The sequence below is a fragment of the Protopterus annectens genome, chromosome 2.part0, assembly GCF_019279795.1.
Source record: "Protopterus annectens isolate FY-2018-M chromosome 2.part0, PAN1.0, whole genome shotgun sequence".
Classification (NCBI taxonomy): Eukaryota; Metazoa; Chordata; order Ceratodontiformes; family Protopteridae; genus Protopterus; species Protopterus annectens.
The window spans coordinates 528,465,713-528,537,801 of record NC_056728.1 but is presented as its reverse complement, the minus strand read 5'-3'; positions in this window follow the sequence as shown (position 1 = coordinate 528,537,801).

The window sequence follows — 72,089 nt, the reverse complement described above, 5'->3', positions numbered from 1 at the left end:
TGGAAGATTATACTATTATTATTATTATTATTATTATTATTATTATTATTATTATTATTATTATTATTACAGGGTGGCTATAGTTCAACTAATGTCCCTGCAGTTTTGGGAATGTCTTGATCTCATTAAGCATGCTAATATTACCGAATGGTTTTCCATGATCCATCATATCCCTAAAAAGCTTAAAGCACATAAGCAAAGCATTTAACGGCATATGACAACACGTGTGGATTCTAGGTATGGTTGCTTTTACCATAGGTGACTGTATCTGATAGATGTCAATTGAAATTTTTTTTTGCATTTCTTTTCTGCTAAACAAGTGAGCAGAGGAGAAGGACTAACTGATTAGCTTATCAATGGGCAACTATCTTTCCTAAGCTTCCATAATGCAATTGTTTGTGGTTGAATACAAATTCCCACTGCTAATTTTGTTTAGTTTCATTGTACCTTTTCAAAATATATAAATATAAAAATGGTACCAGCTTAAAAAGTTAAGCAATTGATTCTTTCTAAAAAAACACAAACTTCGATTATAATGTCTTTGAATTCTAGTGCAGAAAAATATTTATAAAGTACTGAAATAGCGGATGATTTTCCATTTCTACACAAAGCAGTTCAAAAACAGTGGGTGGCTTCCAATTAAGCACTGAAGTGACTGAAAAGTTCTGAAATGCCATATCTAATGGCTCTTCTGGTTGTTGTCTTCCTCATTCCTGCAATTTTGGAGAGGAGGTTAAATCTGAAAATTTTGTGACCTTGTGACCTCAACAATTTCAATCAATGCACACTTCAGTTATTGTGAACTTTGTCTAATTTCAGTCATTGTCCTCTCATTCGTATCATGCCCTACTACACTGGCTATTAAGCATTTTTAAGTTATTGTACTGCTGTTTTAGTCATTGTTTTAGAGTCATTCTAGTGTAGCAACATGCCATCCAGAATACATTAATCAACAACTACCTGACAAGTTTTCTGAACACTGTTACAAAAATGACATCTTAGACTGTCTTACAAGAAACCATACTTAATTTTATGAAGAGCACGTTCTGCCTGTAAGTACCATTAAAATATTTCTGACATTAGAGCTTAGCAGCCTGATATTTCACTGCAAACTATAACAGTTGTATTAAGTTCCATTGTTTAACATTTACAGACCAATGCACTGACACCATAATATATAAGGCAAGTAATATACTGAGAATATTAAGCTCTTGCTTTCCTTATCAGATATAGCCAATGTTCTCATACTGAAACCTGAAACTTCTTCATTTTGTATGCATGACGTGTTAATTAATAAGATTACTGGCAGTAGTTAATAGCTGGCTATACATCTGTGAACAAATGCACACTTGTAATATAGTGGCAGTGTGTGTGTGTGTGTGCCTATATATATATATATATATATATATATATATATATATATATATATATATATATGTATATATATATATATATATATATATATTATACATGAATTCCATAGCATGATTCAATTTTCCTGTAAGTTGACCTCTGTAATGTCAACACACTTTGGTCGACAACACAGATGGTCGACAGATGTGACAGTCCCCAGGGTAAGGGAATATGCCTTTTCCTCAGAGACTGTGCAATCTTGGCATTAGTATGAATGGTTATCAGGGGGCGTGATGGGGCATAGCCCCCAACATGATGGGTACAGGTGGGCTTGTCCTGCTGAAAAATAATTTTTTGAAAAATGCATGGTCCAAAGAGTATCTTCATAACATAATGTGAAGTGTGTCAAAATTTAGTGATTTAATGTTACTGTTTCATTGTTAACCACATCCAGGGCCAGCCTTAGGCACAGACAAACTAGGCAACCACGTAGGGTGCTATGCAATTTGCTTTAAATAGAGGAATATTTTTTATTTATTTTATGGGTCCCTATCAGAGGATTTAGTTTTCAGAAACTCAAAATTGATAGGGTCAAGACCATATGATCAATCTTCTGAAATTGAAAAAATGGATGACACCAGCCTTCACCTTGTTAAAATGTCTGACACCAGCCTTCACCTTGCTAAAAAGTGTGACACAGCCTTCACCTTGTTAAAATGTGTGGCATCAGCCTTCACCTTGTTAAAATGTGTGACACCAGCCTTCACCTTGTTAAAACATTTGACACCAGCCTTCATCTTGTTAAAATGTGTGACACCAGCCTTCACCTTGTTAAAATGTGTGACACAGCCATCACCTTGTTAAAACATGTGACACCAGCCTTCACCTTATTAAAATGTGTGACACCAGCCTTCACCTTGTTAAAATGTGTGACACCAGCTTTCACCTTGTTAAAATGTGTGGCATCAGCCTTCATTTTGTTAAAACATTTGACATCAGCCTTCACCTTGTTAAAATGTCTGACACCAGCCTTCACCTTGTTAAAATGTGTGACACCAGCCTTCACCTTGTTAAAATGTGTGACACAGTCTTCACCTTCCTAAAATGTGACACCAGCCTTCACCTTGTTAAAACATGTGACATCAGCCTTCACCTTGTTAAAATGCGTGACATCAGACTTCACCTTGTTAAAACATTTAACAACAGCCTTCACCTTGTTAAAATGTCTGACATCAGCCTTCACCTTGCTAAATGTGTGGCATCAGCCTTCACCTTGTTAAAATGTGTGACACCAGCCTTCACCTTGTTAAAATGGTGACACCAGCCTTCACCTTGTTAAAACATGTGACATCAGCCTCCACCTTGTTAACATGTGTAACACCAGGCTTTACCTTGTTAAAATGTCTGACACCAGCCTTTAACTTGTTAAAACATTTGACACAAGCCTTCACCTTGTTAAAATGTCTGACACCAGCCTTCACCTTGTTAAAATGTGTGATACAGCTTTCACCTTGTTAAAATGTATGACACCAGCCTTCACCTTGTTAAAATGTCTGACACCAGCCTTCACCTTGTTAAAATGTGTGACACAGCCTTCACCTTGTTAAAATGTGTGACACCAGCCTTCACCTTGTTAAAATGTGTGACACCAGCCTTCACCTTGTTAAAACATTTGACACCAGCCTTCACCTTGTTAAAATGTGTGACACAGCCTTCACCTTGTTAAAATGTGTGACACCAGCCTTCACCTTGTTAAAATGTGTGACACAGCCTTCACTTTGCTAAAATGTGACACCAGCCTTCACCTTGTTAAAACATGTGACATCAGCCTTCACCTTGTTAAAATGTGTGACAGCCTTCACCTTGTTAAAATGTGTGACACCAGCCTTCACCTTGTTAAAATGTGTGACATCAGCCTTCACCTTGTTAAAATGTCTGACACCAGACTTCACCTTGTTAAAATGTGTGACACCAGCCTTTACCTTGTTAAAATGTGTGTCATCAACCTTCACCTTGTTAAAATGTGTGACACCAGCCGTCACCTTGTTAAAATGTGTGACACCAGCATTCGCCTTGCTAAAATGTGTGACACAAGCTTTCACCTTCTTAAGAACTTCTAAAAGGAAGCTCAGAAAATAATTAAAACATGATTGTCTCTTCAGTATGGAATCTGGGAATAGCAAACTTTTTAAAATGAGGGACATTCCACATGCAGAGGTGTACTTCAGAGTTAAAGCTACTGCTATTACTATTTTTACTATACTAGCAGCAGGGTAATATATCATACTTTGTTGTTTATGTGGACACTTGAGATGGGAGCAATGGCATGGTGAGATGAGTGTTATCACAATTTTTACTATAATGCTGGCTGTGATCAACCAGTTATTCTTAGGGCAATATTTCTGGCTTTGTGACTTGTGTGGAGATTTGTGAGGAGTGGAGTAATGAGGTTAGTGCAATTACTGTTTTTACAATTATGCTGATAATGATCACCCACAAATTTTTGATAAGATTAATCTGGCTTTGTGTGAAGCAACTGGTATTGAAATACTTTTTTGTGCTACAACTTGTTTATGCAGACCGTGGAGGTTAAAATAATATTGCATAGCCATCGGACATTGCAGACATAACTGCTGGGTGGCAGATGGGGTTAGGAGAATGAAAGCACCTGCCCCTGTTGTCATTTGCTGAGTGTAAACAGTCATTTTGAGGTATAGCAGTACTAGTGTTTGTGAGAAGTAAGCTGAACTACTTCACAGGACACCTAATATGCACAGACACTGTGAGTATAATTGCCGTGTATGTCTTCTATGGAGGAAAATGACTAGATGCCTGCTGCTGTTTGCTTATTTTGGTTTTGTAGCCATAATTTAATTATTTGAAGCAACATGGCATACAATAATAAGTGGTATCTATTTGTTTGAAACAGAGGTAATGTGCATTACACAATCCTCCTCTTTCATCATGCTCAGATATCTGAATTGTACACTGAAGTGACTATACCTGCTTGGTGGGGGTTGATTTGCTGAAAGTTGACTGTCCCTGTTTGCACTTCCTCAGTTTAACAGTCATCTGTCAAAAATAAATAAATAAATACATAAAATAAAAGATAAATGTATTACAGAATAACAAGACATTCAGAACTTTTGGGGGTTGAGGACCCCCAAACACCAGGGCTGTATAAGTGGATTTTGACATAGGCTTAATAATTAACTCTTCTCTGAACCTGATCTTGTATAAAACTTGCACTGCTCATATGTATATGCAGAAGGTCTTTGTACCTGTGTGTGTGTGTGTGTGTGTGTGTGTGTGTGTGTGTGTGTGTGTGTGTGTGTGTGTGTGTGTGTGTGTGTGAGTGGGGCAATGTAATTATTTTGTTAATATTTATTCTAAACCTCAGATAGGTGCACAGAAGGTCCCTACAGCTTGTATAAGAGGATTATGCTGTCTCTATAAGTAACAAGTTGGAAATATTATTGTATTTTTTTTTAAATTTTCCTCACAATCAATCATCTGATACACATACAGCTGCCTTTGTTTTTTTTTTTTTTTTTTTTTTTTGTTATTTGTTTGTTTTTGTTTTTGTTTTCAGTTTTGTCCTAGTTTGACTTTAGAAAGGTACACAAAAGGTGGCTGTATTTTGGAGGCAGGAAATGCGGAGGCATGGTGTATATAAAAATGACAGCGACAACAGCTTCAGGTGTGACTGTAGACCTTTATGCCTTAATTGTAATCCCAATTTAACACCAGAGGGGGATACATACACAGAATGTGACTACCTATATTTAGATGGGGGTTAAGGGGGCAGGCATTACTCTCACTATCTGTCTTCTTAGTTTATTATGAACTGACACTTGGTCACCTTTGAGCATTAAAACTTGAATACAACTTATTACTTCCTTGAAATGAAAAAGTAGTATTGAGTTTCTTTTCTGTAGGCATGACTTTTGTTCAGACCATGGTTTGACTCATGCCCTCACTGGATGAAAATGTTGCTTAAAACAAGCTCTTATATGCAAGTCAGAGCATCTAGAAACCTCACGGCTTCTGGGGGTCTAGTGGCCCCAAGACGCTGGCTTAATGCAGTTTTTACGACTGCAGTTATTACAGTGTAGTCTTGGCTAGTTAGGATTTGCCAAAAGGATGTAGAAAAAAACAAAGTCAAAGAAAATGACAAAATGTCTTTCTTTGACATTCTTTTTGTTTAGCTAATAACAGGATGAAAAAAGTTGTTTAAAAATGTTAAATTTACCACAGAGCATTTACAACCCTCAAGATTTCTGGTGGTGGTGCCTTGCAGCCCCCAGACCCCTGGCTTAATATAGCGGTTTCCTTCACAGCTGTGAAAGTGCAGTCTTGCTTAGGTCAAGCATAATGAACAATTGAGTAAATAATTACTGGAAAAAATGAAGAGTGAGCCAAAGTGCAAGAAAAAAGGAAGGCAGTTAAGTAAACCAAATAGTGACAACAGGGCTCAGATGAGGTGGGTAGTGGAGATGGGAAGTGGCTCCATGGAGACTTTTCACCTAGGGTAACAGTTTACCTAAGGCCAGCTATGGTCACATTGATACATTGCTGAATCTACTAATGCCACTAATTTGAAATATCTACAAATCTCTGTCTCTCTCCCTCTCTGTATGTATATATACTGTATATATATATTTATATATATGGTGGTGCTGCAGTAGCGTTGTTGCCTCACAGTCAGACGCTGTCCGGTTCGATTTTCAGCTAGAGCGTCTTCTGCGTGGAGAAATGCGTGAATGGGCGTACCTTCGTTGAAGGTTGTGCATCAGGGCTGGTAACTCGGCATGTAAAAATCAACTACCAATCATTAGCAGACCGGAATTCTGCTGTGGCAACCCCTAACCGGGAAAAGCCGAAAGACACAACAAATATATATATACATATATATGTGTACACACACACACACACACACACACACACACACACACACACACACACACACAAATGTATAGAGAGAGAGATATAGAGATATATATTATATAAGAATAAAGAGAAAATTGAAAATTTAACATCAATAAGAAAAGGCAATGGCTACCTTGTGTACAGTTCTTCCTTTGTCTATTTATACATTTAATATTATGTTTAACAAGTTTGTTTTTTACTGAAATATGAACATCGTAGCCCAGTTCCCCTACAGTCAATTAGTCAATCAATCAAGCAATCAATAATATATGTCTGAAAGGTATCATGAATGCAAAAAAAAAGTACTTAATTAAAACAAAATTACAAACTTAACAGACTTACAGGACTGAAATGCTAAAGATATGGTAAACTGGATACATATATACTATGAGTTCCAGTTACATTTAATCCTCCTTCTGCAGTAACTGAAAATTTGAAAACACGCCACTTTCTGCAGTGGTGTGAAAGGCACAAAAGCAAATTTCATGATTCAAAAGACATAAAATGAGAAAGAAAGAAAGAAGTAGCATTAGCAGATATCTCCAAAAGCAGATCAATTAAGCCATATTAGTTACACCCAAGAGCATTCCGAAGAAAACATTGGGACTCGTAAAGAATAATTGATTATGGTAAAATCCTGATTCATAGCTCCTGAAAAAAAGACAAGGAAAACAAAAGTTTTCAACAGAAGGAGGAATCTACTGTAGCTGTGATCAAAACAGTGTATTGCTGCTAACACACATATCATGAGATCACAGAAAAAATTGTACATCTAATCTGACTGCCTATGGATGATGCTTGGACAAAATTTAAATATATTTCTTTATGTGAGATGTGATTTTAGACCCTGAGTTCTCTGACATGGATTTCTCTTTTATTTGCTCGTTTTATTATTATGTATTATCATTTTCAGTCCATTGTTACAGCTTGCTAAAGCTGACACATTCTGCCATAGTTTGGAACATTGAAATTTGTAACACTGCTACATCATGTGTGGTTTACAGTTTATGTTCTTGGGAGGCTGGACTATTCCGTCTTGTTGATTGATGTTTTCTGTTTACCACACACTACTACATTAAAATATTCAGTAGTTGTAATTTGCAAATGTAATGGATAGCAGTGTGGCTTGTGTCATGAGAATGCTGAACTATGGGGGGCGTGGCCAAGGATGAACACAGGATAGCAGCAGATTTCTTCAGCTCCACCAATTTCATTACATTGACAGGAAACTTAAAAAATTAATTCTTGAAGTAATTTTCTTTCTAAATATGTTTGTTTTATATAGTTCTTGAACTATATCTAAAAAAGAAAGGAAATCTTAATAATATTCCTGTCAGAAATTACTTTGGAAATTTTCCTGTCAGTTTATCAGTCTGAAATGAGTTCCAGTAAGACAAATTCTCAAGACTCCAGCATCAAGAAAAAACTTCAGTCTCTGATAATTATAGTCCAGCAACTTACTGCTAAGATGGATAAAATGGATACTAAAATAGACACTTTCATAGAAAAAACTACAAAACAAATAGACTTGTTACATATGGACCTGCAACAACAGAAGATCCAGATGACAGGCATAGAAGAAGCTGTGAATGACATGGAAAATAAAATACAAGAACAGGAAATCAACATTGAGTTTCTGCTGAAACAAAATACACATTTACAAACAAAGCTGGATGACCTGGAAAATAGATCTAGGCAATAACATTAGGATTTTTGGACTGCCAGAAAATATTGAAGGTAACAATATTACTTCTTTTTAACAACATGGCTCCCTAAAACTTTAGATTTACCAGAAGCATTCTCTTTTGGTATCGAAAGAGCACATAGATCTATAGCTAATACTAACTCTAACAAAAACTATCCTAGATCAGTTATAGTTAGATTTCTATCATCTTTTGATAAAGAGATGGTTCTTAAATCTGCTTGGGCTAAAGCTCCTGTTAAGTTTAATGAGACAACTGTGCATTTTGACAATGACTATTCTTCCATGGTAATTGCTAAAAGAAAAGTTTTTCTGCCACTAATAAGGGAGCTTAAAAGCACAGTTTAAAACATACCTTCTGTTTCCTGCCAAGCTTAAAATCTTCCTTCCTGATGGTCCTAAGGTCTTCGATGATTTAGACTCTGCTTTACTGTTTGTCAAAGAAAAAGGATTTTGGATAAAATAGAAGAAATGGAATGGGCTAGTTCTTCATTAAAGAGATTGGCAACTGAAGCTTCCTGGAAGACTTCAGAGAAGAAGAAGAGACTAAAAACAAATGATTTGTTATATGTTTTTTCTCTCTCATCATTTTAGTTCATTATTAATCTTTTTGAATATAGTTCCTGCATTTCCAGAAAGCCACAAATATTTTGGAAAAGATTTAATCAAAGTTATTCTCTATGTGCAAAGAAATGTTTTGTTTCATAACCAGTCAAAATGCCTGAGGATTTAATGGCAGGCTGTGACTCGATTTGTTTTCTTTCTGAAAAAAGTAAGGTTAGTAATTTGATACATTTTTTATCTTTACCTTTTTTTTCCTTCTTCTTTTATTATTTTCTTTGTTTAAACAATGACATTCTATTTAGATTATGTAGTGGGTAAAGGGTGGGGAGGGCAGGGAGAGAACAGTAATGAAAATATCATTAATAGAATAATAACATATTTATTTCTTGTAAAAGTTTATAAGTTCTTCAAATGCTATTTCTAATTATACTTTCTTGATTATACTGCTTATGCTTGTTTGTAAATAATCTGTCATGCTTTAACTAATAATAATCAGAACTAAATAAGAGTAAATAATATGTTTTATTTTTAACTCTATTAATATAAACAGTAAGTAACATTCCATTGTATATACTTCTTACAGCTTTCTCTTACATTTTTTATTTCTGCCTCACTCCCTTTTATTTTCTACTCTTTTTCTTTTCTTTATTAATATATAGAAATGCTTTAGACTGTGTGGGCACAGTGAATAATAGGATTTGTATGAAAATTGAGTTGGGAGAAGAATGCTGAGTTTTATTGCTTGTTGGTAATTTTGAGTTTAATTTCACTTGCATAGAGGCTGTGATGATCTGTGGAATACATTGTGGAGGTTCTGTCATGTTTAGATGCATTTACACTGCTAAATGAATGTCTGTCACTAGTTTTTAATAAGTTTCCCGCCAAAATGTTAAGAGAGACAATCTGGGATGTGGGCTGTCTTATGCACAATGTCCTTGAGTTACCTCAGAATCTTCAAATCACAGAATTCTCACAGAGAAACTGAAAGCAGTTAGTATAAACATTGACAAGGTTATCACACTGACACACCACAGATTCAGGAAAAATACTCTGTTCATAAAATATGTCAGTTATAATGAGTTTAAATGATGTAGTTTCTTGTAGTAAGTAAATGTCTTATTTTAGAAGGCATAAAAATGAAACATTTATTTAAATGTTTTTGAAAATCTACTTAACAGCAGCATAATAATCTGTGTTAAAATTTGTGTTCCAAACATATACTTTACTATAACTCATTTAATTCATCTGATTGACAAACATAAATAATCTTATAACTCTATTCTGGAAGAAATGTCATGTGATATATTTTAAAGCAGTAGGTTAGCATGATTGTAAAATCTGGTTACCAATATGTGTTTGCTGTGCATTATTTTGTATAAAGCAGACAGATTTATTCTAGGGACAGCAAGTAGGATAGTGCTCTACTAACACACAACTCAGTGAGATCAGATATATATATATATATATATATGTGTGTGTGTGTGTGTGTGTGTGTGTGTGTGTGTGTGTGTGTGTGTGTGTGTGCGTGTGTGTGTGTGTGTATGTATGTGTGTGTGTGTGTGAGTGTGTTGGCTTTTTTTTCTGAGAATCTGCATAACTATCCAATATGATTTATAATAATTTCTATGAATACAATATTTTACTCTATTGACAAAATGAATGTTTGCCACAAGTTTTAATAAGTTTCCCGCCAAAATGTTAAGGGAGACAATCTGGGATGTGGGCTGTCTCATGCATAGTGTCCATGAGTTTCCTCAGAAGCTTCACTCACAGAATTTTCACAGAGAAACTGAAAGCAGTTAGTATAAACATTGACAAGGTTATCACACTGACACACCACAGATTCAGGAAAAATACTCTATTCATACAATATGTCAGTTATGATGAGTTTGGATGATGTAGTTTCTTGTAGCAAGTAAATATCTTATTTTAGAAGGCATAGAAAATGAAACATTTATTTAAATGTTTTTGAAAATCTACTTAACAGTAGCATAATAATCTGTGTTAAAAACTTGTGTCCCAAACATATACTTTACTATAACTCATTTAATTCATCTGATTGGCAAGCATAAATAATCTTATAACTCTATTCTGGAAGAAATGTCATGTGATGTATTTTAAAGCAGTAGGTTAGCATGATTGTAAAATCTGGTTACTAATATGTGTTTGCTGTGCATTATTTTGTATAAAGCAGACAGATTTATTCTAGGGACAGCAAGTAGGATAGTGCTCTACTAACACACAACTCAGTGAGATCAGATATATATATATATATATATGTGTGTGTGTGTGTGTGTGTGTGTGTGTGTGTGTGTGTGTGTGTGTGTGTGTGTGTGTATCTATGTATATATGTGTATGTGTATATGTGTGTGTGTGTGTGTGTGTGTGTGTGTGTGTGTGTGTGTGTGTGTGTGTGTGTGTGTGTGTGTGTATATGTATGTGTGTGTGTCTGTGTTTATGTGTGTGATGGCTTTTTTTTTTTTTTTTTAGGTAATAACGCAGGTGTTTCTGAGAATCTGCATAACTATGCAATATGATTTATAATAATTTTTATGAATACAATATTTTACTCTATTGACAATAATGAGTTTAAGTAAATGCTCATATACAAACAATTCAAGATTTTTTTGGAAGCTGTTGATAGAATTCTCATGACAGAAAATCGATGCATCTTAATGCATGTAATGTCTGAATCATATTAGCCAAAGTTTTTGATTTAAATGAATGTTAGAACATCATTTTCTCTCCTCTTGATTTCTAACATTCAGATTATTTGAATGCTATTAGAATTCAAGTGTTATATATTACATAGATCTATATAATAGTATGAACAGTTTAAAAAAAAAAAAAAAAAAAAAAAAAAGTTTATTTTAGTTTATATGATGCTGTTTTACCAAATGTGTAGTTTTGTCTTGATAGATAATTGAATTGAAAACTGTTAACCTCAGTTAAATATAACTAGTATTAAATTGATAAGGTGGTAGCTGAGGTACTGCTGCTTAGGGTAGGGGGTTAACTTGAGTAGTAAATACTGCTCTAAGTTGGAGTTTTCAACTCCAGGCGGGATGCAAGGTTTAATCCTTACATTATTTTCACTTGTTCATTGTTATATGTATATAGTTTTGACATCCACAATATATTTTGTACACTCATTGTCACTACAAACAAAATTGAATCCTATACAAAATCCCATAAGAGATTTAATAAATACAGCTATATTTAAAGGTACACCTAAAAGAGGAGATGTAACATTATTTATCTTGTTATTTGTTATTTCGATAATAAGATTCTTGAGTTTTAAAAATGCCAAATGACATCTTTAAAAGGAATTTCTTTAAACATTAATGGATTGAATAATCCGTGTAAAAGGGCAAGCCTAATAAGATACATTAATCTACACAAGGCCAATCTAGTCTTCCTGCAAGAAACCCATCTCTTGAAAAAGATATTGATAAACTAGCCACTAATAAGTATGCAGTATTGGTTAGTTCAGAGCACACTCAGAAAAAAGAGGAGTGGCTATTTTATGGAATAAAAGTATGCCCATTCCTAAAACCATTAAGTCTTATCAGGATGACAAAGGAATGTTTTGTATGGTTACAATACAAATTAATGGGAAGACTTACACTTTAATTAATGTATACTGGATACCTGGAATTGGTATTAATACAGTGAAACATCATATTGATAAGATCATATCATTCTCTATAGGGATATTATTTTAGCTGGTGATTTTAATTGTATACTACATGAAAGTGATACTACCACTATAAAGAAAAGAAGAATTACATCTAATGCAAAACATTTAAATGATTTTGCTAATTCTTATCATTTGAATGATATTAATAATCAGATAGAGTCAAAATCATTACCATACACCTTTTTTTCTAACAGATACAAAACTTATTCAAAAATAGATAGGGTCTTTATTTCTAACCAGATGGTAACAGATTTAATTAATTCCAAAATCATTTCATGTCCTATATCTGATCATAACTCAATTGTTTTTGAATTCATGATAAAAATACTCATAATGTTCAGATCAAAAGGATACCAGCATACTTAACTCAGCTAAAAGACTATAAAGAATATATACTTTCAGAAGTACAACATTTTCTAGACATAAATAATACTCCTGAAGTCTCCATTGTCTATGTTTGGGATGCCTTAAAATCATATCTATATGGACAAAGTATCAGATGGTATAATAACAAAAGGAAATCTTGGGATAAGGAATTGTTAGATATTCAAAGTAAACTAGACTCTTATAAACATAATAATAAAGAAAATATTATGGACAAGAAAGTTATTGAAGAAATAAACAAACTAAATGAGAAATACAAAGAAATTTTAACTCATAAAGTTAAAATAACTTTAGAGAAATACAAGTTTTTGTCTTATTCAATAAGTCCCAAATACTTACATAGACTTAAAAATAAAACAAAAGATTGAATAAACAAAACCATATCAAAGAAATCTTTTCTCTAAGGAAAAAGAAGAATGTTTCTAGTATACCAGAAATACTGGATGAATTTAGAAATCACTTTCACAAGATTAACCATAACAACATTAACATGGAACCTAAAGATAAAATAAAGGAGTTTATAACCACAAACATGAATAAAAAGCTTAATAAACAACAGATTAAACTATTGGACAAGAGTATTTCATATACAGAAGTTATTACACAAATAAATAAGCTTAAATCAAACAAAGCACCGGGTAATGATGGTATTATACCAGAGATATATAAAATCCTTTCTAAAACTACATATTCATTAATACATAAGGTTTTTATTCTGGCCCAAACTGAGTTAATAACCCCCCCCATCTTGACAATATACATTTATTTCACCAATTTTAAAACCTAATAAAGATCCAACTAGATGTTCTTCATATCGACCCATCTCATTACTTAATGTTGATTATAAAATGTTTATGAGTATTTTTGCTGATAGATTGAAGACAATTATCCCCGGCATTATAGACATAGATCAGACGAGCTTCATTGTAAATAGAAATACTTTTGATAATATAAGAAGAACTTTAACATTAATTGATTTTGCAAATAGGAAAAAGAAAGATTTAACACTTATTAGTCTTGATATAGGTTCAGCATTTGATTCAGTAAGTTGGGACTATCTGTTTACCTTACTGAAGTGCACAAATTTCTCTGATGCATTTGTAAATTTAATTGAGCATTTATACAAAGGAACGCTGGCTTATATTAAGGTAGGAACATATGTTTCACAAAAAATACCCATTCTTAAAGGTACAAAGCAAGGATGTCCACTTTCTCCACTATTATTCACTTTAGTAATGGAGCCTTGGGCTAATTTGATTAGAAACAGTACTGACATAGAGGGTTTTGAAATAGAAGAAAATACAACATCAAAAATTCAACTTTTGCAGATGATGTTCTAATTACATCAGCAGGATCTAATTCTTCTATGCAGTCTTTATTTGATAAAATGATGAATTTTAAAAGTATTTCTGGTTTAATATTCAATGAAGAAAAACTAAAATACTACCTATATATACACGAAAAAATACTCTCATTAGTGATTTTACTAAATATGTACCCGACTCAGGTCAGATAACTTATTTAGGTATAATACTATCTAAAGATATTAAATCTATTATATATAATAACTATAATACCTGTTTTCTTAATATACAAAATCTTTTAATACCTGGAATAATATGTTTTTACTATGGAGGAGAGACTTACAATTATTAAAATGATAATATTCCCCAAGATTTTATACTTAATACAATCAATAATACTTTCACCTACAAAAATAACTATCAAGAAACTGAATACACTAATGTTAAATTTCTTATGGGCACCTAATAGACCTAGGATTGCATTAAAGAAACATACTAATAGCTGGTCTCAAGGGGTATTTCTTTTCAGACTTTAATTTATATATTATCTCTTCTATTATAAAAGTTATTACTTTATTAATAGATCGGTCATATGTCAAAATGGAAAGATTATTGGGAGCTAATTAGTATGCACTTCATGAAAATCTCCTTAACACATAAAAATATGATTATAAATAACTCCATGTTGTGGTTGCTAAAGGAATTTTGTACTTCACCTATTACACCTAAACATATGGTCTGTTACCCATTAAATATTATTATTAGTTATCGTAACTTTATATTCATGCACCCTAAGTATAGGGAATGGAATTTTATTGTATTCCTATAATTTATACTCAGGGTATGCTTATGTCATCTACTTCTGAAGGAGCTCATTTAGCTATAGATAATAATCTAAAGTACTGGTATCAGCTGATATCTGATAATAAAGTTAAAAATCTAGATTTCTTAAAACAAGAATTTGATCTAAGAGAAACTTGCTGGTTAGAGGTTCAGATCTTTAGACAACATCTCATTGATAGAATAGATCTAATGTCTATAACAGTTAAAGAATCTATTCCAAAACTGATTGATTACTTGATAATAAATTTACAGCATAAAGTTTCTGATAAAGGTAAACTTTCATATATACATAAAATTATCAGACAAGAAACTTTTTACAATGTAGATTCATACTGGAATTATTTCACCTCTATTAATGGGGACCCACCAACTCAACAAGATAAACAATATATATTGGAATCTGCTTATAGAACTACATCTTCCATTGTCTGGAGACTTTATACATGGAAATTTTTACATAGATATTTTTATACACCTTTGATGATGAATAAAATTAATAATAAAGATAATCTATGTAAGAGATGTAATGTAGAAATTATTGCTGACTGGGCACATATGTTTTATGACTGTATGAAGTTGAAAGAATACTGGAAGTCGATTAATGAATTTTTGCAGGCTCTTTTTACAGATAATTTCATTATTTCTAAGTCTCTTATATTATTCAACACACCTGTACCTCAATGTGTTAAAAAGATTAAGCTTCCCTTGTTATGGTCTATCCTAGCAGCGGCTAGGAAAATAATAACTAGAAATTGGATTTCAGATACACCTCCTTCGTTCAATGAATTTAAAAATGTTATGAATATAATGTGTCATATGGAAATAAGCACAATTAGAATGAGAACAACTAGAAAATCATCACATTTTATTGTATGGGATAATTTACAAAATTTGTTAAAAAAATTCTAATTTCAATAGCACAGTATTTTAGTTTAATTAATTGATCTGATTGTAGTGGATGTCTTTGTAAATACTTTAGTTGTTTTGTTGAATATTATAATAATACCTATTTTTAATTATTTGTATAAAATTGTTATGATATTTCTCTTTTATGTTAAAACAATAAACTTGTTTTAAAAAAAAAAAAAGAATGCTGAACTATGTTTATCCATTACTTCCTCAAAAGATACTCTGTAAAGATTATGTTGCCCCATTCCCCAAGACCCAGATTATTGGAAATGTTAAATTTGAATCATAGATTGCCAGACTGAACTTTCCTTAGATGATGATTCCTCCCTTTGAGATATTTAGTGACTGAATATATGCAGTTGCCATCCAATATGACAGGGCATTGCTCCATTCATAGCACTGAATAATGCTGGGTAGTTTCCAGTTTTGCATTTCTAACCTGTACTGTCTCCCCTTCTCCATGATATTCCTTCATTGTGACCCACCAGGTGGGGAAATAACTTCCTGGCTTGTTGCTTTCAGGCAGCCTGTTTATAAACAAATGTGAATGTCCATTAAAACCTTGTTAGCTAACTAAGCACTGTGTGATTAATCTCATGCTTTGTACTGTAGCACAATAAAAGCACCTTATACAATTTTAAAGGCGTATTACACATTTTCTAAGCAGCTTGTTAAAAGCACCTCCCCCCCCCCCTCCCGGCACAAAGTGAAATGTTTCAGAATCATTAAGCTAGTTTGTAGGCCCTAGATAACCCCTCAACATTTCTATTAGCTAGACCAGGCCTGTAGGTCACTGTGTACTGAAAGGGCTGGAGGGATATTGCCCTATAGAACAACTTTGTATTTCTATCAGTTTGCTTACTTAACCTTTGCAAGGAGTTATGTTTCGTTATCAGTCTGAAGTGCCTGCCTAGCAAATAATATTTCAAGGCACAGAAAGCTCATTAAATTGCCTGGCATTCTCTTTCAATAGCTAAGCATTTCTATTCTGTATTACTCATTTTGCTACTGATGTAGTAAACAGGATATTCCTTATGTTGAATGTCCTGGAATATCATGACTCCAAACCTACCTCTGAGGCATCTGTATATAAGGTAAACTCTTTAATAAAAATCAAAAGATATTAATGCATGTTCAGAACATAAGCTTTTTCTTAGTTAAATAAATATGCTATCTGACCCAAGTAACCATTGCACCATGACAGGAGTGTCCCTATTATGAGATCTGTTAAAAGATAGGCACTACAAGAAAAACGGCTCAGGGAAAATGCCAGCGTCCACAAACAAGTATTTTAATAAAATCAATGTCCTTTAAAAAACAATGTTGTGATGGAAAAAAGTCCAAAATAAGCCAAAAAACAAGAATCACTGGCATTTTTCCTGAGCCATTTTTCTTGTTTTTCACATCAGTTTTTTTGTTCTTGGTGAAAGACAAGCACTAGTCAGAAAACCATGTACAAACGTTTTGTTGCACAAAGTCATTTTGAGCAAAACCTTCAAATATCTCTCAGTAGAGGTTATATATAACAGTTTTTGTTTGTTTGTTTGTTTGTTTGTTTGTTTATTATCTCTATTTTGTCTGGTTTTGGTCTTACCACCTATGTTCCTATGAGGCACACTAAGCACGTGGCTTCCAACATACCCAGATTATTGTTTTTGGAATTTGTAGTTAGACCTGCTTGCGTTATGCATTGAACACAGCCTGCCTTTTAAGTAAGTTATATTCCCAGCCCTCTGAGTGAAGGGCCACATCATCAGTTATGCAGCACCATGTTGTGACTGGAGCTTCAATATTTTATCCATGAGCCTCTGAAAAGGTGCAAGGCCACAATGCAGACTAAACAGAAGCTTAGCAAGGGCAGCGTGAATGAGGCTAAACAGAAACTTAGCAAAGGCAGGGTGAACGGGATAGCTGCTCCGAGTACAAAATGCTAGGAAGCATAGTCTACAAGTGTAGTTTCGGCATTCTTTTTTTTTTCTGTACATTAAGGCACTTCATCTTGGTATGTCTTAAGCTGTAGCAAGCCAATTTGTTACAGTTTGAACAAAGTACCTGTCTTTTTTTTTTTTCTTGTTTTTGGCTCTTCATTTGAAGAGCTGAAGGGCTGGGTCATGTATCTGTCTGTAGGAAGTCGATTGGTACAAATGTACCAGTCATCTTTCTACAGTAAATGCTGCACTCCTTCTTTTTCTCTTCACTTGAGGGGATTGGATGTTATATCAGGTACAGACACCAGGCACCAGATGGGCCAGCTATTATGCTGACAATAAATAGTAGCACTTTGCATTGAAATAGACCATCCTGGGGTTACTAAAGCTGTTTCTTCTTTGGGACATAGGTTAAGTGATATATACCAGTATTTCTTCTGCAAGTCTAAGTCTAGTGTTACCAAGTATCTGACCTCTCCTATATTCTCTACCAGCTCATCAATATTAGGCATGGGATAGCTAACAAACTTTGAAATACTAATCAATTCTCAAAAGTCATCACAGAATCTAATACTTTCATAAGACTAAGTAGCAGTACTATTGGGCTGCTTCAGTCACCTATGTATCTTCCTCAATATCAAATTTGAAGATTTTTTGAACTTCTCTTACTGTTTCTGTGACTTCAGAACCCCATAAGGTCTTAGTCTAAGCTTTGTTGCAGGCATTGTCTCTGTATTATGTTCTATTAGTTTTGTTCCCCACAGACATCTCTGAAAACACCCCTTTAATTCCTAAAAAAATTGACTCGCTTCTTGCTTTTTCACTTTTGATAAAGACTCTTCTATTTGTGCATCAGGTCAAGATTCCCTGGTCACTCTTGTATGAACTTCAGCTTATAAGCTTGTTGGTGAATTCTTCACTTCTTTCCAGGATTTCAACAGTTTAATGTGACAAATATGTTCATTATTTTTCTTTTTTGGTTGTCTAATCTTATAAATAATACATTTATTCTATTTGTTACATCATGTCCCTTATCATTTCAGTAGGAAATTGTTTTCTGTGGAAAATACTAGTACTTGATATCCTCAGATACATTTTCTAAGTCAGGCCTTTGTATTATAAATTCATTCTTGCATTTATGGGTTCCCTTTATCATGTCCCTCACTGTGAGTGCAACCAGCTTTAATATAGCTTGTTCTACTAACATAATGTCCCATCACAGGTTTACATGTTGCCTTTTCATCTTCACAGGTTTCCTTTACAATATTAAACAGCCCAGATGCAGGCCTGCTACATAGAAGCTCAAATGGGTAACCCATTCTGTAGCTTCTGGAACTTCCCTAGAAGTAAATCGTAAGTGGGGTAACAACTAATCTCAGTTTTTATGATCTGCATCAAGAATACTCCATAATACGGATTCCAGCATTACATTAAATCTCATTACTAATCCATCAATCTACTAATGATAGACTGATGCCATTAACTATTTGACATTAAAGCACTTGGCATAACTGATGCAGTACCCTTGATATAAATGGAGTTACTCAGTAAGTAAGCATATCCCTTAGGATAAACGCTATGGAACAACAACAGAACCAGTTCCTTGCCAATAGTCTTTGGATTAGTTTTATGCAATATACTCAGAGATTCATGGACACTCATTCTGGAAATTTGGAAATGTAGTCTGCTATGACTTGTATGTGCTGACACTTTTTACTACATTTTTGGTAATGAATGTCTAATATCCATAGCAATACATTCAAAGGTCATTTCTATAATAGGAGTTGGGATCAAGGGAGTTTCATATTCAGAATGGGATGTTATTTTCTGCCATTCTTTTCAAGAAGCATATATCTTCTTTGTCTCCTTCCCTCTCTTTTATTATGTCTACACAGTAAATCAGTTTAATAATTTTGACTTGGATTTATCCATCCTCATGTCACCTACTAACATGTGACTAAGTAAAATCAGTTTAATAATTCTGACTTGGATTTATCCATCCCCATGTCACCTACTAACATGTGACTATAGGCCAGCTTCATTACTATTACCCTATAAAGTTTTGGTACTAGAAACTTATGCAGAATTTCTTTCCTTTCTTGACTTGTTATATATGAAGTTATCTTTAACTTAATAATAGTAAAATTCAGTGGGAATATTCTGTTCAATACTTTTTTCTACAAACATGGTTATATTCCATCTTTTTCTACTTTAATTATCATTTTTCCATTATGCCTTTTTAAATATTATTTTATACCTCTCAACCTCTTAGTGTAAGAAATCTGGACAAAACCTAAAATATTGGTGGAGGGCAAAGGCCTAAAAACAGGAACATATTTTAAATATTGCTCTTATAAACTCAGAAAGTTGTTAGATTAACAGGATGTTGTGTTAGCATGCATTTCCTGAAATATATTAAGTCTGAGACTCAAATGTATGTCATTATTTAGCAAATTCAGTCCATAGTGATTAGCCAGCAAACCTTAAATTTTATGAGGAACAGACCAAAAATAAGAGGCAAAAATCTGGACATTCTGAAAACATCTGCACAGTTAAGAGGTATGTTATGTGCCTTAGTTGTAAGTCCACTAACTCAAAGTTACTTTCTTCCATAACTTACCCCCCCCCATATGCATAATGCTGTATTACCCTTTCTTCTATATCTTCCTATGATACTTCAGATCTACTTTCCTGGTTTGGAGTACAAGCCTCTTGAGTGCTCATTTGCCTTTTAGGTTACTGTCACTCTACCTGACTATAGTTAGATACCAGTATCTCAGTCTTGTATCCATTCCTATGTTGTTTCCCCACTACAAGGGGTATGCCAAAACAAAACGTTTCATTGCTTCTACTTTTTTCTTGGTTTGAAGTTTCCTGCTCCTTAGAGTCAACCATCAACTACATTTTCTGCTTTAACAAGGAAAGAAGTGCAGCAAATTTGTAGCGGACTGCAACTGTAAAAATCAGATCGCATGCAGACTTCTACTTGAGGTTTGTAAAAGAAAAGGAAGAGTGATTATTTTCAATATAATGAAAAAAAATTGCATATGAGGATAAGAAATTAAGAATAAGGATTCTGAAAGAACATCTAAAAATGAAGATGACGATTTTAATATCTCTCCTAGTGTATTTTCTTCACCCTAGAATGTTCAGAGCATCAAGGTGAATTTAATTGAATTTGTTTATTTGTTAAATGAGAAAAATGACCTGTTCCTTGTCTTAATCTTTCACAACGTTATATATGCACATATCACATTTACATAAAGTCTTGCATTTGCATATATTCTGTTGGCACATATTTTGTTTGTGCAAATTACTTTAGTTAATAAGATAGTAAGTTATCTGATTACACTATCAGCAATGCAATCAGCTCATTTATATTGTAAGTTTTATAATTAGAGATACAGGTCAACAGGCAAAATATGTTTCAAGTGTAGCAAGGTAAGACATTTAAGTACAGTTTATAGCAAGATAAATCAATACCCTATCCAAGGATTGTGCATTTTAGCCAAAATTAGACTGGGGAAATTCACAACATTTTTCACTGCATTTAGGCATGTTATTCATGCTGTTATGCAGCATTGGGTGTGGAAATGAAATACAGCAAATATTGCATTTAAATAACACACAGCAATATTGTGTGAAAAGGTGAATATTATTAAAATGATGTAAGAATTAATAGATGAAACTGAAAAGGGTTAGTAATGTTTTAACAGTTATTGGTCAGAAAACAAATGCAGAGGAAGCAGAACAAACAAAACTTGATAACTGATGCTATATATGGTACAGAAGATGCTGAACAAGTACAATTGCAAACTAATGAACATAAACAAGTTTTCTGTTAAATAACCAGCAAGGATATCTAAAAGAAGGCAAAATAAGACAGGGCACTGGAAAAGCAAAACTGTTTTTTTCAGGTTATTTTGATTGGAAATGTATAGAAGAGGAAATAAACTAAAACACTGTGAATAAACCTCAACATGCATGGATTTAATGAGATGTGATTAATTTCATTTTACAATATCATAAGTTTATACATAATAAAGTTTAAAAAAAAGATGAGAAATTGACACTAGCTGAATTTTTCAGATCTAAAGGTATGCAAACAGTTAAGGAAATGGCTCCTGTGTGTGTGTGTGTGAATACTAACATATTAACCCAAAAGTGGTGGTGGTATATATGTGTATGTAGATATGAGTGGGTGGATTTGGTTAATATGTTCGGGAAGCACAATCACTAAGGTCAGTAAATGCATATGCAATGACAAAGCAAAATGCTGTAAAGTGAAATGTGGTCAAAATATGTTTTATCATAGGGAACCATCATGAGTCTATACAGAGTATATATGAATTTGCAAAAAATGAAGATAGAGAGACAGAATAAGCTGCAAACAACTTTTTTAACATTTTGAATTAAGAACTTATATCAGAGAGAGGAAAAAGAAATCTGGTGACAAAAAAAATGAGAGATGATCTACTGATTAGAATATGAAAGTATCCACAGACCAAAGTAAACATTACCAGTGCTGCATATACTAAACACAGCAACACATTACCCATGCTGCATTTAAATTAAACAATTCCATTATTCTTGACATGTAAAATGTGCTGGTCAAATTCTGTAGCAAATGGAATTAACAAACCCTTTCAGTTGGGTATACCTTCCTTGCCATAGTCAATGCATAATTATTCAGGTTTTTGAAACAAAAACATGTGTGGTCATTGCATTTTATTTTGTTGATAAGTATAGCTCACTGAATTTTTTTCTTGGACAAGAAAATCCCTTCCATGATATCATGAAAGTTAGAACCCACAATGCCTTGTTATGTAAATGGACATTGGACAACATATTTTCAAGTTGAATGCATCAATAGAAGTTTATTGCTTCCCAGAAAGAGAAGTTATCAAGTAGGTCTTGCAGGAGGAATACTTTACCTTAAGAAATAACATGGTGATTTAGCTGTGATACCACAATGTAAGAAGCTGTTCTCTAATGATATATGTTATTTTGCCTTACCTACAATGCCTTCCAGTGTATATAAATCATCATTCACTATCTCCCTTGACATTATTATATGAGTGTTGCTATAAAGAAAAACTGAGTAAACAGAAAAACTAAAATAGAAACACACTATAATTTTCATTTTGTACAAAATCAATTGAAGCATTAACATGGTAAATGCATTATATATTCTTTATTTCTATTATTTTCTGTATTTTTCTTATTTGCTGTGATTTTTTTTTTGCACATTCATGGTCATATTGAAAAGGCATATTACTTTTTTCATTTTCTATATTACTATTCTATGTGCTTCTTCTCAGTGTTTTTTAAACTCTTCTACAGGTCGTCAAGGGGATGTTCCATTAATGATATTAGCCTGAAGAAAAATACATTGAATATGTTGATCACTGTTTTTCATAGGAAATCATTGCTGATTTTATTTGTGCACTGGCAGTGAAAAACCTATTTTGGGAGATTTCTCCCTTTCTCAAGTTGGTGCAACAATAGCGTTGACATACATACATTTGGTAGTTGGGGTGGCATGCCCCCTCCTAACAAAAAAAAAACACTTATAAGGTTCTTTTTTTTTTCTCTTTGAAGTTTCAGGCATTATGTCTTGGCATTTCTGAGCATTGTAGAGATTGATTATTCACACTATAACCTTTTTTATTTCTGTCTACATCTATATATTCTCTATTACTACAGGGTATTGATATAGTGTTGGTATTATTAGTTTCTGCTATCAGTGCAATCATTTTCAATCTAATAGTTAATTTATGTAAGCTTTCAGGAGTTAGAGAATAAGAATAAGAATATAATTTGACTTCAAGAAAACTTCTCTATTTGAAGAGGATATTGTTTTGCACATGATGGAACCATAAAGAGACATTTCAGTATTGTGGAACGATCTGCAACAGTTTCACAGTTTTAGTCTATTGAGAAATTAAATTAATAAAGATACAACAAAGGCTGTAGCTATAAACAATGTACCCACACGTTACATTTGTTCAGCAATACCAATATTTATGGGGATGTGATAACATGAAATATTCAGGAGTATGGATTAACATGATTAAAAAGGATTCTGTTATGGCAGCTAAGAATGTGTGGGAAGAGACTAAACAAAAGACAAGAAAAAAATGAAAAACCTGGAAGCTCTTGCCTATGGATATGGATAGCAAGATGCAAACAGTAAAAATGTTTTTAGACCCTTTAGTTTTATACACAAGTGTGGATAGTAATTAATAAAGAGCTGAAGGATTTCACCAGTGGTGGGGGGGGGGGCAAAAGAGCCAAGTGCGATAAGTTGATCCTCCCAGTTGGACATGGTGGTTTAGAATAACCTGATTTGAAGGGATATTTTAGAGCAACAGAGTTATGGCTCTTATACATACCATGAGCAGAAAGATACAATTCAAACTGGAAAGGGATAATGATGAAGCAGGAAGATGGTACTTCAAGAAATATGGAAGTAGTGTGATTTTGAATGCAGATCCTTAAGAAGAATAACACAAGTAATACAGAATATTATATTCATAGAGGAGCAGAAAATATACTAAAAGCTAAGCCAACACATGAATAGAGACAGGAAATTCTACCAATATGAATGACTGCAATTAGAAGTACAGAGAATTGGCAAAAGGGGGCTGGAATTTACTGTATGAAGCTAACAAAGGGACCAAGGTATTGGGAACAAATAATTAGAGAGGAAAAAGTAACAGAATAGGAAGACGCCAAGAAGACATTTGAATTGTAGGCTAGTAGTGATTACCTTCCCTATCAGAGATTGATATCAGAGTATAGACAAAGAGAAAGGGATAGAGGAATCCTGAATGAAAGACCTGCACTGGTTGAGTTTTTAATTAAATTCATAATAGAAGCTCCTGATAAAAAAGGATAATTAGTAGGACATATACAATATTACACAATAAATATAGGAACCAATCAGAGGAGGTCAGAAAAGATTGGGAAGCTAGATTAGATAAGCAGTTCACAAAGAAACAATGGGAGGGCATATGTATGGCACCCAGATATACAAAATCTGTAAGATTCGTGATTTTTGCCTGGAAGTGTTTGCACAGATACATTTATACCCCAAGCAGACTCCAAAGGATTTTTTTTCCCTGAGGTAAATGCCAAAATTTGGAGGAGTAATGGGGAAGAAACAGGTATCTGGGAGCATAAGTTCCTGGAGTATAATGAGCTGGCAGACTTTAAAAATTCCCTGCAGACTAAATAAGGAAGTTATTTTTTGTGCTGCAGTAGGGGATCTGAATTTCCTACAGATAGTAAGACATTGATAAGTACAAATTCTGGTTGCTGCCAAAAAAAAAAACAGGTACTAGAAAATGGAAATCAAAGTCTAAATCAGCTATAGAAGAAGTAGTAAATATTGTAACAGAGATAAAAGAACAAGAAGTGGGAGCTTTTGAAAAGGGTTAGAAGCAACTTACATAGAAAAATGGAAATTGAAACAATACATGTAAACATGCTTTGGAGGAGGAATGAGGTTTAAGACAAACAGGATTTTAACAATTGTAATGTTGCTTGTACAACAACATATGTGATGTACAGTATGTTTGTCAATGCAAACTTGTTAATATGGTCTGATTACTTTTATATAAATGTACGTTTGCCTTTTTCACTACTAATAATTCAATAAAGGTGCTAAAAAAGGAATGTAATTTGACTTTTGCTAAACTAAAGGAGAACTGTCGTATGATCTTCTGAAACTCTGCATTCAGTTTTTTTTTTCTTTTCTCATAATCATCTTTCTTCTCCTTTTTATAGTTTTAATTTTGTTTGCCTATCTTTTTTTAAGTTACAATAAATCTTAATTCTATTGCTTTTGCTTATCGTAATACCAAGTTAAGAGCTTGCTACACAAATATGCTTTCATTGAGTCTCATAGCAGCACATCTGAAATGTCAGTGTGTTATTAGTAAGTGGTGTGTTTCTATTAGAAATCACTCATTAAAACCTTACTACTAAAGTCTAAGAACTGTTCTATATTTTGTTATAAACCAATGTTAATGTTGCCATGCAAGCTAGCAGTGTATTAAAATAAGCTAATTAATAAGTAAATTCATTGCAATCTAATAAAGGACATGTTACCACCATTACCCTTTCTAGTTAAATCAAATCATTTGAAATCTATACCCTATCAATTGCTGACTAAGTAACAGATATGAATGAGTTTAAAATAAATAATTTAATTTAGAGTCATTATTAACACTTATCAGACTAAGTTAATGATGCTTACTTAAGCTTTTGGTGACACTGATATTCTAGGTTTGTTAATTGAACTAGTATCATTTTCTTTAAGTAAAAAAATAAAGTATCCTGCCATTATTTTACTTCCCTATATATTTCAAGTTACCATTTCAAGATATATTCTAGAGAATTTAGTTCTACATTTCAGAATCAAGTCCATATTTACAAAGGCTAAGATTCCTTTTGACATACAATAATGGCCATGCACATTGTACCTTTGTCAATACTGTATGTTTCAAAAACCCTAGGCAATATAACAAAATCTCTCCATAAGATGGTTGCTTCTCTTTTCCTTTATTTAAAGCTAGAATGTATTAACACTGTATATTCCTTTTTATATAGCCTGCAAATATCATCTTGCACTATATTAGTTTCTTGCAAAAAAGCGAGTTTTGTTTCATGCAGTTTTAAATGCTTAAAACAATCCATTCATCCACCACAACCCCATTTTCCAATTTTTTTGCAAATGGGGTTGGGGTGTCATTTCACCAGTGACAATCATCTGGAGCCAAGGTTTACACTACTGGGTGGCTGTCCCTGCCACAGTGGTTCTTCCACACCACACACTCACACCATATAGACAGTTGAGAGTGGCCAGTCCACCTATTGCATGTGTTTGGAAATTGGAGGGAAACCAGAACACCCAGAGGAAATCCACACGAACACAAGGAGGACATGCAGATTCTGTAGACAAAGCACCCCAGCTGAGAATCAAACCAGGAAACACTATCTGCTGTGCCACTATGCCACCCACTTAAGCAACCTACTTCTGTTATTGCCACTGTTGAGACCATTTACATTTAAATAAACACATTTAATTAAACATCTTACATGAGTTCCATTTATATTACTAATTTTGATTGCTGTTCAAAGTCTCCATAATAACATTGATCCTTGAAAGAAGGTTTAGCAACAAAAGGAAAATTATTGCCTGAATGCTCATTCTATTTGACATGAGCACTACAACAAAGAGTTAAAAATATGAAAGGTAAGTAATCTACACATAGGCAAATTCCCTTCAATGTCATTTAAGTTTCTTATCTTGCATACAAATGTAATTAAAAATACATATCTAATTATCTTTTGACATTCAAGGAATAATGATCAGGATTCAATAAACTCTAAACAGCTCATTAAAACTCTGTATGCATTGCTATCTGATGGACACATGATAGCATGACAATTTGTATTCAGTGCAAGTATGGAAACATTGTGGTATGCTTATTACTGCATTAGCAACTGAATTGTATGCTAATCCATTAATTCAAGATGGTGTAGCTATTCAACAAGCCATAAAACAATTGTGTACACTTAGTCTAGCCTTCTGCCTTGTACACCAGAACTAATTGGAATACAGTCATGGAAACTACACTGGAGGGAAAGAAAGTTAGGGGCTGCTGCTCTTCTTCATTTGTATGTGCAATGGGCTCCAGTCTATGCTGATGCTGCTGCTAGACCTTGGGCAAGGAGAATAAGGATATTTAGACCCTGTTTAACTTTTCTGGTCTGCATAATGTGGAAATAGTAGAGTGCTACAGGGTGGACAGAGATACACTCCAGCAACTCTGCAATGTCTGTCGTCCTCACCTGAGCAAATCAAAGAGAACCAATACCTGTGGAGACCAAGGTATGTGTAGCACTTAGAGTATTAGCTACAGGAGCCTTTCAATGACCCACAGGGGACATGCTTGGGGTGTCACAGGCATCATCATTCAGGATTCTACACCAATATTGCATGCTATGCTACATTTTGCCAGTGACTATATATATTCCTATGTACTTCTGAGGACAGAGCTAGAAGTATGCAGGATTTATACCTAGAAGAACACTTCCTTGAAGTGTTGGGTTGGATAGACTGCATGCACATGGATATCAAAGCATCACCCGGAAAACAGGGAAGAGTCTACATAAACAGAAAGTGGTTCCCCCTCCATTAACTGCCAGGTCATGCGTTATAGTAGGGAAATCATCCTAAATGGTTATGCTGATGACCCAGGCAGTTACCATGACTCCCATATGTGGCATACATCACAGCTCTACCAGAGATATTCCAGAGGTGATGTACCACAGTGCCATTTACTGGGGGATGCAGGGGATGCACTCAAACCATGGCTGATGGTGTCCATCAGAAATGCACACCCACCCACTGAGGAACAATATAATGAAAGACATGCTCAAACAAAAAATATCATAGAGCATGTGCTTGGACAGCTGAAGTCACAGTTTTAGTGGCAAGATACATCAAAGGAGGCTCTGCAGGACAATCCTTGTACCTGTGCTGATATTATCACAGTCTGCACTATCTTGCACAATGTCATTCTGTGAAAACAGCTGCAGCAAGAACACTAAGGGCTAGGAGCAAATGTTCCACCACCACTGTCAAGTTCAATGCATCCATACATAGGTAAGGAGTCAGATGGGGGAACCCCAGCTGTCTTGAGTGTAGGTAGACATAGGTATGCCCTGGTCAAGAGGCAATGGATAGTGTTAATGCTGACCACCTACTAGGTAAACCTTTCATCCTATGCACATACATACAGTAAAATCAATGCCAGGCACTGGTCCCCATGTAATGGCTGTGTACTGCTAGCATCATACAGAGTCAGGCCATATGACAACAGTTGTAACTGCAGGACTATCAAAGTAAGTGTTGAAACTGTAATAAAAAATGTGTAAGAACATGAATGAATATCAGATACCTGCCTAACTGGTACTTGTAAATGTAGTTAAGTAGCATGTGTGTAAGTTGTCCTGCAATGCTATCAATGTCTGACACCACTGACATTTGTAATATATATTTATGCAGTTTTCCAAATTTATGCAGTTTTCCAAGTAACTTGATTAAAGTGTAGCTATCATTCTAAGTCTTTTGGATTAAGCACTTGGGCTTCAGACCAGTTGTTTTACATTAGGAAGGTTTGTGGCCTGCACTGTGGTAGCAGGACAGGTAGCTTACATCCTTCTAAGTTGGGAACTGCTGATTGAGGGCTCAGTGTCTGTTATTCTAAAAGTTTATTAGTTCTGGTTTAAGCACTTGGGCTTCAGGCCAGTTATTTTACATTAAGAAGGTTTGTGGTCTGCACTCTTGTGGGAGGAGAGACTGGACTCTGCCCTTCTGAGCTGGGCATTTCTGGTTAAAGGCTTATAGTGCCTGCATATTTGAACTGTTTCTTACTGAAATTGGTACACCTTGTTTGCTGTAGCATAGACTAGATCCAGGCCTACTGAATCTAGCTTTGTTTGTATGCTTGTTGTTTGTTTGCTTGTTATTTCCCTGAAATGCTAATTCCACCTAAAACGCGGCTTTTCAGCACTTCTGTGGATCCCTAGTGATATCTGCATTGCTTACTGTACTTATTTCCTTGTTTCACTTGAATAAAAGTTACTGTTTGTCATTTTTGTATTTAAGTTACCTGTAGCACATTGCACTTAAGTTACCTGGCACTTGCTCACTAAAGCAATTATATAGGTCAGTGCTAAAAAAATTAAAAGCACTACACCCTCACAAACTCCCCTTAAGTACCTTGTTCCCCATTGGCCCTTTTTTTTCAATTATAAAGGAATTCCCAATACTATTCTAGCATGTCCAAAGGTCAGTTGTCAATCTCCTCTCCGGTCCAGCTGGTGAATCTGGGAAGCTTGAGGCAATGTTACAACTGCCTCATGTACACAGACAACCCTCTCCTCCTCCCAACAAATTCCAACACATGTGAGAGATGCAACCATATAGCCAAACTGGAGGCTAAGCTCTCTCAACTTAGTACTGGCGTAACCAGTCAGGAGGAAAAGGAAACCACACTCACTACAATTCCAGTCTCACATAGACCTACCAAGATAGCAAACCAAACACATAAACACACAAAAACATACTTGGAGGCTCTAAATAAAAATCTGCCTAAGCAGTAGAGACCTCCAAAGCAGACACCCAAGCAACCACTACCCCAAAACAAAACATGTGCAACACATAGCTCACAAAGCCAGTGTGCCGAACAGTCACAGCCCTTAAGGTTAAACAACACACCTGATACACTTGTAATAGGTGACTCTATTGTCAGGCACACTGATGTCCCGCTCACCAGGCTGAACAAGGAGAAGGTCATGATGAGCTGCCTGTCAGGTGCTAGGATCCGCCACATAACACAAGCACTCAGGTAACTCCAAGGCAAGTACAAATATGACTCAGTCATTCTCCATGCTGGTGTGAATGACCTGAGACGTACCACCCTGGACTACATGAAAAGAGACATAAAGGAGCTCTCTGAGCATGTAGCCCAGGCCGGTATGACCCTGACCTTGAGTAGCATCTTACCTTCACCAAGAATGATGCGACAATATGAAGACAAGATGATAAATTTCAACAATTGGTTTAAGTATTGGTGTCATTCAAAGGGGATCCAATGCCTGTCAGCCTGGGATGACATGCTCGACAAGCCACAATGCTTCACTAGGGACAGCTTGCACCTATCACCCCTGGGCTTTCGGATATTGGCAAAGGCTCTTGCTACCCCCATAGTGCCTTTTTAACGCAAGGCTCAAAAGACAAACCCACCTCCATAGGTATCACAAAGGATAAGAAACTAAGAGTAATGCTAATCAATGCCAGAAGTCTAAACCTCAAGATGCATGCACTCGAAACTCTCCTTAGCATGGAGAACATTGATATCTGTGCAGTAACAGAAATCTGGTTCAAGGCTCCCGAGAGCACCCCAGCACTACCAGGTTATACCTCATACCATGCTTTTCGGCCCCAAAACTTGGACAGAACCATAAAAGGAGGGGGAGTATCAATATTCGTCAAAGATACCCACATCTCCAGGTTGGTGGCACAGCATGAAGCATCAGAGACTATCCATGTGCAACTAACAGTGGGTAAAACTTCCTTTCAGTTTATAGCCTGCTACAGACCACCCTTCCAAACCCAGGAACTTCACCCGGCCTTCCTGAGAACACTGGAAAATATGAAGGTCTCCCCAAACACCATTATATTGGGCGACTTCAACTAACCAAACATAGACTGGGAGCATTACTCTAGCTCCAACACCCTAGCCCAAAGCTTCCTAGAATTTATGAACTCAAATGCTATGGAACAACTTGTTACCACGCCCACAAGAGTAGAAAACATACTGGACCTGATCATCACCAACATGGGGACTCTATGCTCCAGACCAGAAGTGTATCCCTCACTGGTAAGATCAGACCATAAACTAATCTCACTGGATATTCACATCCCGACCCCACCCCCTGCCCAGAAAACCACAGTGAAAAACTTCTCAAAAGCAAATTTCACACTCCTCAAAACTGAGGTGGAATCCTTCAAAGCCCCCGAGCCTGTGGAAAATATGGCCCAGACCACAGAATCCTTTATAAACGCATTCTATGAACACCTTCAGGAATACATGGATCATGCAATCCCAAATAAAACCAAGACCCAATCCTCCAAAGGCAGACGTCCTGTCTGGTGGAACCCAGCCATAAACAAACTATACAATAGAAGGAGGAAGCTACTACATGATAGAGCAAAATCCCAAAAAGGGAAGGCATCTCTGATCAGTATTAGCAAAAAACTACGGGCACTCATAAAATAGTCTAAGGCCAGTTTCGAGAGAAAAATTGCACAGGACACTAAGGATAATCACAAGGCTTTCTTTAGTTATGTTAGGAACCTGGGTGGGAATTACCAGATATGCTCAGAATTAGTCCAAAATGACAAAAAATACACCGAACCCACAGACATTGCCAGCATCCTAGCTGACAGGTTCAGCGCAGACTTCTCCCCCCCCCCCCTCACCACCAAAAGGGCAAATATTTATCCCAGCAGAGTGCTGCCCCCCCCTGACATCTCAGATGCTCAGGTAAGAGCCGCCCTCTCCAAAGCAAAAAACACAGCATCAATGGGACCAGACGGTGTCCTGGGCTGCATCCTACATGAACTCCAAGAAGAGATAAACTCAAACATAAAACTACTCTTCAATCTCAGCCTTACTACAGGATATGTACCCAAAGAGTGGCGTACAGCAACGGTGGTCCCTCTCCACAAAGGTGGTGCCTCAACGGATCCTGGAAACTATCGCCCCATAAGCCTGACTAGCTTGGTCTGCAAAGCTATGGAAAGGATCATCATGGACCTTATAAATAAAGATATTGGGGACCTACAGACACTGGATTCTATCCAGTTCGGCTTTGTTAAGGGCAGATCCTGCCTCTTAAACCAAGGCCATTGATGAGGTGAAGGTGGTCCACACAGCCTACCTGGACCTCGCAAAAGCCTTCGATACAATACCCCACTCGAACATTATAGATAAGCTCACCAGCTTAAATATAAACCCCTATGTCACTAGATGGGTTGCAAACTGGCTCAAGGACAGAACCCACATGGTTAGAATTGCTGGAGCCATGTCAGACTCCAAATCAGTTACAAGTGGCGTCCCACAAGGCTCCGTCCTGGGACCTCTCTTGTTCGGTATATATTTCTCAGAGGTACAGGCCAACACGGAAGGACAGTGGCTGACTAAGTTTGCAGATGACTGCAAACTGGGCACCATAATCGACTCTCCAGCCGACACAAGCATCCTCCAAAAGGGCTTCATAGAAACAGACAACTGGTGCCAGAGCCATGGCCTCAAGCTAAACACCAGAAAGTGTATAGTCATCCCCTTTGGCAAAAACAAAGTGCCCACATATTACCACATAAGTGGTAATCCAGTAAGTACGGAAGAAGTAATTAGGGACCCAAGTTGATAGCAATCTCTCATTTGACAACCACGTGGCCAAAGTGGTTAGCAAAAACATTTTATATAGCCCACCTAATCATGAAGGGATTCACATCTAGATCAGGGGAGGTCATCGTGCCTCTTTACTCATCCCTCATCAGGCCCATAATTGAGTACAATGCCCCTTTTGAGATGTACCTTACCAGACACCTGCAGCAACTGGAAAGACCCCAAAAGTACCTCACCAAGAGGATCAAAGGGCTCAAACAGATGCCATATGCTGCCCGGTTAAAGAAATTCCAGCTCTACTCAGTGGCATACCACCTGCTCAGAGGTGATCTGTGCCTGACATATAAAGCCATGTCCAACCTGGAATTAATGGACATGCTGCACCTCAGAAAATCCAAATCCCATCGAGCTACGCGCTCGAGAGACTTGAACCTCAGCACTGAAGTAAATAGGACATGCTGGAGGGACAGATTCATAACCCAGAGGCTCCCTTCACTCTGGAATAAAATCCCAGTCCAGGTTAGGCAGAGTCCCTCATTGACTCTCTTCAAGAGGAATCTTGATGAGAGGATGGGGGATCGTAGGTTTACCCTGGGTGTCACTTCTGTGTCACTGTTAGACAGGGGCACAGTATACTAACCTCAAAAAAGGGCATAGCAAAATGAATTTAAAATGGGTGGCGAAAGCCAAACACACTCTGGCTAGGCTTATAAATGCCCTAGGGCAGATAGCCTAGTATGAACCTATGAACCTATGAACCTGGCCCATGCAACTGAAATACCCACTATAGAAAAAGCATTTCAAAAAGTGTACTTATCCCTACACTCCCACAATTGAAGCACCAAGCATGATTGAAAACAGTATCCTACCCTTCAAGTTCCCTAGCTACATGGCTACCTTTCAGTGTAGATTCAGCCATCTGAGCACTGTGAAGCAAATGTGGTGCTAACTTATTAGAATTGCTGATTGCCAAACGTTAGAGTTCATTTAGCAGATGTAAACATAGAGCAGCCTTTTCACCATTGTTATGTGCTAATGGCTTGCAGCTGTGAATGATTAGTCCGAGTAAAGGAAAAAAACAACAGCAATTCAGACACACTTCCCGGCAGTAGGTGTGTCAGAGAGGATACACATACAAAGTGTGTAACTAACTGCAGTGAGCTTTTAAACAAAACCAAAGAACTCACATGTATATTACCTTGGCATAGTAACACAGTCCCTGACTTTGCTGAAAACTGTTGTTCACTGTCATGAATTTGTATCACACCACAAAACAGAAATGAGAGAATATGCACTACAGATTGCATGTTTGATAGTAAAACAGAGATAAGGGAATGATTTCCCAAATACAAAGAGAATGCAGAGCTGCAGTTTTGTAAACATATTCATAAATAATGCGTGATCACTCGTTCACATAAATATGCTATGTACACATTTACAATCAACTGAGAATGTCCAACTGTATGAACTGTATAACACTGTGTATGAAATGTTAATTGCTTGTATGTACATTATTTGATTATTAATGCAAAACATTGTCTGTGGCAAAGAGAGTTAACTCACTACAACTGTGTTGTGTCAGTGCAAAAGTCAAGTCTGATTGTTCAAATCCAGAGCTGAACAATTGGTTAACCTTAGTTTCCCCTTTATAATCTTTTTTTTTAACTTTTTCTGCACAACACATGGCATAGCTCAAACATGTTTAGCTGCCAAAAAACTGAAAAATTAACTTCAGTCACCTTGCAAAGTGCAAACACACTTAGAGGCCCTGTGTAGTAGTCAGCAACAAGGATGGCAATGACTTCAGAAATCCCACCTGTTACCCAGCTGTCTCTGTGGCACAAGGTGTAAATACATTTTAAAAGAGAAAATATAGGTAAAGTGGGGTTGGAGTCCCACAGTAGTTATTTTTAAAGAGGGATTGTCATAATGAGTATTTTCACAAGTAATATATGTTTGGTATTGCTTTTTACATGTGCACATGGCCTACTTGTGCACAAACAGGGTTCGCTACTTAAAGAAAAAAGTCAAAACATTAATTTGGTTTGCCTTCCTTCGTGCAAACAGACTAAGTGTCTATTTGCAGACTTCAGTACTCTGGACAGTACTGATTGTGGATAAAACATATGCTGGCTAGCTTTCCCTGCGGCACCAGGTATAAGTGCTCTGTGTTCATGACTAAAGCCCAGATGACCCACAATTCAAATTCAGCACATTACACTTTTTAGTAAGGGTATCCTACTATAATTTTCACAAACAGTTGATTATAAAAAGAATACTACATACCAATAGCTTTGTATAGCATGCTGATTGACTGAAATGTAACATTACTGCTTGCATGCACATATTTTTTAGGTATCATATGTCTTATATGTGTAACAGTTTTAGCATGACAATGATGATTAAGTAATAAAAATGCAGTTGCATGTATCTGAGGGATAGAATAGTTTACTGACAATCATCTACACCCCTCCCATAACCCAAGTATAACTGAAAAACAGATTGCATTGTGAGGTATGTATCATAGCTCCAAATTCTGGTACTAAACTCATGAAAGTCTATCCATTTCCAGTATATTCACATACATTAGTCCTGCATCACACTCGATAATGCATAAGCCAGGACCTTTTAATGTCACACATATGCAGGCCTAATTGAAGTATAGTATTGGTCGCTACTTAAGCTGTATATCTGACCACGTATAGCAGCACACATGCCAGAAATCAATGCCAAATGTCATATCATAATTACTGTTATATAAACTTCCTTTTGCTTTGTTTGGCAGTGTTTCTCTTTGCTTAAGATCATGCAAACACAGTTGGCATGATTGTGAGTGATCACACACTGGTCATAAAACACAATATTACAAATTGGCTGGAAAACATTACAACTGTTAGAGGACATTTGCAGACATGGCAGGAGATGGAAAGGATGGTGCCAAATTCAGGGCACAGAAGTAGGGCATGGAGGAGTCAAAAATATTTAGAGCACGAATTTGACATATAAGGGTTCTAATAAACTTTTTTTTGTCTCGCCCCACCCCTTATCTGTTTTTTTTTAAATGGAAACACACCATTATGTAGTCATATTTTTTGGCTTATAAACCAAATGCTTTTCAGCCCAGGGAGGTAGGCCAATTCAGCCTGCCAACTCTCCACCAACTGCCACACCAACAGCAAGTACCTCTGGGATGCAACCTGGTGGTACTGCCTCAACAGCCCATGCACAACCTGGCCCATCGACATCAGGCAGTATTGTCCTGGTTGATGCTGCATTGGTACCCTCAGGGTGTATTTGTCAAGGCAGTGATTCCATATCCTGCCAGGAGCTGCCAGGGATTATGCATGATGTGATAGAAACTGGCATTAGTGGCTGCCTAAACTACCCGCAGAGGTTACTCCTTAGAATGCAAAAATACTCCAACATCAAGCAATCTCACAGGAAACCAAGGAATGGAACAATGATGACAGATCTGAGGTTGCAGATTCACACTTTCCTCATATTTGATGGGCCTGTACTTTCAATGCCCACTACCTATCCCCAATCATGGTATCCCCCATCCTTTTCTGTCCATCACCATCCATGTGTCTGTCTTGTTTGTCCTGTCTGTCTGCCCCTGCTCCCTCACCTACCCTAACTACTTGACCCTCACATTCCTATGTCCCTTCCCCAACATTCCTCTCTTTTTGAAATCTAAACAAAAAAAATAGCTCTCCACTTTGCATATGTGTCTTCTTGATACACTAGATTTGATCCAACCAGCTATACAACATCCCTGCATTGTGTTGTTGTCACCCATCTGTTTTGTGGTGACAGTCCAAATTCCTCAAATTTTCATTTTACGTGTTGAAGAAGTTGATATCTGTGGTTCTTTTCTAATTCCCTCCTGCAAATTCCTTTATTGCTTCCCCTTTGTTTTTCCCTCTGCTTGGCCCACAGTTCCTCAATTTGCTATCTACCCCATTGTCATATATTTAATCTGGTCAAACAATAGAATCAAACCCCACACACATGGCCAGAAATGGCCCATAGAAAAGCCTTTGCTTTTTGTCCTCTGCATTTGGGCATGGTTTGGTATAGTGCATCAATGCTGAGTGTCTGAATGGTTCTTCATGTCCCATGGCAAAATCTGGTAAATTTTTGCATTGGACACACTAGTCCAGTTTTCTCTGTGCAATGATGCTTAAACATGCTGTGCTATAGGAACACAGAATTAAAGCAGAGTTAAACAACTACTTTGAAACAGTTACTCTGACAGTTCAGTATACTGCTGAATGTATTAAAGTGTAACTTCCTGTGTGGAGCATTGATATAAATCACTTGACTAAAGACTTCTATGGCCCATAATATCAAGGGTTCAATTCTAGATGTATCTCAGTGTGAGGTTGTATGTCTGTGATATGTTTAATCACCCACATCTTAACATCTACAACAGTTCTTAGTTCTCATCGAGATGTGTTGGATACTGGCCTAAAAAACTATTTTCATTGACATCCATTCCAACAGCTATGAAATATTTATCCAACCTTGTTCTGCTTGTTATAAGCCTGTTGCCCTTAAATCTTGTTTACCCCATGTCAGTCACTTCATGCTGCAGAACATGGCAGCTTTATAATGAGAGCAGACAAAAATGCTCATATATTAATACAAACATTTACCTTGATTCAATAGTTGATCAGTGCCCCCGTAGTGTGTAAGGTTTCAAAATCTGCTGTACTATTCCCTTTCTGCCATGTTCGGTTGGTAATGGATGACATGTTCATCTAATATGATGTAGAAACTGTCCTTACCATGAAGAAACATACTGCACACACTTTTCAGGATATCCAGCCTTCTCCAAATACTTAGCGTATCTGCTCAGTCATAATAATCATTTCAAAAAAATCTACTGCCTTTTGTCATTTGTAGCAAGCTATAGACACAATTAACTTGTGATTTGCAGTGTGGCCTGCAAAACACCTACGAGTTGTAGAAGTGTATTGAGGTAGCCATTACTGATACAATTTTGGGAAGATACCTACTTTAGTGTAGTCATCGACAGTCGCATTTGTTGTCCTGAGCACATTTACTTAACTAATGATATTCTGACACCATTTGTGAAGAAAGAGAATCATCTGACTTTGAGCACTGACTCTCATATGCTCTGACCAGGAGCTCACTGCTCTTACACACTATGCCCCAGAGAGAGAGCTAGGCAGCAGGTGTATTTTCCACATTCTGTATTGTCCAGAGTGCTGACAGCCACACATAACTACTAAGTCGGTTTGCACAAAGGAAGACATCTCAAATTAAATTTAATTAGAGAACTGCTTTTGCTTGGTGCTTAATGTCACACAAATGGGGAAGGCAAGACCACCAGTTATTTATAGAATAAAACTTTGGCCCGAACATTTAAAAGATAGAATGCAGCCTGCACATCATACTATCTGCCAGGAATTTTCCTGATAACATATTTAGCAAGCCTGACACATGAAACATTATCAACAAACAGATGTAATTTGCAGTTAATCTCAATCAGGTCAGTTACTGTATACCCCTATCTGTGCACAATTTGGCAGTGAGCACCATTGGACACTGCTGCTTCACAAGTCCAAGTTGAATTCTTTAAATTCAAACCACACATGTGCTGATAGTTTCCCATTGTCCATGCAAATCAGTTTCTCAGTAATTTACTTTATGAAGACGTGTTAAGCATATCTAACTCTGGTTACTGAGCTGAAATCCTCTAATACATGGAAATGACTTCATAAACATGAGAGTATGGCAGTGACATCTGGTTTCACTGAACATATACTTTCTGATATTCATGTGTGCCCTGCAGCAATACATTTGCAAATGATATATCAGGACTTGGGCCATTGTCAAACATACTTCAGAAATACACTGTGCAACTGCATTGTTACATTAGGCCTAGGTTTATAGTGACACTTGACATTAGTCATCCATGATCATATAACATTGATATTGTCAGTAACCTGTTTTAGTGTGGACATACTTTCAGCTGAATAGGAAGGCACATAACTCCATCATTGCACTACTGCTGATTTCAAAGTGTGTGTGTGTGTGTGTGTGTGTGTGTGTGTGTGTGTGTGTGTGTGTGTGTGTGTGTGTGTGTGTGTGTGTGTGTGTGTGTGTGTGTGTGTGTGTGTGTGTGTGTGTGTGTGTGTGTGTGTGTTTGTGTGTGTGTGTCACCTACACAACATCCTGAGAAACAGGTACATATATCTCTCACTTCTGCAACATGCATTCATGACAGCTTCTTTCCTCTAGGTTGCCACATCATAACACAAGCTCTGGCTTTGTAAACGAGTCTCATAACAGTATATACTACCTCTGGCACAATGATGATGTGATCCTCTATAAAGGCACTATTAAAGTCAGACTTCTGTAGTGGTACATGAGTTAAGTACTGTTCTGTATAGCTTTTGTAATTAGGTAGGTAGGGGATCTAATCTCACAGCACTGAAGGTGTGTGCATGGACAGTCAGAAGAACATGAATCCAGGTCCTGTTACCCTCACTCAAGTAGCATTCAGAAAATACTTTTACACTGCTACTTGACTCCACACCCGTTTTATGCAGCCCTCTCAACATTCTCTTCTCAGCATACACTGATGATGACATCGTCTATAAAGTGCATTCTGACATGACTTAAACTAAACTTCTGTGTTGGCATGAGTGTTAAGTACTAGGATCTCTAACCTTTGTAACTGGGTAGGTAGGAGTTCTCATTTCTCAGCAGTTAACTTGTGTGTGTAGTCATAAGAGCATGAGTCCAGGTGCTGCCACACTCACACAAGTAGCATTGAGCAGATAATTTTACAGTGCTACATAACTTCACAAATGAATACAGCCCTCCCAATACCCTCTTCTCAGAATGCACTGATTATGTCACCCTCTATAAAGCGCACTCTGACATTAAGAACAACAGACTTGGGTGGTGGTGGCGCTAGCATTAAGTACTGTGTTCTGCAACTTGTCTAACTGGAGTGATAGGGGTTCTAATTTCAGAACATGCAACTTGAGTGTTTGTGTTCATTCAACTGTCAGTCAGGAGACAATTTTACAGAGGGATGTGAGTCCAAAGCTATGTCAAACACTCTTGCCAACATCTTCTCCTCTGCATACACTGATGATATAATCTTCCATAAAGTGCAGTCTGGTACTGTTAAAGATGTACCTGGGTGGTCGTGCTAGTATTAAGTACTGTGTTATGCAATTTATCTAACTAGATAGGTAGGGTTTTAATCTCACAGTAGTCAACCTGAGTATGTAAGTTTATTCAACTATCAATCAGGTGACAATTTTACATAGGGATGTGAGCCCACAGCAATGTCAGACACTCCTGCCAAAAGAAGTTGTAAGGGAGAACCAGATGACACAGCAAAGCATATAAAAAAACAACTTTAATCAATAAGTAACTTCAATTGATAGGTAAGTGTTTTCATGCTTTCAGGTGCTTCATCAGACCACAAAATCAATAAAATACAAAGAGGACCAATTAATTCAATGATTTAAACTGCAAAACTTTAAAGCTGATTTTAAAGATACAGTGTCATTCAAGCCAAAATCTTATATGCTTGCAACATCAAAATCCATCTCAATTCCACATATTCTGTCTGTGTAACATGATATTCCCCCTCAGGCTTTTACTTACAAATTGTAGTACACAAAATCTAAAACAATGTGAACTCTCAAACATATTAACATTTAGCTAATGCATTATTCAATTTGTTCTTATAAGTATTGTAGACATGTTTTACTGATTCCCACCAGCTAAAGTAAGCATGACCTGCTTTTGACAAAACCAGACTGGGATGGGTCCAGTGTTTGTAGGTTTTCTATATCTTTATTGATTAACTCCATGATATCTCTTTCAATGGATTTACATATGCATTTAGTCAGATTTATAGGTCAGTAGTTATCATGGTTGGTGGATGGCTCGGTCTTGTGCAGGAAGATGTCTGCTGCTGTCCTCCATTCACTTGATGCAAAGCCCAATTGGATGCTAAGGTTGAAGATTTTTGTTTAAGGCATGGATAAGTCATGCTTCATGCTATTCAGGATACATCTGCAGATATTATCAGGACCCATAGATGCATTAGTGTTGGCTTTTGAGAAAGTTTACTGGTCTTGTCCCTGTGTGATAGCTGTGGCATATTAGTTTTTGATATTTCTTGTAAAATGTTCTGGGCTGAGAGGAGGAGAAGTTGGTTCTGAATTTATTATCCAGCAAGTTTTCTACATCTTCAGCTTTAGTTTAGGAGGTGTCTCTCCCAACCAGCTCAGTACACTGCTGTGTAGCACTTCTATGATTGTAAACATAGATTAAGAGGACCTTGTGGTTTCCCTTAGACTGGGTGGCTATTTTGCCTCATATTAGACCTTGATGGTTTTAATTAGACTCCTGAGTTGCTTATTTAATTTAATGATAGGGTTTCTAACATGCTGGGTGTTGTACTTCTTATTATTAGCCACAATCTTCTTCCTTTTGTTATAAAGATGATTGATACTGTGGTTCCATTAAGGCAGGGAGGTTTGTTTTTAGTTTCCACCCTGTACTGGGTTTGTATAGGATATGGGTGATATGTGTTAGTTATTTACTTGCTGATATAAATTAGCAGTGTACATTTCTGCATAAGCAGTAGAGTTTTCTGGATCTGGGGAAATTTGAAACATGCCAGTGTATCACTTAAAAATAGAATGTTTTCCTTACAGAAATATGTAAAAGTTCCAGAAACAGCAGAGATCTTGGGTTTTAATTTCATTTCAAAGGAGATTATTTTCTGTTTGGACCTGATGAGATACACAAGGGATGGAGCGTAATTCCTCCATATTTGTGGTCACAAGGTCAAGGATGTTGTTTCCCCAGTGGGTACTCTGACTAGTTGGTCTGGATCATTTGTGTTAACAAGGTCAAGGAATCTCTGGGACTGTATACTAGTGATGGGGTATGTTTCCAGCCAATAGCTGGGTAGTTGAAGTCTCCCAGGAAGATGGTACTGGGTTTAATGCTGAGTGACTCCAGTTTGAATAAGTAGGCATTAAGACATTTGGGGGGTCATAGAATGGAATACATTCTGTAGCTAGCTAGAATATGGTAAGGAACTTTGCTGGCAGTGAATTGGACATGAATAAGATCTAGGGCATCATGGTGTTTACCTGCCTTGATGTGAGTCTCTTCTGGATGAAGACTGAGACTCCTCCGCCATTTTCCTCTTCTTGTGCCGTAGCTGGTCTAAATGTGTAAAAGTCATTACAGCCCTGCAGAACCAGTGTACTCCATTAATTTAAACCATGTCCTGGTCACTAGACAGAGGTCTATGTCTTCTAAGGTGAAGAGGACTTGCAGGTAGTAGAGTTTCTTGTTTAGGATCCTAAAATTGATCAGTAGATCCTTTATATTTTTATTTCTTAGATTTGTTATATGGTTAGGTTTCTCTGATTGCCATTATAGAGACAACTTCTTTAGATATTGATAAAAAAAAAAAACACATTACACAATTTAATGACCTATGCTTGTAGTTCTTATGGCATCTGTCAAACTTAGAGTAGCTTTGGGACGTCATGTAGGAGAAGAAAAATATGATGGAATACAATTTCCTGACATAGAAACATATAGATTCATACTAGGCTAACTGCCCTTGTGGGCTATTTTAAACCTAGCCAATTACCCCATGTGAGATTCAAACCCTGCACCTTGTGCTTGTAAGGTAAACACCCTAACCATTATGCCAACCTCCCACCCCTTTTGCTATCACATTAGTTATTAAACCAATAGTTTTGTGGTTAAATTCTGATTATTCTGCCAGTTGAAAAAATTGTATGAAACTCTATGGTTAAACAAGGAAAAAAATCACTACCCAACACATACATACCTTAAATAATAATATGAAGTGACTGTATTTAAAACACTAACAATCTACAAGATTCTACTTACACAAGCAACATATAAACTATTTAGAAACACCATGTATATGTATATATATGTGTGTATAGATATATATATATATATATATATATATATATATATATATATATATATATATATATATATATATATATATATATATATATATATATATATACTATATATATATATATATATATATATATATATATATACACACACACACACACACACACACACACACACACACACACACGTGTGCAGACACACACACACACTTAGATAATAAAATTGTATTTCACTTTATTCCGTATAACATTTCCACCAGAATGTGTAGATTGCCTGTATTACAAAAATGTTAAGCTTACAAAATAGAAATTTGATCTTTCAGATCACATTTTAAGAAGACTAAAGTGCCTAAAACAATGGTTAAATAGAAACCAGATATGGAATACTGGCAAAGTACAAACCAGCAGTCATGTTTTAATCTCTCATGTTAATTTAATGTCAGGTATAATTAAAGAAGAGTACCCACTCATGATGGATTTTCTAAACAATCTCAAAGCACGGTAAGTCAGGGAGAGCATATTTATCAAAATATATCCTATAACTGACAACTATACGTTTTATATCAAATTATTGGGATTATGATTTCCAAATGAGCTGCTCAGTTTTAACTACAAGAGGTAAAAAATTTATTTTAATATTCTCAAAAATCATCTTCATTTTGTTGAATATTTTTCTTAGAAATTGCTACATAGAGCAATTATCACGTCACATAGAACTGAAATTGCATACAAAAAGGAAAGTATTAGTTGTTTAAGGTGTAACTCCTAATTCGAGGCAGACTGCCTGCATATGGTTTAGGACTGTAAAGGTCTATAGCCTTTTTAGACAAAAGAAATTTCAATGTTTCCCACAAGGATAGTGGTCTGGTAAATTAATATTAACTAAACATTTGGTACTGCTTAATGCTCATATTTCGAGATGTGCACCCCAGTCTCAATGACCACTTTTCTGGAGCTTATTTACATAGCTTGTGAAATTGCTACAAACAACCAGAAAGATTAGGTTATGCCTTCATTTATAGAATTTATAAATATTGTCACTACTGTGTGTGTGAAAATTAAATGTTTTCAATTTAGATGGAACAAACAAATAATCATAGGATATAATTACTAGATAAAATTAAACTTACTAATACAGAAGTTCTAATCTACATTCTATGATCAGCTTGTGCTGTTTAGATGTGCAATGAATCTTAGTATTGTATATAGTAAGAAGTGATGTAGATGTGTGTCAGTAGTTATTTGTTTTATTTTATTAGTGTGTTTGTTCTTTTGTATAAAATTTCAGTATAAATAAAAAATATATAAATAGCATTTACCAGTGACCACTGTCCACAGCCTCTGTATTCTTTTCAAAGAAGTTTAGTAAGTTCAGGGGACAGGACAGATAGCTTTGTGGTAAATTGCTGTGGATATGGTGTGCAGGGTCCTGGTTTCAAGACTTGCAAGGGCTGATTATTTCTTCTAGTAGCTCTACTCAACAGAGGCACTGGGAACTAATTTTGGCTGGTACAATGCCAGGGTAATTCTATGGCTAGTTTCTTGAAGGCGTAAGCCGAAGCGCTAGAGACTATTGAATAAACTTGTGTTGGATCCTGGTTTTGTTGTTTTACATGGACTTGTTTTTTATTTTACTTTGGTTGTTTTATAATATATAATTCTATGGCTAGGTTTGTAAAGGCCCCCAGGCCATTAGCCTAGTACACACCTATGAACCTATATAATACCAAACTGAGGGGTGCCTAGATCAGATAATTTGCTCACCACTGCTTAAATAAGTTCTGTTATTATAGGTTCCATCATTTTGAAAATAAGCCTGGTGAGGCTAATAGGCCTATGATTACCTTTGTCTGAAGATGGGCCATCCTTATATAGGGGAGTGATAGTGCTTGTTCTCCAGATATCAGACACAAACAACGTGGGTAGACAAGGTTGAACAGTTTAAGCAGAGGCTTGTATGCTTTTACTTGGAAATTATAAGAAAGTAGCGTGATGTGTAATCTGGGCCCAAAGAAATATTATTTTAGCCGTTGGCATGGATTCTAAGACTAAATCAAAGTGTTTTTAGGGGAAAATAATTTTAGGGTTAGTGGGCACTGCATTGTGTGTACATAGGTTCATAGGTTCATAGGTTTATACTAGGCTATCTGCCCTAAGGCATTTATAAGCCTAGCCCAAATTATTGTGGCTTACGCCACCCCTTATATGAAAAAATACTGTGCCCATTAGTTTGTTGTGCCTCTGTCCAGCAGTGACCCAGAGATGATTCCCGGGGTAAACCTACGATCTCCCATCCACAGGTCTAGATTTCTCTTGAACAGAGTCAGCGAGGTGCTCTGCCTCACATGGACCGGGATTTTATTCCACAGCATAGGGAGTCTCTGAGTGATAAATCTATCCCTCCAGCACGTCCTATTTATATCCGTGCTAAGGTTTAAGTCGCTTGCTCTAGTGGTTTTGGTGGATTTGGATTTTTGAGGTGGAGCATGTCCATTAATTCGGGTTGGACATGGCCTTGTATGTCAGGCACATGTCACCTCTGAGCAGACGGTATGCGACTGAATAGAGCTGGAGTTTCTTCAATCTGGCAGCATATGACAGATTTTGGAGTCCCTTTATCCTTTTGGTGAGGAACTTTTGGGGCCTCTCCAATTGCTGCAGATGTCGGGTGAGATACATCCCGAATGGGGCATTGTACTCGATCATTGGTCTGATAAGTGAAGAGTACAGGGAACAATGACCTCACTAGATCTGGATGTGAATCCCTTCATGATCAGGTGGGCAATGTAGAAGGTCTTTCTAACCACTTTAGCAATGTGAGTGTCAAAGAAAGGCCACTGTCAACCTGGGTCCCCAGGTCCCTGATAACCTCTTCTGTGCTTAGTGGATTGCCACCTATATGGTAGCTTGGGGTTACCTTGTTTTTCCCGAAGGGTATGACTATACATTTTTGGCGTTTAACTTCAGGCCATGGCTCTGGCACCAGCTATCTGTTTCCGTGAGTCCCTTCTGAAGGATATCAGTGTCCGATGCACTTTCCACTATGCCGCCCAGTTTGCAGTCATCTGCAAACTTTGTCAGCCAAAGTCCTCCCATGTTGGCCTGTACTTCTGAGAAGTAGATGCCAAACAATATGGGGCCAAGGACCGAGCCCTGTGGGACACCACTTGTGACCGGCTTGGAGTCTGACACAGCGCCAGCAACTCTAACCCTGTGGGTTCTGTCCTTAAGCCAGTTTGCAACCCATCTTGTGACATATGAGTTTACATTTAAGCTGGTAAGTTTTTCTACAATACCCGAGTGGGGTATTGTGTCGAAAGCACTTGAAAGAACAAGGTAGGATGTATGGACTGCCTTTCCCTCATCAATGGCCTTGGTGACTATTTCAAGAAGTCGACCAAGTTCAAAAGGCATGATCTTCCCTTGACAAAGCCAAACTGGGTCGGGTCCAATGTCTGCAAGTCCCCTATATCTTTGTTTATGAGCTCCATTATGATCCTCTCCATAGCTTTGCAGACTAGACTTGTTAAGCTTATGGGGCGGTAATTACCAGAGTCCGAAGAGGCGCCACCTTTGTGGAGTGGGACCACAGTTGCCGTACGCCACTCCTTGGGCACGTATCCTGTGGTAAGGCTGAGATTAAACAGCTGCCTTATGTGCGGGTTTAATTCCTCATTTAGCTCGTGTAGCACACAGCCGGGGACACCATCCGGTCCCATTGATGCTGTGTTTTTAGCTTTAGAGAGAGCAGCTTTCACCTGCGCATTTGTGATGTCCGGGAGGCTACACTCGGCTGGGATAGTTATCTCTCCTTTAGGGGGGGAGAGGGGGGTGAAGTTTGCACTGAACCTGTCTGCCAGTATGTTAAATTTGTCTTCTAAAAAAAAGAAATAAAGATTTGCAGTTTCCTTTGATATCTGCAGCAACCTCAAGTTCATACTCTGCTTTATATTTTATAATAGTGCTTTTAAGTTCCTTGTTGGCATGTTTGTGGTCCTGATGTAGTGGATTAGGATTTCTTACATATTTTTATTATTTTTCTTCTTTAGTTGTACAGTGTATTAACACAGCAGTTCCAGCAGACAGGTTTATTGCTGAATGCACCATTGTATTGGTGGTGGATTGGCAAAGGCATACTAATCAGCTATTTAAGTGCTGACAAAATTTGGAGGCAAATGTATCAGTCCTCTCAATTAGGTCCATTAGAATACAATGACCTGTCCTCATCTTCATGTTTATCCAAGCACTGACACAGGAGAGACAGAAATGCAATGCTTTTCCTGTGTAGTTGAAGTCACTGGAACATTCCCACCTGGTTCATCTTCATAATCCTCCAAGTAATAACAATAAAAAATTGGGAAGGGGTAAGTATACTCCTTAAAAAGTGTAAAAAAAAAATAATACTTATTCATTCAATAAATAAGCACATTAATTAAAATCATATAAATGAATTAAATAAGTAATGTTTTTGTGATGGACATTTTAACATTTGTGAGGTTGCAGGGGAACTGGTTCATACCCTCAGAGGCAATCTCAGTAAAGCAGGAACCAGTCCTTTGTGTAATAGTAGTCAATCAAAGAATATCACAGGATGCCCCCACCTTCATTCACATGTATCAAATAGACTACAGGCAGTTTGAAGGTTGTCATACCATTCCATCATGCTTTGAGATGTATGAGGAAACTAAATACCTCTGTGAAAGCCAGCATAGAGATAGGTAGCACATACAGATGGAAAACATCTCAGAAATATAAACAATTACTTTGATGTAGCAATGTTAACCTCTGCACCGAAGTGAAATCTTTAAAAACACCTAACACAAAATGATTAGTTGCTTAAAACAACATAATTAAAATGAATGTGTTATTTGAAGAATGCAAAGTCTGGACAGTGAACAATCTTAACAGTTAAGTATACAGGCTGACTATTTTACCACTACTTTATATAAAATATATCTTCATATTTCTGTTCTACTTACTTAGCAACTTAGAATGATATATGTTTGAAAACTCAAATTGCAAAGTCAAAGCTGGTACTGTGAATTCTGACTGTATCTGATAACGTCACAGCTCCTCATGAATGCAAACAAACAAGGTTCAGGACAACTCCACAGTAAATCCTATAAATGTAGTAGATCTCATTAGAGAATAAGGGCTAAACATAGAGAAAATTAGTTCAGAAGTAAGGTCATAGAAACGATCTGCAACTGTGTCACCTCATATGGAATGAGGAAATATATTCTGGTATGCAGAGTCAGTGAACATGATTTCACTGTATGACACTATGTGCAAAAAGACATTAAATGGACTGATGTCACCAGTTTGACCCTTGAGATCTGGTCCAAGGGGTCAGTACTGAAGGAAGAAGAGTTAAGCTGTTAATACCAACCTGGTAGTGATTTAGAGCATTAAACATGGTAGTCCCAGTAGAGACATGTGGTACCAGAATTAGGTCAGATTATTTAAAGTTTGTAACAGAACTAATCAAATGATACATGATATAAATTGACCATTTGACATAAATTTCATAAGCAACATAAAATTATTTGTACTAAAATAAAAGATATAGGTATAATAATTATGGTTATGACTGTGATTATATGTTCACTTTTGTGGGCTACTCTTCACCTAGACTTTCTCTAAGTAAACAAATCAATACAGGAGGCATCCAGCTAATCAAAACATTCAAAAAATAAATGAATTTTGAAAGGCCGTCATTTGGGTGCATTAGCAAGACTTAGCATTTAGATGATTTGTTATGTGCGAAACATGAATGTTAATGGGTTAATACTCAGTTCAACGAATGACTTTCACAAAAACAGCTTCTGTATGTGTAGATTCTAGTTTAAGCTAGCCAAAATACAGAGATGCAGAATTTGCTGATAAATAGCACTGTAATACAGTATAAAATGTAATTAGCTATGAAAGAGATTTCATCTCACAGGCCTAGGTGTGATTCCCAGAACATCCTCATATTTTATGCAAGTCACATAAACAAACGAAAGCTTCAGCATCACCTGTGTAAACAAGAAACTGTAGTCATTATTTCTCAGTTAAAAATAAACAAACACTGAATACAAATAAAGGAACGACAGCTGCACATTGTGAAAAAAATGAAAAGAATATGCATGGCTCATATGTCATAGCTTTCTCACCAGTAACATTATCCATTCAGCATCAATTGCAAATCTTCCTACAGAATACCTTAGAAGGGTATTATCTACTCATTCCATCTGCATATATATCAGCTGAAATTGCCTGTGTTTAGCCTTATTCAGAGTCACTAGCCGAGACTGTGAAAGCTAAGTAAAGATTATGTAATTGTATCCTTTATCCTGTGTGATAAAGGAGTTGGGAATGTAGGTAATCATTTTTGTAAGCCTTTCTAATAAGGGATAGTCTAAAGTCGTATGATAAGCACTCCATGTCACTGAGAATGTGCTATTACTTTTTTAACAAAACAGGAGCTATTTAGGAAATGGGTTTCTCCCAGCAGTTGTCCCCAAAGTCTATTTTTTTCTTTTATCATGTCTGTATTGAATTTCTCATTACATTTTTTCCTTATCGGTTCCAGGTTTTGCATATTTTATAGCAGAAGCATGTCATTTAGCTTTTTCCCTTACATTTCTACATGTTACATGCATTTATATTAAGTTAAATGGCTGTTCACGCCATATAGCTCCTTGTGCTTACACATAAGAGAACAGAAATCCCTACAGTGTGATTTGCATGACCTCTATTACATCTTTTTGGTATTCAGAAAATAAAGATAGTATAGTCAGAGCTGTACTAACAAGATTACCCTACTAGGCATAGTCGTCTCTTTTTATGGGTAACACTGAAGCATTGCCAGGTAAAGAGACTTATCCAACATCACAGTGTTTGTAAGCTGGGAGTGAGAAAATTAAAACTCAGAGCTACTCTAAAAATGATGAAAAGTATGGCACATTAAGATGCGTAGTCTTGGGATTGCTCAAGAAAAGAATTATCACTGAGTAGTTCCAATCTAATGCAACCTGACAGGTCAGTTAAGCCAAATATACTACAGCATAAGCTGACCTTAACTTTCCTGCTCTGCTCCAGTAAATGAGAACAAATAAGAAGAATGCATGAGAAATAGTAGCTGCAGACTATATATAATCAGACATACTAAACAAAAAAACTGACAAGAAATGTGTTATGATAAACCAGAAACAGATTGTAAAAGGACGCGGTCACTGTAAAGCTAATTGTAACTGTCACATCACAGGTATAAAATGTGTGCTATGTCTGACAGAAAAATAACAGGAAAGAGATGTTAAAACATACAACGGGAAAAATGTATGGTCAACCATATCTGGGAAAAGTTGCAGGCTGTAAGAAATTATAACCTGCTGGAAAAAAAAGAGAATGAAGATTGAAAGGATAGCAGCACGACACAGCTGTCACCCCATCATCAGTTACCAGAATTGTCCAAAAAGACAACTTCTGATAGATATACCCCAGAAAGAAATAAACCATGTAGGGCTCACACAGAGCCTACACAGAGTGCACCTTCTACCATGATGGTGCTCATCACGTGACATCATGCAATACACATTAATGAGACACTGTGCATCAAAGCAAGTTTTTGTGGCTCATGGCAGTGTTGCTGGCCACAAATCCTTGCAAGTGAATGAGAACAGTAATTCCATGTAAGACAAAGCACCAATGGAATGCGGATTTGCATGAAATGCCAAAATGACCATCAGGGCTATACAGATAGCACTGATTCTGCACAACATTTCTCTACAAAGGCCAACATAATGCAAGGATATGTAAACAGAAACAGGAACATAAAATGTCATATAGATATGTGTTACAATGAAACATAAACATACTTGTCATCCCCTTTGAGCAAGACCAAAGGCATACATAATGTGGGGACAACTGCCCATAAAATATGTACAGATATGCAATATTGCACTTGCACAACTAGAAAGTTTATAGAAAAAATAAGTTATACATTAACATGAACTGTCTGAATAGCATATAAATAAACCTGGATTCGAAACCAGTACCATCTGGCCCCAAAAAGGAACGGATCAAAGCATTAATAGGAGGTACCACAGAGTCAGATAAGTAGCACCTCTATTTTATTACAATCAATAGTAATGGTCACAGTTTAGCAAGGATTTCCCTTTGTACTTCCCCCTGCTTGCTCCCCATATCACCACAGTCCTAACTTTATCATTTCCTTTTTATAAAGCATTATTGCATGATGGTGCACACTGCACACCATTGCTAAGTAACGGTGAATGACGTCTGTATATAAATGTATATCAATGTATCATAGACAACTGTAAAATACTACATATACCTGTATTAGAACCCAGTACCATCTGGCCCAAACAACAAGGAATGCATGCTGCCTCAGAGTCAGTTTTGCAGCACATGTATTTCATACAATCAGTCCTAACTGTCACAGTTTAGCAGTGAATTCCTATTGTTCTTCTTCCTCCTGCTTGGTCCCCATGTCAGCACTATTCTATGTTTCTCATATACATCCTATAAAGCATTATTGTGTGATGGTGTTCATAACACACCAACAAGCATCACACTGATACAACGGCAGTTAAACGTATTAGATACAATTCAGACCCAGTACCTTCTGGCCTGAAAAAGGAACATATCACTGCATTAAGTGTATTAATATCTGCTGCCATAGAATCAGTTAAGTAGCAGGTGTATGCAACTTGTTTGACTGAGCTAAAGAGGTGGGTGATCAGAGTGGAGATACCCGAAGACTCCTGGCTTTAGCAGCTTAAACAATAAGTGGCTGCATCTGCATCTTATCCTGTTCTTCAAATTATTGAATTTGTTTTTTCAGAAATTTTAATTGATTGCCCCCCTCGTTCTGTATCTACTTGTGTACTGCTGCTGCTGTAAAAAAACTGTATAGCTAAGCAGATTAGGCTAAGTGTGTAGTATAACCCTGGTCCAGATTTGCTGCACCAAGATTTCTTGGTTTGTTTCTGAACCTTAACTCCTGGCCTGTCCAGATAGGAAGAACTCCTCAGCACCCTAGTGAGAGTAGTGTGCTGACCGGAGTCAACATGATGAGATCTGACTGGTGGTGAACCCAGAGTGTGTTGTGCTATTGATTAATTTCATCTGGTAAAGGCTTCCTGTTAGCTGGCATTTAAAACCCACATTTGTGTAGGCTTGTGCATGTTTGACCAAGCTAAAGAGGTGGGTGATTAGAGCAGAGATACCTGAAGACTCCTGGCTTTAGCCACTTAAATGATGAGTGTTTCATCTGCATCTTACCCTGTTCTACAAATTATTTCACTTGGCTTTTCAGAAATTTTAATTGATTGCCTCATTGAACTGTCTTTTTCTGCAACCTTTACTTTAAAAAGATCTGTATCTACTTGTGTACTGCTGCGGCTGTAAAAACTGTATAGCTAAGCAGATTAAGCTAAGAGTATAGTATATCCCTGGTCCAAATTTGCTGCCCCAAGACTTCTTGGTTTGTTTCTGAACCTTAATTCCTGGCCTATCCAGTTAGGAAGAACTCCTTAGCACCCTAGTGAGAGTAGCGTACTGACTGGAACCATCATGATGAGATTGAACTGGTGGTGAGCATAGAGTGTGTTGTGCTATTGATTAATTTCATCTGGTAAAGGCTATCAGTTGGCTGGTATTTAAAGCATGTTGGCATGGGCTTGCACCTATTTGCTCAATGTGCAGTGCCGTTGCACATTGGCAAACTTTTGGTGAGGTATCCCCCCTTCAGATTTTCACTTAGCAGTACCTGTGTGATCCTGATGTAGTGCGGCCCTTTTCTGCAGTCAGTGCACTGCATTAGCCCAAACTCTTCACATACCTAGTTGAATACTCCTCTCTGGCATTACTACATTCCACCCACCTTATCTCTCCTTGGCCTCTCCTCCAGACTCTTACAAACATGGACGGGCAATTTCCTACAGTTTCTCCAGCCAGTCCGGTTGATATGGCCATCCTGTGGAAGTGTAGCAACTGCCTCATGTACACAGAGATCCCTCTGCTCTTAACACTTAAGAACATAATTTGTAAGAGATGTAATTACATTAAAAACCAAGAATCCATGCTCTCTCACTCACAAGCCAGTACATCTGGCAAGGAGAAGGTTGTCAGCACAAACACTGCACCTCACATACTACCCACTCCTACACACCACACACCCAGATATGTGGAGATTCACTCCAGAAATATACCCAAACAAGAGAGACCTCCCAAGCAAAAACAAACACACACACACACACACACACACACACACACACACACACACACACACACGCACACACACTCCTCAAACCACCACATTACACATCACACATAGTGCACACATTGGGGTCTTACAACCCCTAAGGCCAAACCTTATACCTAACATATTAGTTACAGAAGACTCAATTATGAGATGCACAGATGTGCTTCTTACTAGGCTGGATAAGGAGAACATCATGGTGAACTGCTTGTCAGGTGCTAGAATCCACCATATCACACACGTACTCAGGTCGCTCAGCAAGTACTGTTATGACTCTGTCATTGTCCATGTGGGTGCTAACAACTTGAGACATACCTCCCTGGACTATATGAAGAGAGACATGATCGAGCTCACTGAATATGTGTCCCAAGCAGGTATGTCCTTAGCCTTAAGCAGCATCTTACTGTCACCCAGAATGATGCCACATACAAACAGAAAATGACTGACTTCAATAATTGGCTTAGTTTCTGGTGTCATTCCATGGGATCCAGTACCTGACAGCCTGTGACAACATAATCAGTAGGCCTTGATGCTTTGCCAGAGATGACCTACACCTGTCCTCTCTGGGCTTCCGGCTATTGGCAAAAGCTCTTACCTCCCCCATAGTGCCTTTTTTAGTCAATGTCATAAGGACAAAATTACCAAAGTAAAAAAAAACATCAAAACGCAAATTAAAGGTCATGCTAGGCACCTTAACATGAAACTGCACTCACTGGAAGCACGCTTATCCTTAGAAGATACTGACATTTGTGCAGCCTCAGAAACCTGGTTCAAAGATTAGAGAACACTCCAGCTTTACCCGGCTACTCACCCAACCATACATTCAGATCCCAACCTGAGGGAAATAAAACTAAAGCAAGTGGAATATCAATATATATTAAAGATAAACACATCTGCAGAATGGTCAAACAGTATGATGCACAGGAGACACTCTAGGTGCAGCTAACTGTAGACAAGACACCTATCAATGTCATAGCCAGCTATAGACCACCACCCATGAATCAAGACACCCACTCCACCTAACTGTTCTACTCAACTCTATCAATATTCAACCTCTTACATTGATCCTGGGTGACTTTAATTACCTAAGCATAGGCTGGAAGAATTACTCAAGCCAAAACGCACATGCTCAGAGATTTCTCAACTTTGTCAACTCAAATACCTTGGATCAGCTGGTTAGTACCCCCACAAGGGGTGAAAACATCTTGGACCTAGTACTGATAAACATGGGTGATTGCTGTAGCACCCTTACAGTATCATCTTCCCTAGTAAGATCCGACCACAAAGCAGTCACTTTTGAAGCCACCATGTCACCTGACCCCCCTCCCCCCCCAGCTGTGATCAGACAAAAAAACTTCTCCAAAGCTGATTACAACCTCCTGCAGGAAGGTATAAACAGCTTTGTAGCTCCATCTCCCTCTGTGGGAACACACATTTATGAGGAAACCTACACCAAGGCTCTATACAAGCATATATATGGTTGCATGGACTCGGCACCATCGTGTAATAATACTTTAAAGAAAAGAAAGGGAGAAGATAGGACAATGTTAAAATGTGGAGCAATTGGGGAGAAGAACAAAGTAAAAAGAGGGCAGGAATGTGCAGGAGGGATATAGGAAAGAACTATAGCTATCCATTCCTTCAACAGTAAAAAATGATCATATGTGCAGAATATTAGCTGACTTTGGACTGTTACCTCTGGAGAGAGGGATGACCACAACACAATCGTGTTGTATAGCCAATAGGACTGAATCAGGTGTATCAAGAAGACATATACTTGAACTGGAGAGCTATGTATGGGACAATTTTTTTTTTGAGACAGGTGCCCATTTTTTTTTCTTTTTGAGAGAGAGAGAGGAATGTTGGGGAAGGGACAAAGGTATGATTGGGTTAGGTAGGTTGGGTAAGTAAAGAAGGACAGTGAAGGACACACGAGGATGGTGAACACCAATCTTGGGGTGAAGGTGGGGACATTGAAAATCCATGGCCGTCAAGTTGGATGACAGTGAGAATCAGTGAGAATCAAGTCCTCATCCACTGGACTGTCATCACTGTCTCCTCACTGCACTATTGGCTACAGTGCCTGACATCTGCGTCTCCTTCTCATGTTATTAAGGGCAATGATGGAGAGCATAGGCATGCATCAACAGTGAGGCACGCAATCCTCTGCACCAACCCTGGCAGTTCGTCACCGGTGATAGAATCACCACCTCTGCCACTGCTCATGAAGGGAACCACTGGCCTACCTTGTGGGGCAGAACTAACAGAGTGGCCAGGTAGTGCAGGGTCAGCAGAGTGGGGTACTGCCAGGTTGTGTCCCAGATGTGCTGGGCCTTGGTGCCATAACTGGTGGAGGGGGGGGGCAGGAGAATCTTGTGGGTTAGGCCTACCCTGCTATGCTGTGGAGAAAAAAAAGGAGAGAAGATAATGGGTGGGGTGAGAGAAAAAAAGGGTAACATTAGTAACTTCATATGTGGCATACAATGCATTGATACAATCATTTGACTCTATTCTGTAAACTTTACTTTAAGTCTAGCAACTCCTAACAAATAACATTTTTACTTTTAAGACAACCCAGCTCATAGCTAAATGCACACTCTACTACAGATTGCAGCAAGCAGTCCTTAATGTGTGCATATATGGCATGTATGTGTGTTCCAATTATACAGATTACAGTTTACAGCAGGCCTTTTCTGCCACTATTATAGAGGTTTGAATATGCCTCAAAATATTGATAATGATAAATTAACAGTATTGTACAGCTAGAAAGTGTTATGTGAACCCATGACCTCTGACTACTGTCTAAAACTGTACTGTTGGTTTGGCCTACAGACTAATGCATGCATAGTTTGCTTTTTACAGTTGAGAGATGCCTGCTCACTTTGATATTAGAACACTGAACTGTTGGTTTTTGCTACACAGTAATGCATGCATACTTATTTTTACAGTTGAGGTATGCATGTTCACTTTGATACAACTGTATAAAATACCCCCAAAACTATCTTAAACTTTTAATGCTACAGTAACAGTACTGTTCTGCTGCATGCATGCCACATGCTTCTCTCATCCGGGCCAATCTAGTGACATGGGTTCTCACATTCAGTTCTCTTTCTGTGATAGCTGTGGAAAAAACAGAACAGAGTAGACAACATCCACTTAATGGAAAATATACTGTCATATCTTTCCCTAAATTTCCTTAATGAAACTATCCATCTTGGGAATGTAAACATTAATTGGCATTATCTTAATAATCCAAACCCTCCACAACACATAAACCTCCATGTAATTACACAACTAATCTCCAGACGTACCCACACTAATAACTCTCATTCTTCAAGCTCTTTGATAGATTGGATACTCGTTTCTAACCCCAACATATACCATAACCCTGAAAATTTACCTGATGCCCTGAGCGATCACTTACCTATAAAAGTGCTATGATACATCAGCCACCTCCCCAAACCACACCGGCTTATCACCTGCTGCAAACTTTCAACATTTAACCCAGGCACTTTTAAAACTCTCCTCTCTAGAATTAACTGGAATTTCCTTTCTCAGCTCCCACTTAATGAAGCAGTGAATACCTTCAACTCAACTTTCCTAAATATTTTAAATTCTCTAAACCCACCAAGAAAAGTTCAATTAAAGGCAAACATTTCACCTTGGCTAACTAAAACCACCTGTACCCTTATGAAATCCAGAAATAGGGCATGGAAAACATGGGTACAAACCACACTTTCAGCTGACCTCCTAAATTATAAAGAACTTAGAAATCAGACAAAAAACTTATCAACAAAGACAAAAAAGACTTTTATTATAATCCCCCCAAAACATTAAAATCTGATCCAAAAAAATGATGTAATGCTATAAACCAAATATTACATGCGGGTAACCCAACTTCACAAAACCCATGTCCTAACAAATCACCTGAAGACACAATATGCAGATGACTCTACAGTCATTACTATCGGTAATTCTCCCTTAGAACTCCTAAAAATACCCAGATATCTTTCAACTCAGTAGAGACATGGCTCACTAATAATCAGCTCATCCTAAATCCTAGGAAAACAAAATTATTAATCTTTCTACCTAAATCTGTAAACCACATTAAACTTTCCTTCTCCATAAGGTCCCTAAACAATACTCCTATAGAAGTCGAAACTAGTACAAAACTCCTTGGCATTACCATTGACGACCAACTAAAATTCGATCTTCACATTAGCAATTGTATCAAAAAAAAACACCAAAACAGGACTATGTATAGGAACAACAAATTCATAACTAGAGAAGCTAGGATTTCTTTTACCCATGCCTATTTTCTACCATGCTTAACCTATTGTTCCAATATACTCACAAATCTGAACTCCTCCCTACTTACCAAATTAGAATCAACCTACCACAAAATAGTTAGATTTGCAGCTCAACAAACATATAAATCTCACCACTGTCTCTCCCTAAAATACCTGAACTGGCCCGAACTACCTCACCTGTTCCCACAATCTCAACGTCAAATCATACCCTCCATCCTATATCTGCCTGATTTCTGCCCAAGTCTATCTTCTCTCATCTCTCGCTACTCCCCTAAAAGGTTTCTCTGAAGCTCAACCCAAGACCTACTAAAAATCCATAAACCCAAATCCAACACAGGGTGAAACTTGTATAGCTACCATCCCTCTATTGCATGGAACAATCTCCCATTAGAAATACGGGCCCTGACTCACCCCAAACAATTTAAGACAGCAACCAAAGACCACTTTAAAAAACACTGGTCCTGCCATTGTACTCACCCTCCCTGATTATTATCGACCTTTATAGTAGAGTCAAACTAACTTACTAAGACTTACCATTAACTATTTCATCATATGCTTCCTATGCAACCTCCAAATCTTCTTCTATACTCTCCAACCTGAAATTCTGTGTAACCTTTTAAGTTTCTGCTACTCTGCAGACAAAACCTTATTTTTACTCAACTCTCTCTTTAAACCAAAACATATAACTTACTCTACTTTTTTAGCATTCTCTTTTTGTTTATAGTACTGTTTTATCTGTCAACAATATACATGTATGTAGCTTACATATTTTAACTACAAAAGTTCTCCATTGCTATTTTTATTGAAATGTATCTATATTGCTGTTTTTATTGCATTGTATATCTTTGGAGATTTTCTCCCCGGGCCTCTGCTGAAAAAGGGCAATAGCTCAGCTGGACACTCCCAGTCAACAAATGTAAAATAAAATAAAATAAATAAAATAAAATAAATATATAAATAAACAAAATACCATTATGGATACCAATCAAGACAATATTCAGCTTTTAACTCTTTCAAGTAGTCTCTGCAATTGATACTTATACATTTGATAGGTATCCCCAGTCCTACATTTCTCAATCCAGTGTTCAAGGGTATCCCTCTTCCTCCGGAGGTCATTGTAGTGTTATCTACATTGTTCAGCAGTGTGGGGTATACTGATAGCACTGGTCACAGCCTGGGCAAGACTATTCCAGGCTTTTGACTTGTATTGTGAGCCTGAATAGTCCCTCAGTAATAGCCTGGGCCCATGTTCCTTCACTAGGACTCCAACAAACACTTTGGACTCCTGGACACCCCATCTTTGAGCACAGAATCTCACTCCCCTCCACGACCACCTGCCATGTCGACTGTAGATCACGACCAATGTAGAACGATGGCTTCTCAAAAACTGCAGTTATCACACTTACTGGGAGTGCTCACACTGTTTGAAAATGTTGCTCAATACTTCCCATCATGCAAACATGGTGCTCGGCAGTGTGTAATGTTAAGCAGAGCGCAACATTGGTAAGCAATGCAATTTCACAGTTATTGGATGTACAGGCTTTTGTGTATTTGTTTTATGCAAAAGTGAAGGCCATGCCAGTCCACATAGCTGGAATACACTTACTGGAATATTGTACACAGTATATTTTCTATTTTTGTCTGTCTGCTTCCTGGGTGTTCCGGGTTCTCCAGTTTCTTCTGTTTGTGCTACATGGTGCATCATGCAAACAGTGGCAAAAAAAAGAAAAAAAATATATATATATATATTTGAAAGAAGAAAACTAAGGAAAGGGAAAAGAAAATGCTGTGCAATCATACAATCCTAAAATCTGAAAAACATGGTGTGACCTGTCAAGTGCAACATCCATTTGGACTGGAAAATCCTGTAAGAGACATTTTAGAAAGTAATTACACACATTGCAGTTTCTTACTTCACAACACTCATAAGAGTATTCACTATACAGTTGTGACATTTTGATGTTATCAACTGTCAGACTTTACAAGGCCAATATAGGTTAAATGTACAATGACCAGTTAAATACCATGAATGCAGATATACTCATAAGGGAGTTAGTTATGCACCCTGAGCATCAAACGCAGATTTTGTAACTGTGAATCAGAAGGGTAGTACACAGGGATATGGCACAGTTATCATCACTTTCCCCAGGTGTTATGTGGGGGGGGCTAGGTTGACACAAAAGGTCGGTGAGTGTGTGTGAGTAAGAAGGAGAAGAAGGCAGACATTTGGACAAAGCAACAAATGGGCAGTGAGACAAAATGAGTAACTGTTGTGTGTGTGTATGTAAGGGTCCTCCAGGTGAAATTGGTGTGCGAGTGTGTAAATGAACACAGTCAAGCTGAGTGTAGCTGTACATCTTGGTGCATTGGACAGGTTTGGGCTGTGCATGGTAGAGGTGGCAGTTCATTGTTTTTGTTTCTGACCACAAGAACTGGCTCTGCCAAGAGTTGCACAGGCATGTTGACATCCAGGACCATGTTCAAATGCAGTGCTGCTACTTGTACATGACTGCTGTCTGCTGGATGATCTCCCTACACAGGAATGCCCAGGACCATAACCCCATGGCCTACTATGTCTGTGTGTGGACAGCACATTCACTGATGAAGCAGTGGAAATACTGCCACTATGGGAGCATGATCAGGCATGGACACTTGTCTGACAGCAAATGATGTGACTGACCTATGCCCACGAGGATGCCATTCTCCTCCCAGCAGATGCTCCATCACAGACACTGCTCATTCCATGACAGACACTCCTCATTCCTGTGCATCATTCATCCAATCCAGTGAATCGCCAACACAGTGGAGGCAGTCATCCATGTCAGACTGTGCCACATCCACAGCCCTGAGGATTTTTCATAAGCACTTATGGAAAGGTGTCTGTGCCTCCATGATGGCCCTAAACATACGAGTGGCACAGGAAGTGACACCTGCACCAGGTGGTGGAGGGACAGCAGGCCTGCACTGACCACCTCTATCAATCATCTTGCATGGCACCTTGCCCACACTTTGGCTATGGCTAGACTTAACAGGCACTGATACCACAGTAGCCACACTTTCTTGATCAAAGTTCTTGCCCTCCACTTCTCCAGTAAATGTGAAATCAGTGGAATGAGTAGGCATAGGTCTAAAGGCTGTGTCCAATGTAATTTCAGGGAATGGCTGTATGTCAACCTTTGTGTCATATTCAACCTTTATACCTCCCAACTATGCCTCAGGTTGGCCAACACCCTCATCATCAGTGTCTGCTGATACGCAGACATCAGGTGGCACAGGACCTACAGTTCCACTATTAGAATCACCTGTCATGAAAAGCAAAAAACACAGGAATACATTAATACCAGCACTCCTATACTGCAATATATGCTAACAAAGTAAGACTGCTGCTAATATTATAGACAGTCCAGTAGTACACACAACATGCCTGAGATCAAAGTCACACACTGAAATATTTGTTTAAATTGATCAGCAGTACTGACATAAAAATATTTGGCTTACCAATTGCTGAAGGCAAGTTTTCCCGAAAGCCTGATGGTGATAAAATAAGTTAAGCAAGAGGTAAGGGCAATAACATCACAATCAACAGTAACACAGGGGTAATACATTTGCCCCTTTATAGCTGCAGCAAACAATATTTTAAACAAGGATGTAGCTGACAACTCCAAGCTAAGCTTATAACTGTAGCAATCTTCAATACCCACAACCAAATAAATACATATGACACATAATTAATTTATTCATTTAAATTCTTTAACTATACAACAGTATTCAACTGTTCAGATAACAAGGCCTACCTGGAACCTCCTCCTGGGATGTGGTTAAAAATGCAGGCTCCCACATCCAGCACATGTTGGGCTACAGTCTCCTGGGAGATTTCTCTATCCCTTATGCTGGCTAGGAACTGTTCATTGGGGGTCAGTGGTGGTGCTCTTGCAGGACCCCCCACCCCCGGTGTAACCAATAGGGCATGGCCTCCTGCAGTGGCTTGCCTTCTTGCAGAGGTTATCATGTCAGTGACCCTGTGACGCACCTTTTCATATGTTCTTCCATGGCTGCCAATGTCATTGACATTTGCTGCTATATTAGCAGCCTATGGCCCATATCTCGCCTTCCCCTTTGAAGGGGAAAGTCACCATGTTTCCAAAAGCCATCGGTGATTGTTTGGATTTCATCATCTGTAAAGGGACATTGATGTGAATTCAGCCATCTAATTGGCATTATTGTATGTACCCTAAAGGAAAACCGACATATAATACAGATAACTACTACATAACTACAAAATAAGTGTTTACAGATACAACATAAAAGCTGGCCAGTCAGTATTACCCACTGGAGAACCATTTAGCACTCTGGAGATGTGAAATATTAACAACAAACAGGAGGCAAAAACAAGGAGAGTAACAAGAGCAACATATCCTTGTTAGTGACATAACAGTAACAAACATTAGCCCCCACCCCCACAAAATAGGCAAATGACCCTTTTGGCTAACAAAATATCTTTAAAATGCTACAATTGTTGTCACAGGACCTGTCCCTGAAACAGTTTTACATATTTCTCACACAACATTCTTTTCCATGTATTTTCATGTCTTGCCAATCATGTCTACCTCTGAAATAGCTTGAGAAACACGGCCATGCCATCAATACACTTCTAAGTAATGCATATAGATAGGGTAAAAACCTGTGCTTCACATTATTGTTAAATACATTCCACAATAGGAAGTATTTAAGTGACAAAAAGGAACCATACTTTCTGAGATTCAGTACTCCTCTGTACAGATATCCTGAAGAAAATTCTTTCTCTCACTGTTCCAAATATATAGAACTCTCCTCAACATCAGTTTGGCTAGATACAGGATTGACTTTTTTATATGGTGTAGATTATTAACGGATTGCAGTTGTGAGTGATTACTTTTTGGGAGTAGTAAATCACAACAGCACTGCAGGCTGCCTTACTTTCATTGGGTGTGGCAGCTTAGATCTAGAAAGTGTCTCTGGAGAGACCACAGGCCTTTCTCATCAACATAACATAAAAGCTACAAATCATACTGTGATGTATGTGGATAGATTAAAAGTTATGTCACTGTAATCTGTCAGGTATAGGATGAGATCACATCTGCCTGGCCTTTGGTCCACTGTCTGACCATGCTCTGGTAGGATTACTGCATATCCAAACTATCATATAGCTGATGACATTAGCAGAGTCTGTTGAAGCCAGAATAAGTGTCCCACATGCCGGTTTAAAATGCTCAAGAAACAGCTCGCACACACACACACACACACACACACACACACACACACACACACACACACACACACACACACACACACACACACACACACACACACACACACACACACACACACACACACACATTTGACTGCAGTGAGAAGAGTGCCGCTACTTATCTAAGTACACAAACTACAGATCACAGTACTTTACAAGTGCCATGGCACACTTTTGATTTATACAGCAGTGCAGGTGAACTTATAGTAGATTACATCAGCAGGCCATGTGGGAGACAACAGTTTGGGAGGGCTGCATGAAATGGATGTGTAGGCTTGTGAAAGTAACAAAATACTAAATACTGGAAAACCATTGCATTGGAGAAGTACCTGTAGGATACCAAGTCTACTCTACTTATTAGACACACACAGTCAACTGCTGTGAGAACAGAACCCCTACCTATCTAAGTGCACAGACTACAGAACAGTACTTTTTTTTAAATTTATTTTTATTTTACATCTGTTTACCGGGAAAGTCCGACTGGGCAATTTGCTCATTTTCAGTGGAGGCCTAAGGAGTAAAGCTCCATTTTTTAATAGCACAAAAATAAATAAGATAACACAAATCAAGAAATTACATTACAGAAAAGCATATATACTGCATTCCAGTATTCACATAAATAATACTTTGTTATAAAACACCAACCAGTGCTTACGTTAGTTGAATTTAAAGATTGTGACATAATTCATCAATGACAGATAATTCCATAGCTTAAGTTTGTAGTAATTACAAGGATTACATAATATATTGATTGTGATTCAGTGGTTCTATTATTGATGGTTATGTACAGTTTATTAAAACACAATCAGATGGACCATGAACATTGTAGGTACAGTTTGTTAATATTCCATCAGCTACACCAATGACATTGTTTACTTCTTTGGGATAAAGGATGACAGAGAGTACTTAGAGGATAGAAGGATTTGTATATGTTATCTGATTAGTTTAGCCTGGTTATGAACAGATGCATATCCATGAGCTCATTAAGTGGGATTTGAAAAGGTGTTTGAAGTTGGCTTTGTTGGTTTGAGTTCTGGTGTTAAGTGATATACTACTCCAGACTTTTACAATATAGTTGGAGTATAGGGAGTCCCCTGAGCTATTTTAACTTTTAAAAATGTCCATTAAAGATTTGTTACTGGATCATAGTAGGAGTTTGCTTAGGTATTGGTTTAAAAGGCCTTGTAAGGCTGCTTTTTTTCTGGTTGGTAAAATATTTATTGGGCTATAGTAAGTTGGTTAAGAGAGAGCAGGTCAGGTAGTTCTAGCCAAGATCGTTGTTGAAGGGCCAGACAGTTATGAGACCAAGAGGCTGCATCAGTAGGAAACTTTGCTATTTTATCTAGTTGGCTAGGTCAGATTTCTTGAGATTAGTGGGTATAGGGGATGCACAGAGAACTGTGGAAACTAGGTGGGTTCTGGCAATAATGGTATTGGTATTGTTGGAAATGTGTTTTCTTCATGTCAAGTTTTTGATGAACTTTTTTATTGTTTGGCTAATGTGTAGGTCACACTTCATGTTTTAATGTATTGCAATACAAAGATGTTTGGTATGGGGAACTGGTGTAACAGAGGTATTGTTCCTACGAATGGTGGGATTAGAGCTGGGGCTTTGGTGAGATGAAATAGTATCAGCTTGGTTTTGTTTGGATTAAGCATGAGTTGTGCATCTGATAGCAATGTTTCAACTGATGTGAAGGAATCTTGTGTCATTTTTAGAAGTTCTAGGATTGTTGTGGCAGAGCAGATTAGGGTTGAATCATCTGTGTATTAGACTAGTATAGCATATAGGGTGGCAGTATGAAGGTTGTTGGTGAATAGATTGAAGAGAAGGGGACCAAGGATGGAGCCTTATGGCACACCTAGAGTAATGGGTAAAAGACTGGATAGGTCATATTACTATTGTATGGCTTGATTGCAATAGGATAAGTATTCCAGAAACAATGTAAGAGTAATGTAGCTTAGTTTGAGTTTAGATCAAACAAATAAGAGTTTATTATGAGAGACAGTATTATGAGAGACAGTATCGAAAGCATTTGAGAGGTCAGGAAAGATAGAAGATACAAGGTTGCCATCATTCTGGTCCTGGTTAATTTTATTAGAGAAGCTAATAAGGGCTGTTGTAGTGCTGTGATAAGGGTGAAATCCATGCAAGGTATTTGATAGTAGTTTGTTGGATAAGAGGTGGTATAGGATAAGAGTATGTATGCATCGTTCAAGGATTTTTGATACTGGGGACAGGATGGTAATAGGTTGGTAATTTGTTAGTTCAGTTGAGTTTCAACTACTGATGCCATAGAAAGAAGCACATTTGGTGTGTCATGAAGAACACACTTGAAGGGATTACATCACTACTTTACTTTAATAGTTACCTCTATACTGTAAATACTTGATTAGATAATTTTAAACATTGTGTTATTTTTGATTGCTGAAATTTCCAAGAAATGCTCAGAAAAAAAGTGTACTCATTTGAGTACACTGAGTATGCCTAGTTACACCCTTGCTTAGCTAGAGTTGAACAGCTACCTATGTAAATCCACAGTATACAAAACTGCATATTAATCGCAGGCACCACAGGTGAAGTCTTACAACTGTGAGACAGAATATATTTTAAGGCATGACATCATCACTGTGGTGAGAAGCAGTTGTTTGAGCTAAAAGTAATGGAGGAGCTCTCCCCCACTGTAACTGTACTCATTAAAACTGGGGTGGATATAATTCATGCATAGTAGTATACTGATGCACAGTCATACTGTTCAGTCACTTATCTAACTACAGAGTATTGTCTTGACTGCACACACCACAGAAATCTTGCTACAAATATAAGACAGGGTGTACTTCAAGGCATTACATTCATGCAAAGCATATGTGTGCCTGTAAATTGAATAAAAGAATCATGTGATCTGTCTCTTTCTCTCTTTGTCACAAAATATGGTATAATATGTGTTATTTTCTAGAGAGATGGGATATATTGTTCCGACATGGAGCAGTTAATTAGTAAAAAGACTGGATATAATATGGCTGTGGCTACGATTTTAAGGTATTCAGCATTCAGTTTGTCTGCTGCAAGGGTAGTAGGTTTAAGTTTCTTAAGATATTTATATATGGTGCTGGTTGGGACTGGTTGAAGGGAAAAGAGGTTGTTTTCATGGGTTAAGGCTGAGAGATTAGGTGGTGGGTTTAAGCAGTTACTATTGGTGAGGGCAATTATGGATTCAGTGAAATAGTTGTTGAACTGAGTGGTGATATTTTCAGTGGAGTTGGTGTTGGAAGGGGATGTATCTTGGTTTGGCCTGGTTGCAGAATTTTATTAATGGCAGTCCAGAATTTATGTGGATTCTTATTGTGTTTTGGTTGTAAGTCAGTATAGTAATTTCTTTGTCAAGTGTGATATGCTTTTTCACATTTATTTTTTAGTTCATGTTATAGTTGTAGATTTGTTGCAGTTTTCTTTTGGGCCCAAGTTTCCCAGGCATTATATCTTTCTTTTAGAAGTGACCTAGTTTCTTTGGTGAGCCAAGGGACATAATTTGTATTTTTTCTTACTGTTCTAACATGGGCCATGTTACTTAGGATGTTTAGGAAGGAGGTGATAAAATATTCTACTGCAGTGTCTAGGGGGATTTAACGCAAGCAGCAAGGCACAAGTATAATTTATACAGGCGTACAGGTGAACTTATAGTAGATGACATTAGCAGCCCATGTGGGAAACAGCAGGTTGGGAGGGCTGCATGGAACTGATGTGTAGGCTTGTGCAAGTATCAAAATACTGGCAATCCATGCCAATGGAGAAGTAACTGCAGGATACCATGTTTACTCTGCTGACTAGACACACACAGTCAACTACAGTGAGAACAGAACCCCTACCTAGCAGCACAGACTACAGAACACAATACTTAATGCAAGCACCACAGCACTTGTCTGATTTATACAGCAGTGCAGGTGAACTTATAGTAGATGACATCAGGATGCCATGTTGTAGAAAACAGGTTGGGAAGGCTGCATGAAATGGATATGTAGGCTTGTACAAGTATCAAAATACTGGCAATCAATGCAATTTGAGAAGTAACTGTAGGATACCATGTCTACTTTGCTGATTAGACACAGTGAGCTGCAGTAAGAAGACAGCCCCTACGTAAGTGTACAGACTACAGAGCACAGTACTTAATGGAAGTGCCACAACACAAGTCTGATTTATACAAGAGTGCAGGTGAACTTATAGTAGAAAACATCAGCAGGCCATGTGGGGAACAACGACTTGGGAGGTCTGCATAAGCACATAACTTCATAGAATCATATGAGGCTACTAGCCTAATAGCACTAGTCTGTTTAGAAGCCTAGCTGTGTAACAATATAAGTACCCTTATTGAGCATAGTTGAATGTTTGAGTTTAGCAGAGTGAGGATGTGAGCACCAGCAAATGGCCCTGTCCACGAGAGAGCACACAACATCATATATTAAATTTTGTAGTCTGGTAGATATATGTGTGGAAAACGTACTGAGACCCCGGGGTTCTAGTGCTTGGTGGGGGGGGGGGCAGGTGGATGTACTTTAAATATATGACATATAGTTAGATTGGGCCCTTAGTCTGCAATGTTTCCACATGTAGTTTTATGTCATACAAAGGAAATTGACAATAAACACCAATAATAAAGCATCATATATGCAGTTCTATAGTGCAGTGAGTGATGTGTGATGGTTAATAAAATGTACACACATGTGAGATATACCTGTTTTCACTTAGGTAAGCAGTGCACAAATACGAGCTGCATTGCTAATGTTTGACAGCTATTACTGAGTATCTAACATATACCTGCTGGTTATCAGCATCACATTTGCACAATAGTAAGCAGAGAGCAACAGTGGCAAGTAATGCAATTTCAGGGTTATTGCATGTACAGGCAGTTCTGTATGTTACATTGCCTAAAGTGACTATAGTACACAGTATATCCTCAGTCAAACATTTTAACATAAAAGTGATAACACATAGATTACTAAATCTAATAGTTTTTGAAATATGCTATATTCGAACCCAGGATCATGGGTATGGCAGTCCTAAACTTACACCTGTTGCTACAAAAAGGTTTAAGAAATTGTCTGTGTTGCACTTCATTGCTGTAAACTGCAATATCACAGCAGTAAAGTTGCACACTCTATACTAGAACTCAGTAGCATCTGCACTCTAGACTGGGATTTTGTGATAGCCAAGACCATTAATAGAATGCATCTGGTTACTATTTTTGGCTGTCTGCTTCCTTGGTGGTTCTTTTTTTCCTGTTTCCACAATGCCATGCTTTGCGCAAACCAGATAATAACAGAAAAACCCGAACATTATTTGTTCTACTGTTTGCCCTATGCAGTGCATCATGCAAAATGTGGAATTAAAAAAAAAAAACAAGAAAAAAAGGGAGACTCGTGAAATGAGAAAAAGCAATGTATGGCATACACAGTAGAAAATGATAGCACACATGAGATATTTCTGCATAGTTTGGGATTTGCAGAAAAAGGAATGCAACTTCAGAAAACAGGATGAATGCCTTATTCTTCTTTGCCATACAAAAAACTTTGCAGCATAGTCATTCTTCACAAACAACCAACTGTAACAGAATGTACACTGCTATCAAACCATCAGCTGTTATTTGTACTTTTAATTATCTTTATTATATGTGGACATAATGCACTTAGTGATCACACAACTTGCTATGATTATGCTTGCAAATATACAGCTCTGTCTTACATTTCTGTGTTTCTTGGTAATTCATCACTTATCTGACCAGTAGTGTGAGACATGCAGTGTGTAAACCATTCCATATCAATGTCCTTAAAATGTGTGAGGATATTAACTGTGAGTAATATGATATGCAGTCGCCAGCAACTAAAGGCCAGGTTGGATGGTACAAACAAGCATATACTGTTATTTTATGGGTGTGTTGCTGTTAAGTGTGGGAGGTTGGCATAATGGTTAAGGTATTTACCTTACTAACAAGGTGCAGGGTTTGACTCTCACATGGGGTAGTTGGCTATGCTTAAAATTGCCCAGAAGGGCAGTTAGCCTAGCATGAATCTATGAACCTGTGGCAAGAAGATGGGTACACTGCTGTTTTGTGGGGCAAAGCTCAGTTACTGTTATGGTGCAAACAGGAATAGCCTTTTCTTTTAGGGGGGAGCAAAGGTGAATTACTGCTATAGCACAAACAAGGATATGATGCTCTTGTTTCTCTCCTTGGTCTGCATCCTGCCTGTTGTTTGATCTTGGGAAGGGTTGTGAAGTCAGAAACTGCAATGTGTATCACTACTTTCTAACATCTCTCTTTAATGATTTACCGGTACAATGGTATTGTTCTAAACTGAAGGCATGCAGTCATCATCAGTACTTTTGAGAGGTATGACTGTGTGAATCATTGATGCCTGAGGCCTACTACTTAATAATGGACACATATAAGTAAAATAAGTTTCTGCTGTCACATGTTAAGATGCTTTCCATACAAATCCACCACTATTTACTTGATTACTGTATCAAGTTAAGAAGTGCAAGGATATACCATAATATTATTAAAGAATACAATCTAGGTTCATTAGTTACCTTACAAATGCAGAACCTGACACAGTTTCAGTTCAAGGTAGACTCTATCTGATGCAAGCAGTACACAGCCAATACATGGGGAGGTAAAGGTTGTATGAGTTGCCTGGCATCAATTTTACTATATGTATGTGTGTAGGAGAAAGGTATTAGACACCTAAGTGGTCAGTGAATGTGCTATGCATTGTATTTTGGCCAAAGCAAAGGAATAGTGAGGAAGCCTATATCTGCTTACGCCCACAGCAGCTGGTGGGTTCCCCCTCTGAATCTTCCTCTGACTGTGACTGTGGTGACCTTGCTGTTGGTGGGAGGATGTGTATCCCTTTCCCTTGCTGATCCTGCTGCAGTTGTTTCAGCATGATCAGGTTCTGGAGTATAGCACATACTGTGAAGATTTGTGTGCATGTGCATAGATTATACTGCAGGGCTGCACAAGATTTATCTAGGTACTGGAACCATGACATCAGCAGCCAAAACGCATGCTCTATAATGTTTCTGGTTTAAGCATATGCCTTATTATGGCATTCTTCCATGGCTGTGTGTGCACTTCTGATGGGTGTCATCAGCCATGTTTCCAGTGCATAGCCAGCATCCCCAAGTAAATGGCCCTGTGGGATGTCCCCCCCTAGCTAACATCTGGTACAACTGCAATGTGTGCCAGATATGGGAGTCATGATAACTTCCAGGGTTGCCAGCACACACATTCAAGATAATTCCCTGGGCATTACACATGACTTGACAATTGATGGAGTAGCATCCCTCGCAGTTAATGTAGATTCTACCCTGCTCACTAGGTGGAGCCTTAATGTGTACATGAATGCAACATATGGCACCCAGTACTTCAGGGTAGTGTGCTACATGGTAGAACTGTTGCATTTTGCTGGTCCTCTCTTCAGAACTATGGGGAAAACATATATGCTCACTGGCATGTATGAACATAGCATCCAGGAATTGGTGGAGGATTCTGGATGCTGATGCCTGTGACACAACCATCATGTCCCCAGTATGTATTTGAAAGGTACCTATAGCTAAAATTCTAAGGCATACACATACCTTAGTTTCCACTAGGATGGGTTCTCATTAGTTGGCTCTGGCTCAGAGTTGAAGGTGGCAGAGGTCACAGACTTCTTGTAGTGTGTCCCTGTCCACCCTGTAGCACTCTTTAATCTCCAGGTCATGTACCATCTAAAAAGTTACCCAGGGCCTGAAAACTCTTCTTCTCAGCCTAGGCCTATTGGCACTAGCAGCTGAACCACTGGCTTCAGCCTGCAGCACATACAGATGAATCAATGCAGCAGCAGCCCCTTGCATTGCGTCCCTGAGGATTTTCTTTGTCTCTACTCTAATAGTAGTAGCATGTAGGAAAAGTGAGTATGGAGTCTACATGGATGCTTTTTAGCTTGTTGAATAGCTCCACCATGTTAGATTTCTTCATTAACATACAATTCACCTGCTTATACTGTAATTAGTGTCTATTAAACACTCCTGTTGTTTGATCATTAGTGTGCTATGTGCAAATCCTTGCATCTACTCGCACGTTCATGCACCTCTGTATAAATAAGGTAAGCACAGGCAAAATTGGTGTTACTTTCCACAGATCCTATGATATCATGCAAACATGGAGCACAAAAAGTGAAGGGAAGGTTGCACACCATGTACTAGAACCCAGGACCATCTATACTCTGGCCCCAAACATACATGTGCTGCCACAGGAATAGGTATGTGACAAGCACATTGCAACCTATCATTCATTCTCCATTTATTGTAATTGTGCTAAGGGTTGTATCACTCAAACAATGACCTAAATAACAAAAAAGTACTTAACTCATTACATCCAAGTAACACCTCCAGGTGCATCTGCAGCTGATGCCTCTAGGTGTTAAATGTTGCTTGTTCATATTTGCATCAATAATTCCAAAACCATGCCCAAGGTTTTAAAAGATTTCATCTTAAAGCTTATACAACAGCAAAATCACCTGCATCAATATTTGACCTCTGTCTGGTACAGGTAAATATATATATTAACTGTTGTTTTTATGATATTCATTTATATAGATATATTTGTCATATTTTTCTAAATATCTGAACAAACAAGTAACACAGATAGAACTCCTTAGCCTCATATGAATGCTGTCAGCTAGTCCAATAAAATGTTGTATGTGTGTAATTTGAGTGGTTGTTGAGATATTGTAAGTTGTTTACAAAATATTACAAATGTAATAGTTACTGTGCTTACTGTGACTTATAAAATTCAGTTTAAGACCTAGAACTTAAAGAATACTACCACTATAAAAATAGTTTGTGCTGAACAGTTTGCTATTTAGACTTCTTTCATAACCCCTATGATTCCAGAGATATAAACATTTGTTTGAAATGTGAGAACATAATTTGATTCTGTCAAAAGGCTTAGGCTCTTCCCATTGGAAATTACAGTGCAAAGATTCTGGACTCCATTGGAATGAATGAGTTAAAGTGGACAGAAATGACAAATGTTGCTAACAAATTAAGAGGAGGTTGCATGTTAAAGAAACAGAACTTGTGAATTGTGCAATGGTTATGTGCATTTTCACCCTTCACAGACCTACATGTACACCTTTGTAAGTCTAACCTGACACACCTCCCGATGTCATCATTCACTGTTGCCATCCATTGAAAACAAACACTGAGGGAGTGCCTACAAGATGTAAACTTCCCTAAATGGTTCCAACTTATTGGGATTCAGCAATTCTAATGCATTCAGACCTCATTTGCATCTTCACTGTGCTAACAGTCCTGACTCTACATGGTTGGCTACTGTGTAGCCAGGGAAACTGAAAGGGAGCCGAATGTTGAACACACAAGGGAGGCTATTACTTTGCCATATGTCTTCACAGAGAAGTACTGTTTCTGAGAAAATATGCCTGCATTTCTTCAGCTACATTCTGCATATGCTTATATGCCACTATGAATAGTCTATTTCATGCTGTTTACACTTGTAGCTGTCTGCATTATTTACAAGTGTATTCTTCATTTGGGGTGAGGGAGCAAAGCTGCATTTATGTCATGACACTTAAAAAGGA